This window comes from Urocitellus parryii, chromosome 11 (genome assembly GCF_045843805.1).
Source record: "Urocitellus parryii isolate mUroPar1 chromosome 11, mUroPar1.hap1, whole genome shotgun sequence".
Taxonomy (NCBI): Eukaryota; Metazoa; Chordata; class Mammalia; order Rodentia; family Sciuridae; genus Urocitellus; species Urocitellus parryii.
Window position 1 is genome coordinate 59151532 of NC_135541.1, and position 72089 is coordinate 59223620.

The 72089-nt window shown below is 35.1% G+C and overlaps 2 protein-coding genes and 1 pseudogene across 6 annotated transcripts in view; all 3 read left to right on the forward strand.

The window, feature by feature from the left end:
* The first annotated feature begins 22319 nt into the window (after nt 1-22319).
* Ifi44l (interferon induced protein 44 like) lies at nt 22320-53490 on the forward strand. 4 transcript variants are annotated; one of them, XM_077791255.1, is made up of 9 exons: nt 22320-22394; nt 33719-34203; nt 34791-34839; nt 35561-35756; nt 46509-46661; nt 48431-48602; nt 51921-52021; nt 52351-52525; nt 52677-53490. In XM_077791255.1, exons 2-9 carry the CDS (start codon nt 33729-33731, stop codon nt 52688-52690), a joined length of 1335 nt encoding a protein of 444 aa, XP_077647381.1. In that variant the 5' UTR covers nt 22320-22394; nt 33719-33728; the 3' UTR covers nt 52691-53490. The 4 variants fall into 4 exon arrangements, with proteins under 4 accessions (XP_077647381.1, XP_077647382.1, XP_077647383.1 ...); XM_077791256.1 differs by having other exon boundaries at nt 48431-48599; XM_026409754.2 differs by lacking the exon at nt 22320-22394 and adding an exon at nt 22407-22473.
* LOC113197817 (U6atac minor spliceosomal RNA) lies at nt 32656-32788 on the forward strand (annotated as a pseudogene).
* Nucleotides 53491-59046: 5556 nt separating the features above from the next.
* Nucleotides 59047-72089, forward strand: part of Ifi44 (interferon induced protein 44) — a 14832-nt gene continuing 1789 nt past the window's right edge. The window contains exons 1-8 of one of the 2 annotated variants that reach the window (XM_026409692.2): nt 59047-59135; nt 59357-59847; nt 63680-63716; nt 64549-64744; nt 64900-65046; nt 67919-68090; nt 69701-69801; nt 71265-71439. In XM_026409692.2, coding sequence (XP_026265477.2) covers nt 59367-59847; nt 63680-63716; nt 64549-64744; nt 64900-65046; nt 67919-68090; nt 69701-69801; nt 71265-71435 — 1305 coding nt within the window. In that variant the 5' untranslated portion in view covers nt 59047-59135; nt 59357-59366 and the 3' untranslated portion in view covers nt 71436-71439. The remainder of the gene's footprint in view (nt 59136-59356; nt 59848-63679; nt 63717-64548; nt 64745-64899; nt 65047-67918; nt 68091-69700; nt 69802-71264; nt 71440-72089) is intronic. The other variant, XM_026409698.2, reaches the window with a different exon arrangement.

Consider the following 72089-nt stretch of genomic DNA (forward strand, 5'->3'; position numbering starts at 1 on the left):
ATCTGTCTCAGGTGATCCATGAGTTCTTTATATGACCATTTTTCTGGTGACTCTATATCCTCCTGAATATTTAGGCTGCCCTGCATTGTTTGCACTCCTTTTCTTCCTTGCTTTTTCATGCTGTTCATATTGTTTCTTGTTCTGTTTGACTGCTGAGTTACTGTTTACTCCTATAAATTTATTTGATGCTTGGGAGGAAAGGTATTAGAAGGGATGGGAAGAAGTCACTAAAGAGAATGAGAGTAAGCAGGTAGAATTCAAGGAAGGGGGAATAAGAAAATTGAAAAGAAATGTAAAGGCAGGTGAAAAGAAGGAAAGAACAAAATAGAAAATTTAAAAGAATTTAAAACAATAATAATAGTAGAAATGAAAAATGAAATTAAAAAAAAATAGAATAAAATAAAATAAGATGGATTAAAAAAACATTTAAAAGGACAGCAAAAAAAAAAAAATTATAAATGTAGTCCTAGAGTTCGATTAACTGCTCTTCCAGTAGATGGAGCTATGCCTACCGGGCCAAGTCTCTCCTCTCAGTAGGCGGGAGTCAATCACTGTGCAGCAGTTCTTCCTCCTGGACTGGGCGAGTCTCCACTCCTGCTGTGGGCGGGGCCTTTCCCAGAGCTGGTCAGGGGTCGTCTGCAGCACTGGGCTGGCAGGTGGGGGGTGGTCGTCTGTAGCTCCAAACCACCAGAGGAGGTTCACAGAGGTTCACAGAGCGCCCGCTCCCCCACTCACTGCAAGGTTGCAGGCAGCGGCTGTTTGGCGCCAGCCGGCGGCGGTTCACAAAGCCGCAGTGGGCGTGGGCCCTGGCAGGCAGCGCCCGTTCCTAAGTTTGCTGTAGCGTGTGGGCGGCGGCAGTTCACAGAGCCGGGTGGCGGGGGCCCAGGCGGTCAATGTCTGCTCCTACGTTCGCTGCAGCCACCCGGCAGCGGCCGGTGGTGGATCACGGAGCCGGGCCGGTGTGGGCCCAGGCAGGCCACGCCTGCTCCTAAGATTGCTGCTATGAGTGAGCAGCAGCCATTTGGCGGCTGCTGGAGGGGCTGTGCCCCTGCTCTGCGTTGCCGAGATTCAGTAGTCTGTGACAAGCAGACACCTCCAATTAAACTTACTAGTTCCCGGTAGGTCTCCTTTCAGTGGAATTTTGCTTGAAGTTTCTCAGCCTGACGCCTGTGGGTGTATTAATGAGTCTCTCTGATCCCCTTACCACGGATGCATTGAATGTGCTGCCTCTTCGCCGGCGGCCATGTTCTCCTCTTTGGAAGTATTTTTCTTTAAACTAAAAAGTGAAGTCATGGGATGGTAAAGATATTTAAATGGTGTCCAATTTCCCCTTAGATAAATCTTCATATATTTTGCCAAACAGGTTTGACTACTAGGATTGATCTGACCTATCAGATTAGTGGGGAAAATAAAGGTAAGTAAGTCAGGCAAACAATGTCTATATGCTTTACAAAAATGTTGTCAAAGTTTTGGCCTTTGATCTGGCTTAAAAATGTTTTTTAAATAACATTTTATTTACATAACCTCTGTGTAGGTCAATGTTAGCATTGGCTCAAGTAGTCCAAAACTGGACAAGAAACAATTCCTTATCCTGACACTTTAAGGAGAGAAATGAGATAAATAAATACACCATGTGTAAGCATTAACTCTTTTGTAACATGTTAGGTTTTAGGGGTAGAGGGATTCTGTGGGAGTTTTAACACGTAGCTTGTAGCTCAAAGGTATAGAGAGAGGAGGGGGAAGATAAATCCTGAAAGCAGAGGTATTCTTACTGAGTTCTTGAACTTTCCTATGTCTAAGAACCAAATGAGAAACACACCATAGGGTCATTTAACATCTAACATTTTATGTCCAAATGGATATTTTGGGTCCCTGTACCAAATCTAATCCCTGCTACTCACCCCCCCTTTTTTTGCAGAAAATGTAGCCTGAATATAGAACTAGTTGCTTCAGCTAAACATTTAGGAATTGTTCTTTGTCTTCCTTCCAGTCCCATGTACAAACCACCAGCAGCTTCTTCTGACTTTACCTCTAAAGTCTTTTTTTTCATTCATTTTTTGTTAGTTTTCATCTTTCAAAATTTTTTTTATTAGTGCACTATGGTTATATGTAGTAGCAAGGTTCATTTTGACATTCAGAAATGCATGTAACATAATTTGCTCCATCTCAATCCCTAGTACTTTCCCTATCCCTCCTCTCCCTGTGATCTCCTTCCTCTACTCTTCTGATCTTCCTTCTATTTATTTACTGTTTTTATAAATTGGTGTATTATAGTTATACATAAAAGTGGAATTCATTGTGATATATTCATTCATGCATATAGCTTGAGCTTTTGCTCAATTTCATTATGTAGTTCTTCCTCTTTCCCATCCCTTCTCCCTCCCTCTGGATCCCCTTCCTCATCCATACCACCTGAATGCACCCAATCTCACCTTTTTATCCTTTTTTATCCTGACCACCATCACCTGAGGCCAATCCACTATAACTCACTTGGAATATTATCCACTTGCTACCCCACAACCTGTAACCCATTTTATTCCCAGTATCCACATGATGTTTTACTTCTATCAACTATATCACATCACTCTTGTATTGAAAATCTTCATTGGTTTCCCATTATACTGTAATTAAATGCAAACTCCCTGACATGGCCTGAAAGTCAGTATGTCATCTGTCTTTGCCTATCTTACCTACTTTATCTCCCACTTCTCCCCTGGCTGCTCTCTTTATATTTGGCTGTCTTCTTTTTGCTCATTATGCTTATTGCTGCCTTAAAGTACTTCTGTTGCTGTTTACTCTTCTTTAATCCATTTTTGGGTCATTTTCATGGCTAGTTCCTCATTATACAAGTCTCAAAATCAAGTGATTCTGTCTCAGAGGCCCTTCCTGCCCACCCTAAGGTATTATGTCTCTAACTACCAGATAAGCTTGTTTTTATAATTACATTAACAGAATTTTTGCTAGGTAAAATGATCTTGCTAATTTGTTCACTTATTTTTCTTTTTCTCACACTGAAAAATAAAGCTTCACAAAAAAGTAGAAACTTTATCATGTTTAAGATTCCATCTTCAGCTCTTAGGAATAGTCTAGCACCTTGCAGCCACTCCACATATGTTTGCTGATGTTAAACATTAGTCAATGTCTAGGAAAACTTCTTGTTCTGAGCATACATGCTTTTACTATTCTATCAAAATGGATTTACTGTTGTGAATAACTAAAAAGAACCAGTTAAAAAATGTAGAGTTCATCAGACAATTTTAACTGAAAATGAATAAATAAATACAGAAACAATGTCAAAACAAAAAATCCCAACAAAACCAAAATATAAGAACAAAATGTTAGCACCCATGCACCCGCATGTGCGCGTGTGCGCACACGCGCACACACACACACACACACACACACACACACACATAGATAAAATAGTAAAATTAACTGGAAAGATAAAATAGTAAAATTACTGGAAAGGATGAGAGTTCCAATACAGTCCTTTCCCAGAAATTCACATAGAGTTCTGCATTTGATAATATGATAATCCTATATTGTCATCAAATAAACTATTTTTAAAAAGAGAGGACTTGAACAGAGATTTTTTTCAAAGTTGGTATACAAATGTGTTTAGTTTATATTATATATAAATGTCTACAGTTTTCATTGGGACTCACTCGTGGTTTGACAATATGAAATAATATGTATTTGCTATTCAAGTATTTTAAGAAATATTTCAATGTTCTAAATAAATAAATAAATATATAAATGGACTCCAGGAAATGTGATAATGAAGGAAATGGAGAGTGGAAACCAGCCACTTCTCTTGTATCCAATCTTTGAGTGAGTATCAAAGCAGACCAAACATGGTTGTAAAGTTAAAAAAAAAAAAAAAACACTCATCAAACATCTAAAGAATTCTGTCTGCACTGTGAGCATGCAATCTATCCTGTGTGTGTGTGTGTGTGTGTGTGTGTGTGATATATATATATATATATATATATCTTTCTACTTGTAGTCATGAAATGGTCCTCCATTTCATCCCAGCCTTCCATTTTATTATGAGAGTAACAAAATGTTCAAACTTTTAAAAAATTTGTTATTTTTTATATATACATGACAGTAGAGTATATTTTTTACATATTAAACATACATGCAGTATAAACTCTCTTCATTGAGTCCTCCAGGTTCTTTCTGTGAGATCAGAAAATAGTATATTGACTGTAATCCCAGTTACTTATGAGGCCGAGGGAGGAGGATTGGAAGGTCAAGGCCAGCCACCGCAAATTTGTGACATTGTATCTCAACAACAACAATAAAAAGTAATTGCCAGAAAACAGTATACTGGGGTACTGGGGCCTTTGCAGCTCTGGGGTTGAACAGGTGAATGAATGAAGAATGAACAAACTTACAAAGGAAAGTAAGTATCATTAACACTATCATAAATTAGTTAAAACCTGGTCCTGCCAGTATAACCTAATTCTCTTTGTAAGTAGATTTTGCTAGACTTAAAGACTTTGGTAATGTTATAGACATGGAATATATTAATTCAGAAAAAGAAAAAAAAATTAAGATACATGTGGACAAGATACAAAAATGTGAATTAACTTTACAATTATTTGGACTCAGATTGCTTTGTTCTTGAATATTGTATTTCATCAAATTGAATTAAATAAAGATTATTCAGTTTCTAATATGTAATAGTAGCTTTATGAAGTAGGAAGCATTCAATAAATTTGTGTGTAATTCAACATTTGCAGAATCTAGTTTGATAACAGATTAAAAATATTGTGATAGGTTGAAATGATGGTCTACACTGAACAGAAAGTTGATAAAGATTACACAGGTACCACAATGAAGATTTTACAACTGGTTTAAAAATGACAACATCTGGAAAAAGTGACACTCAGGTGTTAGCCAACTCTCAGTTTAAGAATAGTCAGTGGTAGGATGTAGCTGATTAAAAAAAAAAGAAGAAGAAAGAAAGAAAAATTCTCATTGGCCCTGATTGGCCCTCATATGCCCCAAACAGAGAAATTTGGTCCAAAGAGGCAGAGCAAGAATAAAGGCTAGGAATTATAAGAGGTCGATTTGAGTATTAAATTAAGATGCACTTTCTAGCAATCTGATAACCTATTTTGGAGAAACATGTTCCAATTGGATGTCCTTTTCAAGGGTAATTGTGGAAGAGCTTCATAATTTATATTATATTATATTATTTTATATAATATAGATGAGCATTTTTAGCAGAATATACATTTCAATGATAAATAGATAAAATGCATCTGAACATCAATGACAGAATCTAAAAATATAGTTATTGCAAATAAAGGAGTATAACAAGAGAACCCCCTTGTGGCAGGAGAACATTTATTCCAAGTGACTTTAACTAGGACTTAGATTTTTTTCTAATCTTAGACCTTAGTACACTTGAATCTTGAGTTAATTACTCCACAATCACTAATTTGACATGATCATTAGTTTTGTTTGCTTTTCTATTCTCTTAAAAAAACTTGTTTATTGAGCCACATCCTCAGCCCTATTTTGCATTTTATTTAGAGACAGGGTCTCACCGAGTTGCTTACTGTCTCACTTTTTGCTGAGCTGGCTTTGAACTTGTGATTCTCCTGTCTCAGCCTTCAGAGCTGCTGGGATTACAGGCATGAGCCACAGCACCCAGCAATCATACTTTCTAAACAAAAATATATGAACATGTTTCTAGACCTTGGAGTAGCCAAAACATTCTTAAATAAGATTCAAAAAACTGCTAATAATAAAATACAATAAAGTAAAAATATCAAAATTAAGAATATATGAAAATAAACAACTGGGAATGAAAATACATCTCACTAAACTGAAAATATTTCCAATTCATTTAGTATTCAATAGAGAACTTGTGTCCAGAATATTTAATGGACACTGCAATCAACAGACACACAATTGAAAAATTGATACTTTGTAAATGACCAGTAGACAAACACACACACAAGTACTCAACTCCATCAGTAACCAAAAAATTGAAAACTAAAACCCAAATGAGATACCACTATTCACTACAGACTGACTAAAATCAGAAAGCCCAACCAAATGTTGGCTAGAATGCAGAAAAATGGAAAGTCTATTGTGGAAGTAAAATTAGTTCCACTATTTTAAACAAATGGACAATATAATGAAAGCTGAACATATTGTATCTAATGATCACAGCTTGGAAAACTGGGGAGCTCAAGATCAAGGAGCTAACAGATTTTGTGTCTGATGAGAGCCCACTTTTTGGTTTGCAGATGGCACCTTCTAGCTGTGTCCTCACATGGTGGTAGGGGGAGGCAGCCCTCTGGAGACATTTTTAATATCGATACTGACCCCCTCCATGAGAACTGTCTCCCCCATGACCTTAATCATATCAAAGAGGCCCCACCCCCAGATGTCATCATGTTGGGAATTAGGTTTCAACACATAAATTTTAGGGGGATGCCAACATGCATACAATAGCACTTATTTATGATGGTTTTTAAATAGTTTTACAATAATGTCTCTGCTTTCCTTCTCCTCCTCCTTCTCCACCTTCTCCTCCTTCTCTTCCTTCTCCTCCTCTTTTCCTTATTCTTCCTCTCTTTCTCCTCCTTCTATTCCAGTTATCAATTTATTGTCTCTCAGCTCCAAACTCTGGCTTTATTGCCCACTATGAAAATGGAAGAGAACCCTTTAAATATTAAGTGAAGTTTTGTCAGTAGAGGGCACTGGAGAGACATTGCAAGAGAAAGGTTTTGTTAGCTGGTTCTGCAGGTTCTGAAACATGTGTGGGTCCAGCTCCTGCAGCAGGCCCAGCAATGCCACTGCCGACCTACTGCAGTGCAGAGTAGTCAGCATCCAGCACCCTCCATGATCTCTCCAGAGATGGTTTTGTAGCAGTGCAATTCTCGTGAAACAGCTCTCTGTGACCAGCTTTGCCCAGCATCCTAGTGGGTGATTTTTCTAGTAATTTTCAGCACTACATCCCACAAGTGCTTCCCCGCCATTCTCAAGGTCTGGGTATTGGCCACTTCAGGACATTTTCCTGTGTGTTCTTCATCATCACAAGGTGAAGACTGATCGTTATAGCTGTTATCTACTAGCTTTTTATTTTCACTTCTAGTCAATCTGTATTACTCCAACCCCTATTATTGGATATAATTCTTCTTATTAAGATCTCCCTGGGGCCTGGGGATGTGGCTCAGCAATAGACCACTTGCCTAGCACTTACGAGGCCTTGTGTTCAATCCTCAGCATCACATAAAAATACATAAATAAAATAAAGATATTGTGTCCAGTTACAACTAAAACATAAATATTAAAAAAAATTTAAAAGATCTCCCTGTTCAAATTACTGTATAGTTTTTTTTTTTTTAACTTGGCTAAAGTAGCATCATTTAAAATTTATTTTATTGTGGTAAGAACACAAAATAAAGTCTACTCCTTTACCAAATTTTAAAGTATACAATATTACCTTCAGGCACAATATCATACAGCAAATCTCTGGAATCAATTCATCTTTCTTATATAAAACTTTGTGCCCATTAATTTGCAAATTCTCTTCTTCTCTTCCTCTCAGTCCTGGGCATTTACTCTTCATTTCTATGAAACTGACTTAATAAATACTTCACAAATAGAGGAATCATGCAGTATTTATCCTCTGTGAGTAGTTTATTTCACTTACCATAATGTCCTCAAGGTTCATCTATATGGTTTCAGATTGCAGAATTTTCTTCTTAATTAAGGCTGAAAAAATTAATTGTATGTGCATACTATATTTTTAAAAAATCTATTTGTCATCCTTTGGTGGACATGTAGGTTGTTCCACATCTTTGCTAACATGAACAGTGTTACAATGAGATTGAGATTCTGAATTTCATTATTTTGAATAAATACCAAGAAGTAGGATTGCCAGGCCATATATTAAGTTCCAATTTTAATTTTTTAGAAGCTTCCACAATGTTTCCCATAGTGACTGCACCACTTTGTGTATCTACCAACATTGTACAAAGGTTTCCACATGTGTGCCAACAATTGTTGCCATATATATATATATATATATATATATATATATATATATATATAAAAAATTCATATATATATGAATATGCTATTCTAACAGATGTGAAGTGATATATTATTGTGCTTTTCCATTTGTTTTTATTCCAAGATGAATAGAGATGATGTGTCTCTTTTTATATACATGTTGGCCATTTGTATGTCTTCTTTGGAAATATATCTATTCAAGCCCTTTGCTCATTAAAAGAAAATCTCATATGTTATAACATCTTTATTGTAATCTTCTAACCATGACTGTGGTATATTTTCAAATTTAATTTCATTCTTATACATCATTTGATATATTTATCCCCATGTTTTTGATGTATATTGATAATATTATAAATGGTGTTTTAACATTTTATTATTTATTTAGTTGTTCTTATGTAGTAATGTATTTGATTTTGGGCTATTTTATACAATAACAATTTAAATAGTGGTGCTGATAGCGTTTCTATAGTTCTTTCTACATACGTAATCACATTTATGAAAATAACTAATTTCTTTCTAAATTTATTTCCATACCTTGGCTTGTTGTATGACTAAACCTAAGTCCTTCAGGACTATGTAAAATAGAACTGGTAATAGTAAACACTCTTGCTCTTGAAAAATTTTTTTTCAGTACTTTACCATTAAATGTTATTCATGCTGTAGACTTTTATTCATTCATTCATTCACTTATGTATTATCAGATACTTTTGATGAGATTAAGGAAAATTCTTCTATTCCTAGTTTGTTGGAGATTTTATTTATTTTAAATTATGAATTGGTGTCGACTTTTCATTTGTTGATTAATTTATCAAAATACATTGCTTTTATAACATTAAAAACATCCTCACATTCCTGAAATGAACTTGACTCATTGAATTGTTCAATCCTTTCTATTTATTCAGAGATTCAATTTGGTAATACTATGTTTAATATTCTTTCATGTGTTAATATTGGCTTGCAGTTTCCCTTTCTTAATAACTTCCTTTTTAAATTGTGTCTGTAGATTAACTTAATCTGAGGAGATGGGAAGTATTCTTGAAGATTTTGTGAAAGGTTGGCATTATTCTCCACTATTTGGAAGAATTCACAAGTCAAGTCACCTCATTTGATGACTTTCTTTATAAGAAGTCTTTCCTTTAAATTTTGTTTTGCAGTAATTTTACACTTAGAGAAAAGTTGCAGACATGGGAAAGAAACCTTTCATATACCCTGTGTTGATCTTGATAATATCTTCAGGATTCACCCACTTTTAAAATTGCCACTTTGCCTTTGAAATTAAAGAAATAATTTGGGGGAGATTCTTTGAGACTATATAAATATCCTATTTTTCCTCTTATTTAATTAACTTTAGCACACATTCTTTGTAATATGTATAAGACAGACTGTTTCACCAACAAAATAATGGTATATTTTAATCTTTTGTCAAATTTGATTGGCTAGAAATGGTATAGCAGTGCTTTCTGTTTTTTCATTTTTGTAGTTATGGTGATATTTGAGCTCTTTTTTTCACATTTCATGGCCATTTTTATAACTTCTTAAAAACAAATTGCCTGTTCATGTCTTTTTGTGTGTGTTCCTGGGGGGGGGGATTTTAAACAATATATTTGATTTATTTACTAGGGAGTGAAAATTTCAGATTTTCCACTTTTTTTGTCTCAGTTTTAAATTGTGTTTTAAAATACAATTTCCACTTTTTTGCATACATATATTCTCACATATCTTGTCATAGAGCTCTTAATATTATCTTCATTAATTTGTAATGTCTTTACAATCTTTAGTGATGTCAGTTTTTTCATACTTATTGATGATTTATATTTCTCTTTCTCTCCCTTCCTCTCTTTCATTCTCTTTATATGTCTTGCTAAGAGTTTATAAACTTTATTTATCTTTAAAAATATATAGGTTTTTGGATCATATGTGGTGAGAAAGCTATGTCTTTCCAAATCAATCACAATCCCAGGAGGGCTGTTGGCCAGTAACCAGAAACAACTTCCAACTTGCAGCTTTGGGAGTGAGGTCATCCTGGACCTTCTGGCTTCCCACGTCCCAGTCAGCACCATGTGAACAGAAGTTCTTCATGGGCATGCAGAAATTATAGGGTCCTGAGAAATTATAAGTTGTTTTAAGTCATGAAGTTTTAGGAGTATTTTGTTAAGCAACAACAGATAATGGAAGCTTCAGGATAGAATTTTTTGCTATTTGGGCTAAGTAAAGTAATAACATAGACTACAGATATTAAAAAGAAAAATACATTGTATTGACAATTCTGCTTATAGTTTAAGTGTAGGGGTGAAACAAGAAATCAAGGAAAATGTTTAGGCTTTAATTAAACAAACTGGGTGAGTATTGGTGGTGTTGTAGGGACAGATGAGGCAAGGCACTGATGATAGCAGGAAACAGTTTTATTTGGTGGCAGCCAGGGTCAGAGGGTAGAGCTTTTGCTGTAATCAATAAATCCTCTGAAACTTGAGTTCAGGTAGTTTCAGAACTTGATACCTAGTATGTAAGGGGAGGGCCTCAGAGTTCACAGTCTGCAGAAATTCACATAAAAGCAGCTTTTTCTTTCACTATTTTGGGCAAGTTAACCCTTCAGTGATAACACCTGAGAAGGAGAGAGCTTGTTCTCCCCTTTCTTCCCTCCCCCTGCCAGCTGTTACCATGCAGCCCAGTTGGCAATTTATCTTAGAAAAGTAGACATCTCTGTGAAGCTCCAGCTCAAGGCCAGAGGCCTTGTTAAAGGATTTGTCTTTTTATTATCACATTTTGTATTTTATAAGCACACTTTTACAAACTACTGTACTGGAGAAATGTTTGTGAAAAACGTGTAAAGAAGCATTTGGCACCTGGAGTGCTGATTTCTCCCAGGCCAGTGGCCAAGTAAGTTTTACCTACATTGAACTCTTTTGTAGAGACTCTTATGTTGATAGTCCTAAAAATCAATTATGGTGAAGATTTCTGGAGAAGCTTATTTACGATTTCCTGTGGAGAGAGGATGCCACTACAATGTCTTTTACCGGAATGGGGAATACTGGAGGAGAAACGAGTCCATGTTCTGCAGCAAGTTCTGTTGTAGATCAGTTAAAAATGGAAATGTCTTTTAGACATCAGCAGAGATATCAAGTGGGCAATCTGAGATTCTGGGGAAAGGTCAGGACTAGGCAAATCAACGTGAGAGTGTTTGGTATATCAACGTATGTAGTACTGAAAGTAATAAGACTGAATCAAATTACTCAGGGTGTGAACATGTTCACAGAGAGGTGAAGACAGGTATACTAGGTTATGTTGTTGAAGGAAAAATAATCAATTCTAAGTGATTTAAAGGACAAGAATATGTTATAAGAATATCAAGAGAAAAGATGTATAACTTTTCCATGTTCACATATGAATAAATGACCAGTGTAACTCTATATCATGTTCAACCATAAGAAAGGGATCCTAATTAGAGTAAGTTATACTCCATGTATGTATAAATGTCAAAATACACTCTACTGTCATGTATAACTAAAAATAATAAATAAAAAATGTCATGCAAAAAAAATAAAGTAAATGTTTATCATCTAAAATAGAGAGAGAGAGAGAAAAGATGTAGAACTAGGCTTGTCCAGGTAACAAGGGAGAGGGTCTAGCTGAGATCCAGTTACTGGAATGGATTGCTTAGCACATATATCAGGTATGGCTAGACACATACTGTCCTTCTCCAGGACTCTGATGTCCTTGGTCTAATTCTGAAAACTGAGAGCTCTCCAAATAACTCAGGATAAATCTCAGCATTAGGGCAGAGGTGGCTCAGAATTGAACTTAATTGATTTAGTGAAAATAATGATTTAAAACACTTGAACTGGAAGAATGGAATTCATATTTCCTTTAAATATATCTTCCCTGTTTTATGTTCAAGATTATACTGAACATATTATGAAACATAATGTTTTCATTTAATAATAAAATGATTATTTTCCTTGTGATTAAATATTTAACTCATTAGTTTTATTGATTCACATTATTCTGTATTATAGATGAACTGTAAACTTATTTAAACATGATACTTTCCCTCAGGAAGAACAACCTATGTGAATAACTTCAAATATTTGGCTGTGATAGACTGTGGCATGATAAATGCCCTGTAGTAAAATTTGTAAGCTCAAAGGATTTCCTTAGAGGAAATACCTACATGGAAGTTACATATTAAAAGTTATTTTCACATTTTTCAGTATTAAAAAATATTATAGCTGTGGTATTTTATACTTATCATACTCGTTTCAATAATTTTAGGGTGACACTTTATTTTTTGCCAGATTCATTTATAAATTCAAAGTAATTGGGAATTGGTGTGGCATATTTCTCCAAATAATGATTTACTTAAAACAGTCTCTATTTTCCCTTCAAAAAAATGGGTCATGTCAAAATAATCATACCAAAGCTCTTGTTCAGTCTTAGAGGCTTCTAAGTTCTCACTCATCTGCTAATTTAATTTATTTTTAAGATATATATTAAGAAGCTAGGGAACAACAGGAAGAAGTGGAGACACACCATAGAAGAGAAAGAAGAAATAAAGGAAGAAAAAAATGTTGAGGAAGCAGAAAATACAAAAGAAAAGAACCATGAGAGGAGAAAGCCAAGTGGATAGGAGGAAAATGTAACCTTGAGCCAAGGTCATACTGGAAAACAGGACTTCAAGGTCAAAGAAGAGCAGGAAAAATTAGGAAGGGGGAGAAACCCTGCTCTTGCATTATCCACATGGTGTGGGGATGCTCCCCATTTTTAGAGGTTGCCCCTCTATCCACTCACAGGAGCATCTCATTTGGCAGCACACTTCCTACCACTCCAGTCCTTAAGGTCTGGAATCAGGGTTGAGGGCATTTAAATCAAGAATGATTTTCACTTACTGTTGCCACCAGTCCAGGATTTAAGAGATGGGAATATCCTCTTTTCAAATGTTCCTATTTTTTTTTTACAAAGCTTTATTGCTTTAGAAACAAATAATATTCTCTAAGATTCATTTGTGAAAATTTCAATATACTTGTAATATGCATAAACGTACTTAATGTATTTTTAACTGTATAGCAGCTAAAAACAGATTTACACAGCAGATCCTAAAAATATACCAGTAACTCAAAAGGACTAATAACCCAGCATAGATGACATCAATCCATCCTGTGATTCTTTCAGTACAAATGATATTTTTTCTTATTTTATTGCTCACAGTTTAGTAATTTAAAATATTTTGTAAAAATGAAAGATTATTTAGTTTCTGCCTTAAATTATTTATTACATCTAATCTTATTCTTAGGTGCAAATATTGCCTCACCAAGCTTATCTCCAGGTTGTTTTAATGAGAGTAGAATCTGTGTTAATTTTTATCCTCAGAGTCTAGCATGCATCTGGCATACAGTTGCTCATTTTTTTTTTATTGAAAAGGTTAATGAATTAATGGATGAATGAGTGAATGAATGAATGAATAAACAAACACAAGAGGCTGAAAACTGGTCAGTTTTTTAATTAGTTGTTCAAAACATTACAAAGCTCATGACATATCATCTTTCATATATTTGATTCAAGTGGTTATGAACTCCCATTTTTACCCCAAATACAAATTGCAGAATCACATCAGTTACACATTCACATTTTTCCATAATGCCATATTAGTGACTGTTGTATTCTGCTACATTTCCTATCCCCTACTCTCCCCCCCTCCCCTCCCCTCCCATCATCTCTCTACCTCATCTGCTGTTGTTCAATTCTCTTCCTTGTTTTTCCCCCTCTTTCCCCTCACAACCTCTTATATGTAATTTTGTGTAACATTGAGGGTCTCATTCCATTTCTATACAATTTCCATTCTCTCTCCCTTTCCCTCCCACCACTCCTCTCTGTTTAATGTTGATCTTTTCCTCATGCTCTTCCTCCCTGCTCTGTTCTTAGTTGCTCTCCTTATATCAAAGAAGACATTTGGCATTTGTTTTTTAAGGATTGGCTAGCTTCACTTAGCATAATCTGCTCTAATGCCATCCATTTCCCTGCAAATTCAATGATTTTGTTATTTTTTAGTGCTGAGTAATACTCCATTGTGTATGAATGCCACATTTTTTTTTATCCATTCATCTATTGAAGGACATCTAGGTTGGTTCCACAGTCTAGCTATTGTGAATTGTGCTGCTATGATCATTGATGTGGCAGTATCCCTATAGTACGCTCTTTTAAGGTCCTCAGGGAATTGTCCAAGAAGGGCAATAGCAGGGTCAAATGGTGGTTCCATTCCCAGCTTTCCCAGGAATCTCCATACTGCTTTCCAAATTGGTCACACCAATTTGCAGTCCCACCAGCAATGCACAAGTGTACCCTTTTCCCCACATCCTCGCCAGCACTTGTTGTTGTTTGACTTCATAATGGCTGCCAATCTTACTGGAGTGAGATGGTATCTTAGGGTGGTTTTGATTTGCATTTCTCTGACTGCTAGAGATGATGAGCATTTTTTCATGTACTTGTTGATTGATTGTATGTCCTCCTCTGAGAAGTGTCTGTTCAGGTCCTTGGCCCATTTGTTGATTGGGTTATTTGTTATCTTATTGTTTAATTTTTTGAGTTCTTTGTATATTCTGGATATTAGGGCTCTATCTGAAGTGTGAGGGGTAAAAATTTGTTCCCAGGATGTAGGCTCCCTATTTACCTCTCTTATTGTTTCTCTTGCTGAGAAAAAACTTTGTAGTTTAAGTAAGTCCCATTTGTTGATTCTTGTTATTAACTCTTGTTGTATGGGTGTCCTATTAAGGAATTTGGAGCCTGACCCCACAATATGTAGATCGGAGCCAACTTTTTCTTCTATCAGGTGCAGAGTCTCTGATTTGATATCAAGCTCTTTGATCCATTTTGAGTTAACTTTTGTGCATGGTGAGAGAAAAGGGTTCAGCTTCATTTCGTTGCATATGGATTTCCAGTTTTCCCAGCACCATTTGTTGAAGATGCTATCCTTCCTCCATTGCATGCTTTTAGCCCCTTTATCAAATATAAGAAAGTTGTGATTTTGTGGATTGGTCTCTGTGTCCTCTATTCTGTACCATTGGTCCACCCGCCTGTTTTGGTACCAGTACCATGCTGTTTTTGTTACTATTGCTCTGTAGTACAGTTTGAAATCTGGTATCACTATATCTCTAGATTCACACTTCCTGCTTAGAATTGCTTTTGCTATTCTGGGTCTTTTGTTTTTCCATATGAATTTCATGATTGCTTTATCTATTTCTACAAGAAATGCCGTTGGGATTTTGATTGGCATCACATTAAACCTGTAGAGAACTTTGGGTAGTATTGCCATTTTGATGATGTTAGTTCTGCCTATCCATGAACAGGGTATATTTTTCCATCTTCTAAGATCTTCTTCTATTTCTCTCTTTAGGGTTCTGTAGTTTTCATTGTATAAATCTTTCACTTCTTTTGTTAGGTTGATTCCCAAGTATTTCTTTTTTTTCGGGGGGGGGATATTGTGAATGGAGTGGTTTTCCTCATTTCCATTTCAGAAGTTTTGTTGCTGATATACAGGAATGCCTTTGATTTATGAGTGCTGATTTTATATCCTGCCACTTTGCTGAATTCATTTATTAGTTCTAGTAGTTTCTTTGTAGACCCTTTTGGATCTTCTACGTATAGAATCATGTCACCCGCAAATAGTGATGATTTAAGTTCTTCTTTTCCTATTTTTATGCCTTTAATTTCTTTTGTCTGTCTAATTGCTCTGGCTAGTATTTCAAGAACTAAATTGAATAGAAGTGGTGAGAGAGGGCATCCCTGTCTTGTTCCAGATTTTAGAGGGAATGCCTTTAGTTTTTCTCCATTTAGAATGATGCTAGCCTGAGGCTTAGCATATATAGCTTTTACAATGTTGAGGTAAGTTCCTGTTATCCCTAGTTTTTCTAGTGTTTTGAACATAAAGTGATGCTGTACTTTGTCAAATGCTTTTTCTGCATCTATCGAGATGATCATATGGTTCTTATCTTTAATTCTATTGATGTGGTCAATAACATTTATTGATTTACATATATTGAACCAGCCTTGCTTGCATCCCAGGGATGAATCCTACTTGATCATGGTGCACAATTTTTTTGATATGCTTTTGTATTCAATTCGCCAGGATTTTATTGAGAATTTTTGCATCTAAGTTCATTAGAGATATTGGTCTGTAGTTTTCTTTCTTTGAAGTGTCTTTGTCTGGTTTCGGGATCAGGGTGATGTTGGCCTCATAGAATGAATTTGGAAGAGCTCCTTCTTTTTCTATTTCTTAAAATAGCTTGAAAAGTATCGGTATTAATTCTTCTTTGAAGGTTTTGTAAAACTCCACTGTACACCCATCCGGTCCAGGGCTTTTCTTGGTTGGTAGTCTTTTGCTGGCTTCTTCTATTTCTTCCTTTGTTATTGGTCTGTTTAAATTGTGTGTGTCTTCCTGACTCAATCTGGGTAGATCATATGACTTAAGAAATTTACCGATATCTTCACTATCTTCTATTTTATTGGAATATAGGGTTTCAAAATACTTTCTAATTATCTTCTGTATTTCTGTGGTGTCCATTGTGATATTGCCTTTTTCATCCCGTATGTTAGTAATTTGAATTCTCTCTCTTCTTCTCTTTGTTAGCGTGGCTAAGGGTCTGTGGATCTTATTTATTTTTGAAGAACCAACTTTTAGTTTTATCAATTTTTTCAATGGTTTTTTTTGTTTCAATTTTGTTGATTTCTGCTCTGATTTTAATTATTTCTTGTCTTCTACTACATTTGCTGTTGTTTTGCTCTTCCTTTTCTAGGGTTTTGAGATGAAGTGTGAGTTCATTTATTTGTTGGTTTTTTCTTTTTTTGAGGAATGAACTCCAGGAAATGAATTTTCCTCTTAAAACTGCTTTCTTTGTGTCCCATAGATTCCGGTTTGTTGTGTCTGTATTATCATTTATCTCTAAGAATTTTTTGATTTCCTCCTTTATGTCCTCTGTAACCCATTCAGTAACATATTGTTCATTTTCCAGGTGATGCAGGATTTTTCCTTCCTTTTTTATCATTGATTTCCAGTTTCATTCCATTATGATCAGATAAGGTGCATGGTATTATCTCCACACCTTTATATTTACTAAGAGTTGCCCTATGGCATAATATATGATCTATCTTTGAGTAAGGTCCATGTGCTGCTGAGAAGAACATGTATCCACTTGATGATGGTTGATATATTCTATATATGTCGGTTAAGTCTAGGTTATTGATTGTGTTATTGAGTTCTATAGTTTTTTTATTCAGCTTTTGTCTGGAGGATCTGTCTAATGGAGAGAGCAGTGTGTTGAAATCATCCATAATTATTGTGTTGTGGTCTATTTGACTCTTGAACTTGAGGAGAGTTTGTTTTATGTACATTGCAGCACCATTATTTGGTGCATACATATTGATTATTGTTATGTCTTGTTGGTGGATGGTTCCTTTTAACAGTATATAGTGTCCTTTTTTATCCCTTTTAATTGACTTAGGTTTGAAGTTGATTTTATTTGATATGAGTATGGCCACTCCTGCTTGCTTCCGAGGGCCATGTGAGTGGTATGATTTTTCCCAACCTTTCACCTTCAGCCTGTGTATGTCTTTTCCAATCATTTGAGTCTTCTGAAGGCAGAATATTGTTGGATCTGTTTTTTTTTTAAATCCAGGTTACTAGCCTATGCCTCTTGATTGGTGAATTTAAGCCATTAACATTTTAGGTTACTATTGAAATATGGTTTGTACTTCCAGTCATGTTTATTTATTTATTTATTTTAGTTTGGCTAGTTTTTCCTCTTTGGTTATTTTTCTCCCCCTTTACTGAGATACCTCCCACTGTTAGTTTTGGGTGCTATTTTTTAATTCCTCTTCCTGTAGTATTTTGCTCAAAATGCCTTGCAGTGCTGGCTTTCTGGCTGCAAATTCTTTTAACTTTTGTTTATCGTGAAATATTTTAATTTCATTGTCAAATCTGAAGCTTAATTTTGCTGGATACAATATTCTTGGTTGGAATCCATTATTTTTCAGTGTTTAAAATACGTTGTTCCAGGATCTCTCGCTTTCAACGTCTGTGATGAAAAATCAATCGTTAACCTAATTGGTTTACCCCTGAATGTAATCTTCCTCCTTTCTCTCGTAGCTTTTAATATTCTCTCCTTGTTCTCTATGTTGGATATCTTCATAATTATGTGTCTTGGTTTTGGTCTATTACGGTTTTGAATGTTTGGGGTCCTGTAGGCTTCCAGGATTTGGCAATCCATTCCATCTTTCATATCTGGGAAGTTTTCTAGGATTATTTCATTTAATAGGTTGTCCATTCCTTTGGTTTGAACCTCTATACCTTCTTCTATCGCAATGACTCTCAAGTTTGTTTTTTTATGACATCCCATATCTCTTGGATAGATTGCTTGTGAGCTTTAAGCATCCTTTCTGTGTTGACTATATTCTTTTCAAGTTGATTAACTTTGTCTTCATTATCTGATGTTCTGACTTCTACTTGATCTAGTCTACTTGTAATATTCTTGTTTGAGTTTTTTGGTTTATGGTTTCCTGCATTTCTAGGATTACTGTTTGATTTTTTTTTTAAATCTCTATCTCCTGGTAGAGCTCATTCTTTGCCATTTGAATTTGTTTATTTAATTCATTTTCAAAATATACTTTCATTGCTTGGACTTGCTGTCTCATGTCTTCTCTAATATTCCGTTCCATGTGAATTAGGTATGCCTTGAGTTCTTTCTCTGTCCATTTTTCTGATGCCTCTAGGTCCTCCTGTAGATTTAAGTTGTCCTGCATTGTTTGTAATCATTTTTTCCCTTGTTTTTTTTTTTTTTTATGTTGTTCACGTTACTTTCCAGCTCTGTTTGACTGCTGTGTTTCTGCTTTCTCCTATAAATTTGTTATGGTTTTGTATATCTCTGTTGTCTCTCCTTTGTGGTGGGAGACTATGCTTAGAAATGTTGGGCTTTATTGTACTTTAAAGTTGATTCAGTCAATTCATAAAAGGCTTCTGGATTCTGTATGCATATAGTGAATTGTTGTTTGTTCTTAGGACTTTATGTTTAGGTTAGGTGCTATGATGGTATGAGGGTTAGTATGTCTTGGCTACTTTAGAAGATTGCTCTACTGAAGGGGAATACTAACAGGCGATTGGATCAGGGTGTTGGTAGTCGCTAGGTATTTAGGAGCCCTATAGATGGCCTCGAACCATTCACCTGTTTGCATTTAGACAAGTACACATAATGGAAGATGTAATGCTTGGGATGAAAGTTGGCGGGTAGGGGAAGGCGTGTGCTCTTAAAAAGAGAGAAGGAAAGAGAGAGAGAGAGAGATTAGAGGAGAATGGAAAGAACAATAAAACTTGAAACAGGAAAGAAAGAAAGAAGGAAAAGGGGAGAAAAGAACAAAGAGAGAGAAAAAAAAGAAAAAAAATTGAAGTCTTAGAGATCCATTTTCTTCTCTTCCAGTAGGTGGAGCTGTGCCCTCCGAGCTGAGCTTCTGCCCTCTATGTGCCAATAGCAATCCCTGTAAGGCAGCTCCTGGGAGTCTCTCAATCCTGTTAGTCCAGAGCAGTTCCACTTCTCTAGGCCCTCCCCACCTTCCTCCTGCCAGCCAGCCAGCCAGGTCCTGTTCACCGGAGGCAGTTCCCCAAAGATCTGCTTACACTTGCAGCCCCACTGCGTGTCCTATTTCCCGAACAACTGAGCACTCTCTCTGTCATTCATCTAAGCCTCAGTGCTGTGGTGTGGTGATCTGGGAACCAATAGTTTAATTTTTCCGGACCCCTTTGGTGGGCATGCCCTCAGAAACTGGCGGCTAAGACCTTGGGTGTCACTGCTGGTGGTAAGGGGAGTTGGGGATCGGGAATCCCCTCTGCTTCCCTACAGACACGCCCCCAGAGAGATTCCAGAGGTTTCCTGGCTGCTTGTATCTGGAGTGGGTGGGAGTCACACACCTGCTAAAGTGGATTCCGCTGGGAAGGAATTCCGTCGGCCAAACTGTGGTGAGGTCACCTCTCTGCTATGGCGGGCCCCAGGCTCCTTGCCGGAATGTCTGACGGGAGGGGTGGGACTGGTCTGTCTCTGGTTTCAGTTCCCTGTTCGCTATTTCATGAAGGCTTGGCTAGAGACCTCTTCCTAGAGTCCCTGCACCACTCCTGCTGAGCTGTGCCTTGGAGGGTAGCCGCCCAGTCGCAGGGCCGATCGCGGAGTCGCACAGGCAGCGGCTGGCGGGTCTGGACCTCTGCGCCGCGTGGCGGAGATTCACTCGTCTGGGGCAAACTGTCACCTCCAAAAATCCTATTAATTGCCGGCCAGTCTCTCTTCAGTGGAATTTTGCTAGGAGTTTCTCAGCAGGTAGAATCTAAGTGTATCAATTCGTCTCTCTGACCCCGTTATTGAGGAGGTACTGAAAGTGCTGCCATGTTGGATCCCCCAAAACTGGTCTCTTTGATTCCAGGTTCGCATTGCACTTTTTGGTAGACAGAATTCTATATGAATGCCCACCCACCACCAATGACCTGTATCTTTGTATAACTTCTTTCAAGAGTGGGAGAGATCTGTATATGATGAGATATCATTCCCATGATTAATTTATTGATTTTGCGAAAGACAAATTATCTATCACCTCATCGATTCAGGTGAACCCTTAAAAGAATGAAGGTTTTCCTGGAGGCCAAGACTCAAATCATAAGGGAAAGTGGATGGGGGTGGGGGCAGGGAGATTCTGTTACTGGTTTTGGAGGATTCTGTTCTGCCATGTTGGGAGAGCCTTGGATGAGTATGAAGGCCATTCATTGCCAAGGAACTGGGAGCATCATCCATGAGCTTAGAACAGGTTTTGGATAATAGGCAGCAAGGAAACAGTTCTCATACTTGAAAGAGAATTAATTTTGTCTCTTATCTAAATGATCTTAGAATCAGATTCTTTCCAGAGCCTCAGAAGAGACCACACTAGCAACTCCTTGAATGAGAGACCCTGAGCAGAGTCATACCTGCCTCTGACCCATGAAAACTGGGTGGTAATAACTTTCAGTTGTTTTAAAGCCTCAAAGTTCGTGGAATTTTACAAAGCAAGAGAAAATGGATACACCCTTCTATGACATTTCCATCAAACTGTTCCTCTGTTTTACAGTCATAATAACTTCCCATTGTCTTTATCATACAATTCAATTTAATTAGCAAGACTTTTTGAGACCTGTGGGTCCTGATCACCTCCCTAGGCTCATTCCTTGTGAGGCTGATGCTCTCACGCCATTTCTGATATATTAAAATGCTGGAGCATCTTGAGGACAGCAGCTATCTCACTTCCCTCAGTTGCCTGATTCGCTGGCAAGCCTTTCATTAGTGTGCCCAGACTGGATGAGGCTGCTGTTCTCCTGGCTCCCAAGGAATCTAGTCCTTCCTCCTCTACAGCTCTCAGCACAGAGGTGTAATTACCTCCGTACCCATCTCTTCTGAGTACTCAGCTCTCTTCTTGAGCACACTGTTTTTATCTCACTCACCCCTTTTTTTTCCCCCAGGGTCTGGAACAGTGTTGACTGAGTGAGTGTACAAATTGGAAGACAAACTGTGCAGCGTCCAGAACACAGGAAAAGATGAACCATTGTCTGTTCCAACAAAGGGAGACTTGGTTTTGGATACCAGCCCACTCCACCATTAATTCCAGGTGCTAGATAATTGAGATCAAAGTCCAGGATGATTAAGATACAGAGCCCAGAGCCCTTTTCTCTAAGGACATCATCATGGTAATTAGATACTCCACCTGTATAGTTATCTTACTAGCTTCAAGGGGAAACTGCTGGGCATTCCAAGGGTGGAAGACAGAGCATCAGTGACCCCCTGGGAGTTTTCTCCCCAGAGAAACACTTCCCTGTACATTTCCATGGTCAGAATACCTACAAGTCCTTATATTCTCAGGAGCTCTGTGCCTGAGATGATATCAAAACTGATTAGACTCCACACAGAGTTTTCTCATGAAGGATATTGCTACAGCAGCCAGGAATCCTGTGTCTTATCACAGGACTTTCCCAGCAGTCTGGCATTCCGTGTCTTTGCACAGAAATTTCCTAGCAGCCAGGCATTCTGTGTCTTTGCAAGAAACATTCTAGTCACCAAGCATGCCACAATTATGAAGTTTATCTGAGACTCCAATCTCAAGCAGAGCCTCTACATTTCCTAACTGTATCTTTTTCCTCTTGAGGAAAAAGAAACTTACTGGCACTTGGCATGCTGACGCTGAATGTTTGCTGCTTTGAGTTTCAGTTTCTTTTCTTGTCTCCACCCAGTGGCTGCTCCATAACTCAGACAAAATAATCAATCTTCCATTTAATCCTGAGCTGATCCAACTCTCAGCATCAGGTAAGCGGCTTCCAGCCATTTGGTTTCTTAGCTGTGTGAAGAAAACAGCCTGCTTGCTTTACTTTGAGAAAATAGCAAGGTAAAATTGCTTCTAACGATTGGACTTTCTCTTTCATTTGCTCTTTTATTTTCATGAAAATTTTACACACTGACAACTATAGAGAAGAAAAAAATAAACGCTAGTATATTCTTCATACGTTTCTATCAGATTTTAAATATGATTTTCTTTATTAGAATAGATTTTTTCCCTTAGAAAAACTATTACATATAAAGTTGAAGAAATCTCTAAATCTTCCTTGTACTATATCTCCTCTTCCCTTCCTTCCTAGAGAGAAACATTATCTAAATTTTGGTGTACATTTATTGTCATGCTTATTTTTATGCTTTTGCTGTGTGTGTCTAGTATTACTTAGTATGCTAATATTTTATGAAAATTGTATTATATTGTTTTTCATTATCAATTTATTTTTTTTACTCAAAATTAACTATTCAAGCTTCATTTATGCTGACATGAATAGTGCTAGTTCAATCACTTTGCTGTTACTTTCACTGTGTAAATGTGTCAAAATTCATATGTCCAACCTTCAAATGTCATTATGACCAAGAATGGCATGAATATATTTCTCTAAAACTGCATATGTTTATCAGGACAGTGTTAACATTCTGGACTCCTCATATCTTGATCAACTATTAGTATTTCTGGACTTCTGTTTTGATGTGGAGTGAAACTCTGTTTATAGTTGTTTACAGTTTCATATTTTAAGAAAGATTGTTTGGGTGACTTCATCTGTGAATTTCCTTTTCATCTACTTTGACTGCTTTTTCTACTATGTTGTTTATGGTTTCCTTATTTCCTTGAAGAGATTTTTTTATGTATAATGTTTATGGAATAAAGATGTGTCAAAATAAAAAATAAAAAAAAGGACAGGGGTTGTGTCTCAGTGGTAAAGCATCCCTGGATTAAATCCCCAGTAAAAAACAAAAACAAAACAACAACCAAACAACAACAACAACCAAAAAAGAAAGAAAAAAGACTAATCAGTTATGTTGACTGGACTTGGCTTAAGTCCTAACCTCCTCCCTTTCCTGCTTGTCCCATGCTTGCTTGTCTGGAGTTGCACATCACTATAATTAATGCCTCTGTTTATGAGACTCATTTAGCTTTGTTTCCCAGGGGCCCCTGGCTATGAAATTGATCAGTGACAAGGCTATTTATTTTTGTGTCACTGTAATATTTCATTATAATTTTAGATTATTGAAACTATTAAAAGTTGCTATTTTTTTTCCTGTGAAATATCATGTGAAATTCAGGATTATCTTATTATAGATAATAGAAAGAATGTTCTTGGGCACTTGAATGAGTTTGCACTAAATTTGAAGATGAAGTTTGTAGAATATTACATCATTTTCAAGAAGGCTCTAAGCTGACGGTGTGAAATTGCAGCTTTATTCTTTTTCTTGAGATTGCTGTAGCTATTTAGGGTCAAGCATGTTTCTACATGAATTTTAGGGTCTTTTCTTCTATTTCCTCATAACAAATCTCACTTTATCATTAGGAATGATCTTGTTATATGATTTAAATTGAACTTGCTAGTATTTTGTTGAGGCTTTTTGCATGTAAGTTCATACAGGATATAGGCCTGTTCTTTCGAATAATGTTATCTGACTTTGGTATCAGGACAATACTTAACTTCAAAAATGAATTTAGAAGTATTCCCCACATTTCAATTTTTTGGAAGATTCTGAGAAATCTTGGTATTCTTTCTTCCTTAAATGTTTGTAGAAAACAGTCAAGAAACAGTCTAGTATTAGTCTTTTCTTTGTTGGAAGACTTTTTATTACTGATTCAATCTACTTTCTTGTTTTTGACTATTCATATTTTCTATTTCCTCATGACTCTGTAGATTATATGTTTTTAGAAATTTATTCATTTCTCCTATGTTATTTAATTTGTTGACAAATAAGTTTTAAAAACTGATTCGATGTATTTCTGTGGTATTGGTCATAGTTTTCTCTTTTAATTCTGACTTTATTTATTTGAGTCTTGTCTTTTTTTCCCTCAGCCTCTAAAGTTTTGCCAGCTTTGTCTTTTAAAAAAAACCACATTTTATTTTTATTTTTAAAATCATTTTTTTAATCTCTATGCCACTTGTTTATTCTCTGATCTTTATTATTTCCTTCCATTTGCTAACCTAGATTTTGGTTTGTTCTTGTTTAGAAACCTCTTCCCTGGAAAAAGGCCTTTAATTAGTTATCTCATTCTATCTTCTTGTATTAGTATTCTATGGTGCATAGCAATTCATCACAAATGTAGAAATACATGGATTATGCAGTCTCCAGGGGTCAGGATGTTTGGAATGGCTAGCTGGTTCCTTTGCAAGGTTGAAGTTGTGGGTAGAGTCGACCTGCAGCACGGATGGCTGCTATGGAATGGGTTTAGTTAAACATATGGAAGAAGCTGCAGGGAACAGATCAATCAAGACTTTCCAAAAGTAATCTCTGGTTCAAAATTAATAAAAAGGGAGGAAATGTGGGAGAAACAACTCTCAGGCTCATAACCAGTGTCTGTGAGCAGCTCAGGTGTGTGAGGAAAGCCTATGCACATACAGGCCTAGCAGACACAACTGCAAGAAGGAGCGCTCTGCTCTGGCTTAGCAGCTGAAGTAAAACCACTTCCTCACAATTGGTTGCCAGGGAAACCGAAGGCAGAGACTTGATGATCTAACCCACCATGGCTTAAGGTGATGAGTGAAGGGACCTGTATACCCAGTAGTGACTCTTCTGCCTTCTCAGACTGCTTGGCAGGCTCCCCTACTTCCCCATAGTACAGTTAGTTTTGATCTTGATGATGATTGGCTTCAACATATTGTACTGCTGGCTTATACAATTATGATTGGTAAACACGCCCTATGTGAACTATAAGCTCTTCTGTAATAAACAAGCTTGCTGGCAGCTCCCCACTTGCCTACTTTCACCCAGCTCCTGGTATCTGTGTCTTGACTCTGTGTCCCTGCCCCCTCCACTGAGTGAAGCCGAGAGGCAACATGCAACATGAAATCAAATTACCATTTCCATAGAAATTTTAGAATTACCTTACAACTGCCCATAAAATCTCATTAAGAGTTTAACATTGAATCTATTAGTATATGAACACATTATAAGGCCTTCATTTATTTAAGCTATATCTTATTTTGCTTAGTAATATTTTATAGTTTTCTGTGTACAGGCTTTATACATGTTTAAAACATTCCTTTAGTTAGACTTATTACTAGATTTATTTATTTTTTTTAGTAATGTAAATGGTACTTAAAATGTTTTATGTAAAACTGTGTTGGTACAAGAAATAGGGGTCATAATAACACATTGGCCTTGTGTTTTAGTCTGTTTTGTGCTGCTGAAACATAATACCAGCTGGGCATGGTGGTGTAAGCCTTTAATCCTAGCAGCTCAGAAGACTGAGGCAGGAGGACTGAGAGTTCAAAGCCAGCCTCAGCAATTTAGCAAGGCCCTGAGCAACTCAATGAGACCCTGCCTCTAAATAAAAATTTAAAAAGGGATGGGGATGTGGCTCAGTGCTCCTGGATTCAGTTCCTGGTACCAAAAAACAAACCAAAACAAAAGAACCAAAAAACCAGAATACCAGGGGCTGGGTAATTCATAAAGAACAGATATTTATCTCTTACAGTTGTGGAAGCTAGAAAGTCCAAGGTCGTGGAGTCTGCATCTGGCAAGGGCCTTCTCATCATGTCATCCCATGGTAGAAGGCAGAAAGACAAGAGACATTTATGAGAGAGAGCAAGAGATTGAACCCTTGGCCTACAGTCCTTTTATAATCAGCATTAATACATTCATGGCCTAAAATCCCTCACTAGGCCCACCTCCCTATACTGTTGCATTGAGGATGAAATTTTCAACACACGTTTTTTGTAGCATTCATTGAAACTGTAGCACCCTTTATTTAGCAGTCTTGTGCCATGGGGTGAATTGGATCTATAATAGCTGCTAATTTGTTTGGGTCAACTGGTAACTTTTTTCTGAGTTTCTGAAGTAAAAGCTTATGTCATTTGTTTTCATCCTTTCTTCTTTTCATCTGTTTAAAGACATATAACTTTATATCATTTTCTAGCTCCATTCCATAAGTTTTGACAAGGATATTTTTATGCTTTTAATTTCATTAAGATTTGTCTCACTAATGGATTATTTAAAAGTGTATTTTATTTTTTAATGTATGGGTAGCTATACTAATTATGATATCTAGCTTATATTCTTATTCAAAATTTAGTGCTTTGACTATTTTGAGATTTTATTGTTTTGGGAGGATCATAGCACCATGTTCATATTTGCTATATGCTGGCTTTGTTTTTTTCTGGTTCTCTGGTTTTTTCTGGTTCTCAAAATTAACCAATTTTGCTATATGTGTTAGTTTTTTTTGTTGTTGTTTCCTCTTTCATTATCTTTTGGCCTCAGTGCTTCAGTTTAGAATATATATATATATATATATATATATATATATATATATATATATTTACAGTTAAATGTATTATGTTAATTATTAATTTGTATATTTTTAAATTCAGAATTTCTTTTCTTATTCTTATTTTAAAATTTTACTGTCAATCATACAATCTTTACTTAAAATTATTTGAACACACCAACTATAGTAACTTTTAAATTATAATTATTACCAAGTATTAATCGTACAAATTAATGGGTTTCCTTTAAAAATTCAATTTTATTTTATGTTTTATACAAGTAGAGCACAACTTTTCATTTCTCTGGTCATACATAATGTAGAGTCACACTATTCATGCAACCATGCCTATAAATAGGGGTAATAATGTCCATCTCAATCCATTATCTTCCCCCACCACATACACCCTCTCTTCCTCTACCTCCCCTCTGCTCAATCCTAAATTCTTCCATTCTTCCCTTGCCCTCCCCCACCCATTTTGGATCAACATCCACTTATCAGAGAAAACATTTGGCCTTTGTTTTTTTGAGATTGGCTTACTTCGCTTAGCATGATATTCTCTAACTTTATCCATTTACCTGTAAATGTCATAATTTCATTCTTATTTAAGGCTAAGTAATATTCCATTGTGTATATATACCACAGTTTCTTTATCCACTCATCTATTAAAGGGCATCTAGGCTGTTTCCACAGTTTAGTATTATGAATTGAACTGCTATAAACATTGAGGTGGCTGGTTTTAAGTCCTTTGGTATAGACTGAGGAAATTAATGGGTTTCTTTGTGATATTTTCTTATATTCATATAACAAACTTAAATCATATCCATTTTCCCTATTACCCTCTCTTATCCCCTTCCCTCTTGACCAGATACCTTTCCCCTTCCTTAATAGTTTTTCTATTTTCATATCATCTTTTAAAAAATCTAGATTACACATGAGAAAAAACATGTAATACTTAAATTTCTGAGTCTAGCTTGTTTTACTTTACATGATGACCTCCAGTTCCATCCATTTTCCTGCAAATGACATGATATCATCCTTCTTTATAGCTGAATAATGCATTATTATGTACATATAGCACATATGCTTTATTCATTTATCTGTTGGTGGGCATCTAGGCTAATTCCAGAACTTGGCTATTGTAAATAGTGCTTTGATAAACATGGATATGAAGATATATCTATTGTATATGGATCAGTGGATCAAAGACTTTAACATAACACCTGAAACTCAGAAACTACTAGAAGAAACATGTGGTGTGATCCTCTAAACCTAGTTGGGTTTGATTACTTCAGGCATATATACTCAGGGGTGGTAGAGCTGGATCGTATGGTAGTAAAATTTTTTAGCTTTCTAAGGAATCTTCATGCTGATTTCCACAGTGGCTGTACTTATTTACATTCCAATCAACAGTGTATAAATGTTCATCTTGTTGTTGTTGTTTTTATACATATTTACTAGCACTTCTTATTTTTTAATTTTCTTGATAATTGTCATTCTTACTGGAGTGAGCTGGATTCTCATTGTGGTTTTGATTTGCATTTCCTTGATGGACAGAGGTTTTGAATATTTTTTTTTCATATAATTATTGGACATTTATACTTCTTTCTATCTTCTAGTGTCTTCTTTAATTTCTTTCTCCAAAGTTTTAAAGTTTTCCATGTAGAGGTCTTTCACTTCCTTACTTAGGTTTATTCCTAAGTATTTTTTTTTAGGGTATTTTAAATGGGATTATTTTCCTAATTTTTTTCTAGAGAGTTCTTTTTTATTGATATGTAGAAAAATTACTTATTTTTTGTACATTGATTTTTATATTCAGTGATTTTGCTGAAATTGTTTTTCAGTTCCAAAAGAATTTTGGTGAACTCTTTGGTTTTTTAGGTATGGAGTCTTATCTGCAAACAGCACTACTTGGATCTTCTACTTTCCCTTTTATATCCATTTTATTTCTTTCTCCTGCTGAATTGTTCTGGCCAAAAATTCTAGTACTAAAGCTAATGAGAGCAGTGATAGGGAATATCCTTGTTTTGCTCTTGATTTTAGAAGAAATATTTTCAATGATCTTCCATGCAGTATGATGTTGCCTATTGGTTTTTCATGTATTGCCTTTATTATGTTGAGGTATGATCCTTCTATACCTAGTTTATTCAGGATTTTTATCCTAAAGGATAAAAACCCCTAAAGGGATTCGGATTTTATTGAAGGTCTTTTTTTTTCTGCTTCTTTTGAGATGATCATTTGATTTTTGTTCTTAATTCTCCTCTATTGATTTCTGTATGTTGAACCTCACTTGAATCCCTTAAATGAAACCAATTTAACCATGATATACTTTTTAATATGATTTTGAATTTAATTTGCAAGTATTTTTTTGAGGATTTTTGCAAATATGTTCATGAAAGACATTAGTTTCTAGCATTATCTTATTATTGTGTTCTTACCATATTTTGGTAACAGAATGAGTTTGGGAACTTTTCCTCTCTTTCTATTTTATGGGATACTTTGAGGAGATTTGATTATAGTTCTTTAAATATCTGGTCAAAATCAGCAGTGAATCCACACTGGTCCTTGGCTTTTCTTTGGGAGGTTTTTATTACTGTTTCAATCTCATTACTTGTTAGTGATCGATTTAAGTTATTTATATCCTGTTGGTTTAATTCTAAACATATATGTCTAGAAATTTTTCTATTTCTTCTAGATTTTCCAATATGTTATCATGTAAATTTTCAAAGTATTCCTTAATGTTTCTCTGGATTTCAGTGGTATTTGTTGTTGTGTTCCCCCTTTACCTCAAATTTGATTTTATTTTATTTTTTGGATCTTTACTCTCTCTCTCTCTCTCTATTTTTTTAAGTTTAGCTAAGAGTGTTTATATTTTTGAAGAACCAACTCTTTGTTTTATCAATCTTTTGCACAGTTGCTTTAATCTATTTCATTCATTTCTGCTCTGCTCTTCATTATTTCCTTCATTCTGCTGATTTTGAATTTGGTTTGTTCTTGCTTTTGTTAGACTTTAAGATGCATTTTATGTTATTTATTTGAGGTTTCTCTCTTTATATAATGTAGGACTTCTATCTGTAAACTTCCCTGTTATAACTGCTTTTGCTGTGTCCAATAGGTCCTGGTAGGGTGTGTTCCCATTTTCATTTTATTTTGGGAATTATTCAATACCCTCTGATTTTTTCAGTTGACTTACTGGTCATTCAAAAGTGTATTGTTCAATATTTATGTGTTTTGTGTGCTGATAAAAAGGATGTGTATTCTTCAGCCATTGAACGAAATATTCTTTATAGATTACTATTAAGTCCATTTCATCTATAGTATAATTTATTCTGAAATTTCTTTGTTGACTTTTTTTGGGGGGCAAGGGGGGAGGCGGTCTGGAAGATCTATCTACTTGTGAGAATGGAGTTCTGAGTCACCACTATTTTTGTGTTGCTGGGCCTGTCTATGCCTTGATGTTCTGTGGCATTTGTTTTGTAAAATTGGGTACTTTGGAGTTTGGTGCCTATATATTTGCAATCATTATATCTTCTTGATAGGTTCTTCCCTTTATCAGTATGTGTTATATTCACTTTCTTTGTCTTTTCTGACCAATTTTTATTTGAAATTCATATTTTTTTCTGATATGAATACTGCTACTTCTGCTTGATTTTGGATTCCATTTGATTGGCATATCGTTCTTCATCATTTTACTTTCAGTCTCTTTATTCTTTGCTGAGGTGAGTTTTTTGCAGACAGCAAACAAGTTGGATTCTTGCTTTTTAGATCCAATCAGTCAGTCTGAATCTTTTAGGTAAGAATTCAGATTATTTACATATAGGGATATTATTGAAAAGTAAAGATAAATATTGGTTTTGTCATCTTTTTTTTCCTGATTGTTTTGAATGATCTATGTTAGTTTCCTTTTCCCTTGATCATCTGAAAGGTTTAATGTTTTACTGAATTATTCATGCTGGAATCCATCTTAATTCTCATTTGTTCATATACTCTTCTAGTAAGATTTATTCTTTCCTGTGCTCTCACAGTTGTGTTTCTCTTGCTTTGTCTTCTGTGTATAGGACTCTTTTTAAGTATCTTCTGCAATACTGGCTTATTGCTCACAAATTCCTTTGGTTTCTGCTTTTCCTTGGAGTCTTTTGTTTCACCTTTGATTCTGAAAAACAAATTTACTATAGATAGTAATCTAGCAGTTTTTTTTAATTTTCATGGCTTGAGAAACATTATTACATACTTTTTTGTTCTTTAGATTTTCTTCTAAGAAGTTTGTTTACCTTTATGAGCAACTTAGTGTTTCTCTTTTGTAACTTTCAATATTCTTTCTTTGTTCTATACTTTGTTAGTTTGACTAATACATGAGGAGATACTTTTCTGGCTAATTCTTCATCCAGATAAAATTCATTTTGATTTTGCAACAAAAATTATTGACAGTCCAAATTCTTGTTCACCTTAATCCAAACAAGGACTGAGATTGCTGAACGATCAAATCTGTTTGTTTCTAGTACACCCTTACGTCTTCCTTATGGCTCTTCAGAATTCTAATCCACAACCTGGGCTGTGAAAGGTTTCTAAGACACCCTCCTTGCTGCACACCAAAGAAGCTCCTTTTTTTTTTTTTCCTCCTCTTAGCTTATAAGTCTAGCAGAAGCTTTGCTTAATTTCTCAAGTGACTTTTCTAAAGTTAACAGCCACACCTCAGGAAAATGTGCTCTCAAATGCCCATCTTACCTCTATTAACTTTTCCAACTCTTAGCCTGTCACATAATTCCTCCCTCTCTTGTGAGCTCTCTAATTCTTTTGAATACATGCATTTTTACAGTTTATCCTTTTTCTACCCTTTTTTTTCATTTAAATGACTGTTAATAGTTTAGTATGCTACTGTGGGACTTCTATATTTGTTAACTATTTCCATATTTTATTTTTTATTTGTGAGCTATTTTCTGTATAAATTCTTCAGTTTTATCTTCTAATTCATGGCTTGATAAACTTTGGCATGTGTTTATCTTTTTTTTATATCAGGAATTGAATTGAGGGGTACTTAACTATTGAGTCACATTCTTAGCCCCTTTTTCATTTTGAGAGTATAGAGTCTCACTAAGTTACTGAGGCTGGCTTTGAACTTGCAACCCTCCTGCCTCAGTCTCCTGAGCCACTGGGATTATGGTGTGCACCACCACACCTGGCCAGCCATCTGTTTTTGTAGTGAATATTTTTTTGGAACATGATCATTTTTTTAAAAAAAAAATTGTATTAATCCGTTTTTGTTACTATAATAAAATGCTAGAGACAGGTTAACTTTATAAAGAAAAGTGGCTAATTTAGCTCACTCTTCTAGAAGTTTAAGTGTATGATGCTGGCATTGACTTGGCTCTGGTGAGGGACTTCTTGGCTGCATCACATACACCTCACATGGACTGAACATTGTGAGAGCATATGTGTGAAGAAAAAAAACACATTGCTAATAGGAAGTCAAAAGAACTGAATGGGGCCAGCTCAGGCTCTTATAACAACCCTTTCATTAGAACTAACCAAGGTCGTTCTTTTATGAGGGCATGCTCCCAACTGACCTAGCAATATCTCACTAGGCCCCACCTCTTGAAGGTTCCATTTGCCAACATCACCACACTGAGGATGAAACTTCCAGTACATAAACCTTGAGACAAATCACATCCAAATTTTAACACAAATTGTGATTGCTTCTATTGTACAGTGACAATTTTGGGTAGTGCCAAGAATATATGACTCATAAAGCCTAAAATATTTGCTACCTAGTTCATTAAGAAGAAGTTTGTAGTGTTGTATGAAAGGAGATAAGGTCAGCACTCCCACTGACAAGGATGGAAGAGGCCCTTGGAGATAAAAAAAAAAAAAAAGATGCATACATTTAAGGCATTGCCGCCAACTTCATGGCATCAAGACATTTTTAAAAAATATTTTTATGTATTCATTTTTATGTGGTGCTGAGGATTGAGTCCAGTGTCTCACATGTGCCAGGCAAGTCTTTACTACTGAGCTACAATCCCAGCCCCATCAAAATATGTTTATTTGACCCAGTTATCCCACTCCTCAGCCTAGACCCAAAGAACTTAAAATCAGCATACTCTACTCATGTGGCCACATTGATGTTTGTAGCAATTCAATTCACACTAGCTAAGCTATGGAATCAACCTGGGTGCCCTTCAACAGGTGGATAAAGAAAACACGGTATATATACACAATGGAATAAAGAGGAATTTTATTCCATAAAGAGGAATAAAATTATGGCATTTGTCTGTAAATGGATGGAACAGAAGATTATCATGCTAAGTAAAAGAAAATGTTCCCTCTGATGTGCGGATGCTAACACAGGATATGGGGGAAGAATAGAAATTCATTGGATTAGACAAAGGGGAAGGAAGGGAAGATAGGAATAGAAAAGACAGTAGAATGAATCAGACATAAGTTTCCTGTGTTCATATATGAATACACGACCAGAGTAACTCCACATGATATATAATCACAAGGATAGGAAGTTATACTCCATGTATATATAGTATGTCAAAATCTATTCCACTGTCAAGTATATCTAAAAAGAAGAAATAAACAAAGAAGTTTGTAGACCTCTATTCTAATTGACTATTTTTTTATGTATCCAGTTTTCAGTTTATTCATCAACTGATGTTAAAATGTTAATATATTTCATTTCTAAGTTATTTTTTACATCAATCTATTATACTCTGTATGTTTTTGCTTATGGTATTAATAGTGTGTTTTAATTGGGTCAGAGAAAAAAAAACTCAACAGCAACTAAAACAGAAATCTGTGCTGTGCTGTGCTATGCTGGCCTCTCAACATATATAATTTTTTTCCCCTTTAGATACAGGATAATGGCAGTGACACCCAGGTTGACCTGGCTTGAAGAAAAGCGTTTACAGATTCTACTTGGAAATGCTTCTTTGAGTCTTCTTTATAAGGAGAGTGCTCATGGCTGTAGCATTGAAAAGATGGTTCAGAGGTGCAGTCAACAGGGACCCACTATAACAATGCTCTACCTTCAAAAATGTATTGTTGGTGCTTTAACAGTTGATCATATTCCTAAAATAGTTGACGATTCTGAAAAACAATGTGCTTCCATCTTTTTTATCTTTCAAAAGGATAGTTTAACTATAATGTCAACTTTATTTTTGAATCTACTGAAAGTTACGAGTGATTACCTGGAATTTTGCTCATCTGATAAGCTTAATTTCTGGATATATCCAAAGAAACGTGTATTCAGAAAACCTGATTTGTCAGTGAACAGAGTAGTAACAAAATCTTCCACTGACCTTCAGTACTTGGAATGTGAAGTTTTCCGAGTTGAAGGTATGTTATATTAGATAATTCTACATCCTATATTCTGGTTCTAGTCTTTTTTTCCCCCATAGATTATAATTGATCTACAAGACTAAGGAACAATGAGAGAAATAATCTGATTTTATGACAGATGATATACTTGGATAAACTCCTAAAGGAAACTTGGGAGACAAAAAGATTTTGAGTTTATCATTCAAAGAGTACAGATTGTTTTGAAAAGTTAAGAAGTATATATGTGGAGACAGAGATAAAGACAGAAATGTAGATGGAGGTGGAAAAGAGAGAGAGAGAGAGAGAGAGAGAGAGAGAGAGAGAGAGAGAGAGAGAGATGACTATTAGAGCAGGTGTGTTTTGACATATGACCTGACCTAAAGATCAGCCTTAGGACCTTAGGCATAGTTATGGAAGAGTTTTCAGAGAGATTCAACATGCAGAGAGGATTACTTTTGCTTCTCTTCTCATTATGCTGTAATGCCTAATTCCTAACTGAAAAACTTAAGAGTTATACAAGCAGATTCAGTGTCCTGCTTAGGAAGCAGACTTGTTCACATAAGAACATTCAATTGAAAAGCATATGCTTTGCTTATTTCCCATAGGAATTAAGAGTGATCTAGGCTGCATAAAGAAGATGATGACAGTCACACAGTATGTTATGTTCTTAATTAATCTATGGCTTATTTTATTTAGAATAATTGTATAAACTGATAATGAAATAGTAAGAATGTAAAATTCTATCACTTCAAATGACAAACAAAAATTGTTATTGACATAAAATATTCAAGGTAGTTTAGAGCATCAATAACAAAATCATTACCAACTTTGAAACTTCTAAGATCCACTTGATGACAATTGACTAATTTGACTTCATGTTTCACTCTGCACCTATTAGATTCAGGGTTTTCCAAGTAAAATCTGGATAATCACTTTAGGTAATTCTTTTGAATCCTCTCCTTAGGAGAAGAGTTTTGGGGGAAACTTAGTTAATTTTAAAAACTAAGCCCTATTTCTTCAATCTTTACAGATGCTACATTACATATATTTTATTTTAATTTATCCTTAATAGACTATATTTTACTGAAAATAATAACCCACCTTCAGTGTTTTTGCTATTTCTCATTAAATTTTTTTGTGGTCTCGGGCTAATAGTGTAATAAGAGTTTGATTGCCGGTTAATGAGTGTGTTAGAGATAAATGTATTTTTTTTTAAATCACAAAATACCTAATCATAGATATTTAATATCATTCTATAGAAGGTACTACTACCAAATAATAAGTAAGCAACTAAAACCATCCTTAGAAAGGGAAGAAAAGAGAAGTTGTTCTTTATGAAGTTTGGCTGTTGTTTTTAACTATTACATTTTAATAGGCACAAAAAGAAGCTCCTAGAAGACCTCAGAATCTACAAGCCCCATGCAGACTTGGTTTCAAAAATTCGTATTCTCCTCCTGGGTCCAGTTGGTTCTGGAAAGTCCAGTTTTTTCAATTCAGTGAAGTCTGTTTTCCATGGCCACACAACTCGCCAAGCCCCAGTAGGGTCTGATAACACTAGTATTACTGAACAGGTAAGTTATTCCAGAATTCTCTAAGGATTTTGTTTATTGGTTACCATTAATAGACTTATGCATTATTTGCTGTTTTCTCTTATAACATAAGCTCTCTTCTTAATCTACCAATAGTTACATGCGGAGTCAAATGTGAAACAGGAATAAAAGTTGAATCAGAATTACCTCCTTTGAATAATGTTATCCAGAGAAGTTTTTGGCTTTTTTATGGATGCAAGAAGAAATTATAAGAAAAATACCATTTTTTTTGGTTTTTGTTGTAAGAACAAAATTTTTAAAATATGGAAATATTTGTCTGTTATTTTTGATGTCCATTTTTACTTCTGCCCCCACATGATTTTACCAGGCTTGAAATCTTTTCAGTTTTTCTTTTGTATAATAATGAAATGCAATACTATAAAATACAATAATTTTTTAGTATGTAAGTCCAGCCTTAAGAAATGGTCATGAAAACAAAATATTCATTTTGGTAAGTCATATGTCAAGGAATAAATCTATCTATGCTCCTAAAAATGACCTTATTTACAAGCAAATGTATTTAAGGAAATATGTACTCATCTTTATTGTTGCTCTAAAGAGCTATAAATTAGGGTGCAACATTTATCTAGAAACTTCTTTATCATGCTTGTTATGTTGTAAAATCAAACAAAAAGTAATAAAGGGAATGGATAGAAAATTTCATAATTGGGGTGTATTTTTCTGCTAACTATAATATCATTTGATGGGAAATATGTTGTGCATTGTCAATGCAGATTTAGCACAGGCAGTAAGAGTTCCATTCAGCATATGTGTTTCACTTAATAAATTAAAGCATTTTCTAGGATTTTCATGAAACACATCTTTTTTTCTTGATGGTGACTAGATTCTTTTTGAGCAGATTTATTTTAACGTATCAGCCTAGGCTCAGAATCTAAGATAAGATACTTCAGTTCATTAAGCATTAATTGAAATATTTAAAATTAAAATTCAGTTCATTAAGCATTAACTGAAATGTTTCTATTTGCTAAATATTGAAATGGCATTAGAGAACTAAATATAAAAGAATATTTGGTCTCTTTGCTCAAGGATTTCAGAATGTAGCAGGTAATAAATAAGTATTATTCAATGTGATAGATGCTCTGATAGTGGTTTTATTCAGAACATAATGTTTCTTCTTTCTTTATAAGTCAAAACCCTAAAAATATTATTTCAAGAGAAAATTTAGATCCTATACTCTAAATGGAATTGAAATACTATATAAATTGAAGTAATATAGGGTAGAGTTTTTGTGAGGGAAACAGTATTTTATTGCTTGGAAACCCTTCTCTTTGAACAACTGAAGTGGTAAAGGAACCAATTTAATGGTTAAGAAATTATGAAAGTACATATTGGTGTTCCTGAAGTTTTCAATATACTTAATGATTTATGTAATGCTTTTAATGAGTAAGACTCATTCTCCAGGATCATAATCTCAGTGAGATTATTCCTAGGTATTTGATGGGCTAATGGGAGTTTTTGACTTCAAGGTGGACTACAATCTGCCAAAGACAGGTTCTGTACTTTCTGGTTTGGAAGTAATATTGTACAAGTGCTGTCTCCACTAATGGAAAAATTGTGATTAAGTGTCTGGAGTCTCTAAAAACTTTTTTTTTCTTTTTAGTTCTTCCCAAATCCTTCATATCTGTTCCTATGTTAGAAGTGTATCTATCCAAAAAAATAAATAATAAAAAAATTTTCAGAGGTCTTCTGAAAAACATTCTTGTGAACACATTGAGTTTACCTAGGAAGAAAATTTGGTTAAAGTTGTTCTTCTTAAAGTAAATTTGTGAATGCAGGGTTGTCCCTGAGATACTTTAAGGATATCTGTGAGTTTAGAACTATTTTTAGAATAATTGTAAGATGATTTTTGCTTTTTATAGTGTACCAACATTTGAACTGGTTATACAAATGTAGTTTTACTTGCTGATACCTTAGTACAAATCAAGCTGTGGCCTCCAACAATGTAATTTTCCCCACTACTGTGCTGATAGGAAAAAAAAATCCCCCAAATATCAGCTTTATTTAATAATATTCTTGAAGAATCACTAACAATGATTAATTTTATAATTGTTTCTTAAATTTTGAACATACATCATGGTAATACTCTGTGATGCAATGTGAAGGGCATGTAAGGTGCTTCTAAAGCATAATGAGATACAGAGGCTGTCTTTAGGAACAGAACTTTAGAAATGTAGTTTTGAACTAAACTTTTTTTCATATGACATCAAGTTTACAAGGTAAGACTGATTATCCACCTGCATATTCATACTTGGATATTTGACACATTTTTAAAAATGTACAAAGTGAGACTATCACTCCAAGGGAAATAATAAGACAGTCTTTGCTGCCAATAATAAAATTTAATCTTTTAAGAAAATTAGAAATATAAAATATATAATAATAATATATAAAATATATGATAATTTTTATATTATATATAATATAAAAATTATATCTACCACTCTGACCTTGACAGATTCCCAACACCAAGAGAGAGATATGATGTGATTAGTGGTGGTCTATATAAATGCATTGTTTCAATATTGTATGAGGTAAGTTGTCAATACTTAGAACATCAGGATAATGCAGAGAATAAATGTTCACAAATGATCAAAGTATCACGTTAAAATCATTTCTGAGGCTGGGGCTACAGCTCAGTGGTAGAGTGCTTGCCTCACTCATGTAAGACACTGGGTTTGATCCTCAGCACCAAATTTAAAAAAAAAACAAATAAAATAAAGGCATTCTGTCCATCTACAACTACAAAAAAAATTTAAAAATCATTCCTGGGCACAAGGTATATTCAAAATTTAAGATTGACCAGTAGATTTAATGTGACCAAGGATGAGATTATCACAGATTCTGCATTACAACAAATATTTAAGAAGTTGTCACTTGTGGAACTTTGATATATTATTAAAGAAAGATATCCATGATTATCTGAAAGCTATTGAATTACTCCTTCCTTTTCCTATTATATATGTATGTGAGGCTAGATTTTCTTACATACAGACATGTGTCACCTAATGATAGGAACATTAGGTGAAAAATGTATCCTTAGGTGATTTTGTCATTGTTTAAACAGCATAGAGTGTACTTATATAAACCTAGATTGTATAGTCTACTAATCAACAAAAATATGTGTGATTACCTATGGCTCCTAGGCTATAAACCTGTACCGCATGCTACTGTACTGAATGCTCTAGGCAATCATAACACAATAAACATAGAAACTATTTAGTAAAACTATAGCATATTGGTAAAAAAAATTGTGTTACTTACAGCGCATTTATCAGGAGTGGTGCATTTATTAGGGTTAGAAGTTACTGTGGGTGAGTCAGTGAGCGAGCAGTGAGTGAATGTGAAGGCTTAGGATACCACTATACACCACTGTAGACTTTATAAACTGTACATTTAGACTACACTAAATTTATAAAACAGTTTTGGGGGGCTAGGGGTGTAGTTCAGTGGTAGAATGCTTGGCTAGCATGCATGTGGGCCTGGGTTCAATCTCTTGCACCATACACAATTTTTTTTCTTCTATAATAAATTTACCTTAGTATTTTAATCAGTTTTTTTTTCTGCTGTGACTAAAAGATCTGACCAGAACAATTGTAGAGGAGGAAAGGTTTATTTGAGGGCTCATGGTCTCAGAGGTCTTAGTCTATAGAAGGCTGGCTGCATTCCTTAGGGCTTGACATGAGGAAGGACAGCAGTAGAGTGTGTCAGAGGGAAGCAGCTCACATGTCAATCAGAAAGCAAAGGGAGAGGTCTCCAGTTGCCAGATACAAATATACACCCCAAAGCCACACCCCAATTCCCACCTCCTCCAGCCACACCCTACCTCTTCAATTACCATTCAGTTAACCCCTATCAGGGGATTAATTCACTGATTGGATTAAGACCCTCACAACCCAGTCATTTCTCCTCTGAACCTTCTTGCATTGTCTCACATGTGAGCTTTTGGGGGACACCTCACATCCGAACCAAAACACTTAGATTACTATAACATTTTTAATCTATGAGCTTAAATTTTTAAACTTTTGACACTTTTGTAATAATATTCAGTTTAAACAGGAACACATCATATATCAAAATATTATCTTTCTTAATATCATTTCTTCACCATTTTTTAAAATTAATTTTTTATGATTTAATTTTTGTTAAGAACAAACATACACATTAGCTTAGGCCTTCACAGGTCAGAATAATCTGATGTTTTGTTTTTCACCTACACATCTTGTACCAGTGGAAGATCTTCAGGGGCAGTAACCTGCATTAAGCTGTTATCTCCTTATGATAATAATGCTTTCTTCTGAATTGTTTCCTGAAGGACCTGCTTGAGGCTGTTTAAAATTAACATTTTTGTAATAAGTGGAAGAGATACATTCTAAAATAATGACAAAAATAGTATAGTAAATACATAAACTAGTAGCATAGGCACTTATTGAGTATTAAATATCGCATACTGTATATGATTTTATCGCTATATTTTTAAGTAACAACAATACAGTTGTTTTTTTAACATCAAGATCACCACAAATGCATTGAGCTATGATGTCAGAAGGCAAAGGGTTTTTTTTTTTAGCTCCCTTATAACTAAAATTATACTTAAATTATACAAAGGTTGTATACAATCTCTCATTGACTAAAATATCATCATATGATGCCTGATGTGACTTCAGCTAATACAATTTGACACAACAGATTGAATCAGAAACAGATATGAGAATCCAAATATTGTCTATTAATTCAGACACTAAATTGATTGAGAAAACTAAGTCAATGCCATTCTTTTCTAAAATTGCTTTTGGAAAATACATTGATTTTTTTTTCCAAGAAAATGTTATTCAGCTTAACATTTATTCGGAATTTTATTTTTTAAGACATATGAGAAAAGGAAGGATAGATAGACACGTCAGAAAAGGAAGACTGAAGGGGTGGCAGAGTAAGCCCCTTCAGTGACCATATCTCTCCACAGAAACATCAATTTTGACAATTTTCCATTTATGAAAACACCTTCTCAAGAGCAAAGAAAACTAGGTGAGATATTACAGGACCTAGGGGTAGCACAATAATAAGACTGAAGAAGGTAGTAAGGAAAGTTTTACATGATCCTCAGTCCCTCACCCCAACCTCAGAAGCACAGCATGGAGAGAGGGAAGTGATCACCAGACTTTCCCTTGGGCTGTAGCACTGAGACTACTTTGGTAAAGTCCAGTTCCAGTACTCATATGCTGAGCCTCTGGATCATGGGGGGATAAAAGACAGCCCCAGACATCAATGTTGCATGGTGGACTTAGTCCCTGGCCTACACCACTGTTGGGGATCATGGATTCTGGACAGGCTTTAGCAGTGCAGAAGCTTCTGCAGCTCCAGGATTTAAGCTCACCATATCATCATTATGGCCACACTGAGTTTCAAGCTGCTGTCATGTTGTAGCACCACATTGGATGCAGTGTCTAGGCTTTGGAACCATGTCCCATGGTTTGCCAAGAAACTCTGGATGTGCTGACTATTGAAAGGCTTTCTTAGTGAAAGTCAGCCTGTGACTATTGGTATAAGGGCATATGTCTTCAAATGACCAGATATTAAGACACAGCCAGAAGGATCAAGAACAATCAGGGAAATAGTTTATCACCAAAAGTATTAAATCAGTTTTATTTTAACCACCCTATTAGGGTGAGAGACTGACTCTAAATAAATAGAAAGTATGTCCTACTGAACAAATAATTTAAAATATCAGTCCTAAGGAATCTCAGCAAACTTCAAGAAAACAAAATGAGAAGAACAGTGTGACCAGAATGAGAAATTGAATAGAAATTGGAAATTTAAAAAAAAATCAAACAATTTATGAAGCTGAAAAAATACATTGAAAAAATTTTAAAAATTCAGTGGACAGTATCAATAGCAGAATAGATCAAACACAGTATCTGTGAACTTGATAGGTTGTTTAAACTCTCAGAAAAGAAAAAATAATGGGAAGGAATAAAGAAGCTTATGGGACTTATGGGATGGCTTCAAAGGAAGAAATTTTGAGTCTTTAGAGATGGGAAAGATAAATATAAAGAGATATAAAATTATTTAAAGAAATAGTTTCATGAACCTTTCCATAGCCGAAGTAAGATATAACTATCCAGTTAAGGGAGGTCAAAGATCTGTAGTTAGATTTAATTCAAATAAGACTACCCTGTGGCATCATAAGCAACCTGTCAAAATTCAAATACAAAGAAGATTCTGAAATCAGTAACAGAAAAGCAAATGACACATAAAGGAGTTTCAAATCAACTACCAGAAGACGTCTCAGCAGAAACCCTACAGGTGAAGAGAGAGTGAGATAATGTATTCTAAGGGCTGACACAAGGACACTTTCTCCACAAATATTGTACCAAGGAATGAGGAATGTTGTCCTTCAGAAATGAAGAGAGGATAAAGGCTTTCTCAGGGAAATAAAAGAGGAAGTAGTTCATTACCATAGAAGAAATGCTAATGGGAATTACCGAAGTTAAAAGAGAAGCGCACTGCACTAGTGAGCAATTCAAACAGGCAACACTAGAAGACTCACTGATAAAAGGAGGTAAAGTCAAATTTAGAACACTCTAATAGTTTAATGGTTTGTAAATCACTTTAGTCTAAAAGTTAAGAGACAAAACTGTTACAAATAATAGGTACAATGATTTGTTAAGGGAAGTGTATTATAAAAAGATGTGGTGGAAACATAGAGGAGTAAAAACGAGGAGGATTTATTTTTATTTTTACTTTTTTGACTATGATAGTTAAATTGTCATCAATTTAAAAGTAACTTGTTATAGCTGGGCATGGTGGTGCATGTTATGTTATCTCAGTGACTTAGGAGGCTGAGGCAGGAAGAGTGCAATTTCAAGGTCAGTCTTAGCAACTTTGTGAGACGCGGGGTCTCAAAATAAAAATAAAACATAAAAAGGAAACTTGGAGGTAATGAGCCCCGGGGTATGATACCCAGTCTCAAAACAACAAACAAACAAACAAACAAAAACTTGTTATATAATAATATAGCCACATAGTAACCACAAAACTAAGACATGGGGCTTGAAATTTTTTTTTTTTTTTTTTTTAAAGAGAGAGTGAGAGGAGAGAGAGAGAAGAGAGAATTTTTTTTTTTTAATATTTATCTTTTAGTTCTCGGCGGACACAACATCTTTGTTGGTATGTGGTGCTGAGGATCGAACCCGGGCCGCACGCATGCCAGGCGAGCGCGCTACCGCTGAGCCACATCTCCAGCCCTTGAAATTTAACTTTATGGTACAGCAACACAACAGAAATACAAAGAATCCTAAGAAATTATTATGAAAAATACATGTCAACAAAATAGATAACATAGAAGAAACACAAATTCATTGATATAACCTTCTAATATTGAATAATTTAGAAGTAGAAAATTGGAATAGATGCAATACAAGTAAGGAAAATTCAGTCCACAATGTCTTCAAAGAGCAGCTAAGGACCTGATGGCTTCAATGCTGAATTCTTTTTTCTCCACAATTTTTAATTGGTGCATTATAGTTGTACATATCGATGAGATATGTTATTGCATATTTGTACATGCATACAACATGATGTTCTTTGGCTTCATCCATTTTTCTGCAGATGCCATAATTTTATTTTTCTTTGTGACTGAATAAAACTCCATTGTGTGTGTATGTATGTATGTATATATAACATTTTCTTTATCCATTTATCTGTTGATGGACAGCAAAGCAGTTTCTCATTTGGCTGTTGTGAATCCTACTGCTATAAACATGTTATCACTGTAGTAAGATGACTTTAAATCTTCAGGGTAAATACCTAGAGGATGGTATAGCTGGATCACTGCCAAATTTTACTAAACATTTAGAGAAGACTAATACCAATTCTTCTCAAATGCTTCCAAAAATTTGGAAGGGTACTTCAAAACTTATTTTATGAAGTCAGCCGTACCCTCATACTAAAGCCAGATAAAACAAAACAAAATCCAAACAAGCCCCAAAATAAACAAACCAAACTACAAAGAATAGAAGAAAAGAGAACTTTAGACAAATATATCCAAATCATTCCCATGATCAAGTGGGCTTTATCCAAAGGATGCAAGGATACTTCAATATATATATAATATATAAAATAATGAGACACATCACAGAATGAAGGATAAAAACCAATGATCATTTCAATAGATGCAGAAAAAGCTTCTGACAAAAATACAACATTCCCTTCTGATAAAAACTGAGTAATTTAGGTATAGAAGGATTGTACCTGAACACAATAAAGGCCATAGATGACAAACTCTCAGCTAATGTCATACTTATGAGGGATAGTTGAAAGTTTTTCCTCTAAGATCTAGAACAATGTAAGGATGCTTACTTAATCTACTTCTTTATTAAACATAGTACTAAAATTCCCAACTAGAGAAAAATTGAGAGAAATGAAAAGCATCCAAATTTGTAAGTTGTTAAATATTCCTGTAAACAAACATAATTTTATATATAGAAAATCTGCTAAAACTACTGAACTGCTTGTTAGAACTAATGAATGAATTTTAGTACAAATTCAGGTTACAAAGTCAAGAAGCAAAAATAAGTTGTATTTCTTCATACTGACAGTGAATTATATGAAAAAACAATCCAGAAAAAACAATTCTAACCAACAGTTATTAAAAATAATGTAGGAATAAATATAACCAAGGAGGTGAAAGATCTCTAAACTGAAAACTATAAAAGTGATGAAACAAGTTAAGACAAATAGATTGAAAGATAACCTGTGTTTATGATTGGAAAGTTAATATTGTTAAAATACCACACTACCCAAAATGACATGCAGATTCAATGCAGTCCTTGTTACATAAACCTAGACACATTTATTCTTCACAGAAATTTAAGAAATCTAAAATACATATGGAATCATGAAAGATCTGAAGTAGCCAAACAATCTTGAGAAAACAATAAAACCAGAGGCCTCATACTACCTAACTTAAAAATGCAATACAGATTTATAGTGAACCAAACAACATGGTACTGGCATAAAAACCAACACATAGACCAATGGAACAGAATAGAGAGCCCAGTAATAAATCTACATAGAAATATACAGTGATTTTCAAGAGAGGTGTCATAAGCACACAATAGAAAAAGGACAGTCTCTTCAATAATTCATATTAGAAAAACTGTATGAACAAGGCAAAAAATTGAAGTTTGACCATTTTCACACACCATATAAAAAATCGAACTTTAACTGGGTTAAAGATTTAAATGTTTTATCTCAAACTATGAAACTACCAGAATAAAACCTGGGGAGAAACTTTCATAATATTGGTTTGGATAGCCATTTTTTTTGGGGGGGGGGATGTGACACCGAAAACACAGACAACATAAAAAAAATAGACAAATGAAATTGCATCAGACCAAAAAGCTTCTGTATATCAAAGGCAACAGTCAACAAACTGAAGACATGATCTACAGAATGGGAGAACTATTTGCCAATTATACTTCTGAAAAAGAGTTAACATACAAATTATCCAAGAAACTCAAATAACTCAAAGGCAAGAAAACATTGCTTTACAAATTGGGCAAGGGACCTTAATCAGTATTTCTTAATAAAGAAAACACAGATGATTCTCAGATATATGAAGAAGTACTTGGCATCACTAATCATCAAGGAAACACAAATTAAAACCAGAATGAGATACTACCTCACCTATATTGGAATGCTTACTATCATAAAAGACAAAAAATAACAAGTGTTGGTAAAAATGAGAAAAAGTAATACTTGTGCTTTGCTGGTGGGAATGTTCAGACATTATTGATAACAGTGTGGAGTTTTCCTAAAAAAAACAAAAACAAAAAACTAAAAATTGGACTACAATATGACCAGCAAATCCACTACTGTGTGTACAGTCAAAAGAAATGAAATCAATATCTTAAAGAGACATCTGTATTCCCTTATTTATTACAGCATTATTCACAATAGGTAAGATGTGAAATCAATTTAAGTGTACAGCAGTGGATGAATGCAGAAATAAGATATAGTACACGTACGTGATGGAATATGGTTCAGGGATCAAAAAGGAGAAAAATCTGTCATTTGTGACAACGTGGATAAACCTAGAAGACATTATGCTAAGTGAAAGGCACAGAAAAAGAAATACTATATTATCTCAGATATGGAATCTAAAAACGTTGATTTCATGGAAGTAGATAGTAGAATGTTGGTTCCCAGGGGCCAGGTTGGTTTGACAGGTTTGAGGGATGTGTGTGTTGGCCAAAGGATATAAGGTTTAAATTAGGAAAAATAAGTTCAAGAGATCTGTTGCACAGCATGGTGACTACAGTCAATAACATTTTATTCTTAAAAATGCTAAGAGAGGGGATGTAAAATTTCTCATCACAAAAATAATGATATGAGGCTATGTATATGTCAATTTAGTCATTCCACAATGTATATATACTTCAAAACATTATGTTGTACAGGATAAATACTTATAATTTTATCTATTTTTTAAAAAAGAAACCTTAACTTTTTAAAACTTTAATTCATAGTATGTCCATTATCTATAGATAGAACCTCATATTGGAGATACTTAGTATTTTTTGAAGACTTTGAAAGGGTCCTGAGACTAAAATATTTGAAGACCACTGTGTTACAACATTCAACACTATCTGTTCTTTCTATTGTTCTGTCTTGAATATTAGTTAAAAAATGAATGTTAATGTGACTCCTTTACAGTATAGGATATATCCTGTTAAAGATGGAAAAGATGGACAATATCTTCCATTTATGTTGTGTGATTCCATGGGGTTGGATGAGACAGATGATGAAGGACTATGCGTGGATGACATACCCTACATCTTAAAAGGCTGTGTTCCTGACAGATACCAAGTAAGATTTCTTCAATTATAAGCCATTTCAAACCATTTTCATAACTACCCCACAAGACAATTTCAACTGTCACAATGTGACTCCAATATCAATTGACCACTTTAGATGAGTTAGTACACATGTAAGAAAAGCAGAGTCACTGCTGTTCTTGTCTATACCATTGAGAAATAAAGCCGAAAGGCAAGAATTTTCTCCTCTCAATTCAAGGAAAAGGTCATGGGGATATTGTTTATATCACTCTTTATAATTATGTGAATCAACAGTAAAGTTGTAGTTTAATTTCTTATTCTTTTTTTTGATCATCTAGGCAATATATTGAACAATTAACCACATTATTTTGAAATACTATACCATAAGTGCTTAGAATTTACTAGTACAAACCTATATACAAAGGTCATTTGTGACAACATGGGTAGACCTAGAAGATATTATGCTAAGTGAAAGGCACAGAAAAAGAAATACTAGAAATACAAAGGTTGGCTCTGCTGCTAATTAGATATGCTCCTACAAACAAGTTAACATACTTGTCTCTCCATGTCTTCATTTTAAATATATGAAATAGTGTCCACTTCAAAGGGTGGCTAATATTAGGTGAGCTTATACACTGCAAACACTCAAAAAGTTAACCTTTATTGTATTTCCTTTTGGTATTGGGTATGATAGTTTCTAAACAGTGACCTCCATTGACTCTCAGTTGTGCTTGACCGGGAACTTTTATCTTCTTATTTAGACATTCAAAAATTACTTATTAAAACTCGTTTTTTTTTTTTTTTTTTTTACCAGACATGAAGACAGCTACTGAAAAAAGCATAGTTAAATAAACACAATTCATTTTCTCAGTGAGCTCTCAATCTGGTCAGGGAAAAGAAGATTTAAAGATTCAGGGAAGAGAACAGAGCAGGGAGATGAGAGAAAGTATGAGCATGCTAACTAATTTTGTGTAGCAGTGAATCAATCAGTTCAGCCTAGTATTGAAATACAGTCAACACCCGACACATTTCCAAACTTCTGTGATTTTTAATGCATTTTCTTAATATTAGAAAGATTACTGTCTTGTGTTAAGGAGTCATTAATTTGAAAGTTGACATTTCTTTTGTTTCACTTCAGTTTATTTTCCCTCTGCAAAATTCAAAGAAATTATAGCATTTTAGTTAAAATGACATTTTTAGTATATATTTTCTCTCTTTTTATCTGTATCCTTTAGTCCATTTCAGCATGTAAAATATTTAAAGAGGAGTCTTAAATGGTATAAAACAAATTTTAATATCATTTATTTCTGGAGGCTAGAATTTTAAGTTAGCTTTTTCTAAAGCATTCTTAACTTCGATATATACAGTGTATAATAATCATTTATTTTTAAAGTCATAGAATCATTAAGTTTTTAAATATTTTTTTAAAGACAGAGAGAGAGAAAGAGAGAGGGAAAGAGAATTTTAATATTTATTTTTTAGTTTTCGGCAGACACAACATCTTTGTTGGTATGTCGTGCTGAGGATTGAACCCGGGCCGCACACATGCCAGGCGAGCGCGCTACTGCTTGAGCCACATCCCCAGCCCTAATAATCATTTTTAACAAAGGAATGAAGGTCTTTTTGTATAAGAAAGATATTATAATGACATTTTGTTCATAGTGGAATGAAAGGGGTATGATTGATGTGGGGAAGGAGTAGCTGGGGCAGCAGAGGGATAGTTTCAGGTTGTAGGTTAGTGGTGGTGATTTTTAATGATGGAGGCTGAATTTTGAATGTTATTTTATGTCTCTATAACAGTTTAATCCCTTTAATCCAATCACACCCAAGCATCCTACTTTTATCACCTCTCCGTCACTGAAGGACCGGATTCACTGTGTGGCTTATGTCTTAGACATCAACTCTATTAAGAGTCTCTCCTCTGAAATGGTAGCAAAGCTCAAACAAATTCATGAAGAAGTATTAAAATGTGGTGAGTCTCATCATATCAAAAATTTTTCATTTTGGAATAACTTATATGTCCAGAAAGTTGCAAAGAGAGTACAGAGAGGCTCCATGCACCCTTTACCCAATTTCCTGAGCCCTGGGTTTGGTGGCAATAGTACGTAGAGCTCATTCAAAGGCTTGACCTAAGGAAAGCCTTAAAATACATAAATTTTAAGAACTTAAAGACTACATTGGCTATAGTTGTTTCTGATGTTATTTTCCTGTGGCTTAATTGGAGGTCATCTTCCCAGGCTATGTGATTATAGATATGGAAGATCTAAAACAGGAAACTGACATTATTACAATGTACATGCATGGGTCTATGTTATTTTATCACATGTAGATTCATGTAATTGTCACTACAATCAGAATACAGAATTATTCCATCACAATAAAGACTTCCCTCAGCTGGGTACCATGGGTACGCATGTAATCCAAGTGTTTGGGAGCCTGAGACAGGGGGATTGTGAGTACAAAGCCAGCCCCAGCAACTTAGTGAAGCCCTAAATAACTTGATAAGACCCTGTCTCTAAATAAAAAATGGGGGGGAGATGTGGCTCAGTGGTTAAGAACATCTGGGTTAAATCCCTGATAACCAAAACAAACAAACATTTCCCTCATGATACTATCTATTTCTTCACCATGCTTAACTATTAACAACCACTACTATCTTTTGCAATTTGAGACTGTTGTGTAAATGAAATCATATATTATGTCAGCCTTTTTGACTAGGCTAATATTCTTTGAAGTCCATCCAAGATGTTGCATGCATTTATTGTTCACTCTTTTTATTGTTGACTAATATTTCATTGTGTAGATATACCACAGTTATTTAACCCTTATCTATCAAAAGATATTTTGATGGCTTCCAGTTTTAGTTTTTGCAAATATAAGTTCTATAAATATTAGCATACATGTTTTTTTGTAGATACATATTTTCATTTATCTGGCATGGATCCCTGAGGGTATTATTGCTGAGTAAAATATAGTAAGTGTATATTTAGATTTTAAAAAATTTACCAAGTTACTCTCAGGTAAAACTGTAGCAATATATATTCCCACTAGTATTGTAATAGTATTATTTGCATTTTTCTAATATTTTATATTATTTCTAATTTTAAAACAATGTTAACTCTTTTAATAGGTATATAGTAATATCTCATTATAATTTGTCTAGTGACATCAAATGCCTTTTATATGCTTATTTCTTTTGTATTTCTTCTTCAGTAAAGTATCTTTTCATGGCTTTTACTTATTTTTAGGTTGAACTATTTATTGAGTTTTGTTTTTGTTTTTCTTACTGTTGAGTTTGAAGAGATCTCTACGTTCTAGATATGAGTCCACTGTCAGATATATGGTTTGCAAATAATTTCTCCCAGCCAATTTTTCTTTCCATTATCATTATTTTTAGCTGTGCCTTCTCTCTTCTTTGGGGACTCTGAAAACATGAATTCTAGATCCTTTTTCATAATCCTACTGTGTATTTATTTATTTGTTTCTATTGGCTATTTTTTAGAGTAGGTAACTTCTATCAATATATCTTTATAGCCTCTGATTTTTTGTATTCTCTATTCTGCTTTTGACCATATCCAGTGTGTTTTCTCATTTTGGGCTATATATTATTTTATGTCTATAATTTTCATTGTGTTCTTTTCCATATATTTTATTTCTTTGATAAGACTTTCTATTTTTCACTTGTTTCAAGTGCATTCCTATTTGATTGTTAAGTGTGTCTAAAATTGTGCTTTAACTTTCTAGCCAAATAATTAAAAAATATTTTTCATCTGATTAGGTTTCAGGATCTTCTGTTTAGTTTTTCTCATTCAAGTGGAAATTTTCCTGGTTTATGATGTGAGAAATAATTCTTAATTATATCTTGGATACTTCAGAAATTATGTTACAGGGCTCTGGATCTTACTTAGACCTTGTGTTTTAGCAGACCCTCTTAACACCAGTGAAGTGGGGAAAACCCATGAGGCCCTTGGGGGGCAGGGCACTTTGTTACTTCTTCTTATATGACCTTCATCACAGAAGCTTGTCACTTGGCCTCCCCCAACACTGCCAGAGAAAGAGACGAGGATGACTCATTATTGCTAGTGTGGTGGATGTCCAAAATCCCCAGTAGCCTCTGTTGAGATCACTAAGGTGGTTGCATGGGGTAGGGCTGAAGTTATTTCTGTAGTACTTAGCTGGAGTAGTGTGGCCATTGTAAGAAAGTACTCATCTTGCCAGGTTGCCCTTTTTTAAAGCTCTGGCTAGAGAGACCAGATTCTTTTTTTTTTTTTTCTTTTCTTTTTTTCCAGTTCTAGTTGACCTTTCCTGGTTGTGGGTTTCTCCAGCAGGGAATTTGGAATGTATGTGTTGAAAAGAAAACCTACGGAAGCCACCTCTGGAATGTTTCTTTGTTCCCAACCTTTCTAGCCTTTGTGTCTTCTCTCCACCTTTCAGTTTCTGTTGTTGATTTATGCATAATGCCCAGAATTTTTTGGCTGCATTTAATGGAAAGAATTTGCTAACTTTGCTAGTTATTTACCTGGGACTTACATAAAGAGACTAAAGTGAAGACAGTCATTTTAGTAATAGGAATTAGAAATACAAGATTTCTAAAAGCTCTGGTAAAGGAGTCTTAGGACATCCTGAATTTGATTGATATTGGGAAACCTTAATTTTATTCATTTTTCCTTGGAAGCAGTTGCTAGCAAAACAGAACTTTGGTAAGTTTAGAAGCCAAGTATGAATTATTTCTCCAGTCTCTGGTTTGAGGCAGAATGTAGTGGGTTCTTACTGGAGCTGTGATATCAAGGCATTTGCTTTGGTATATGCTCACAGTGTTCCTCACTTTCTCTCTATCTCTCTCTCTTTTTTGTTTATTTGTTTGTTTGTTTGTTTTTTAGTTCTCCGAGTACAGCAAGCACTATTACTCCTGTGACAACTTTAGAACACAGTTTGAATGGGAGAGTAGATTTTTGCAATTATTGCAAATGTAGTTGTATTTAAAAGGAGCATACTCTATATACAGAGTTAAGAAAAATTGTGCTGTGAATGGATAATTATGAATGTAATGCACTCCACTATTGTCATGTATGTAAGAAATTTTTTTTAAAAAGGTGGATCTTTCATGTTGGAAGAAAAAGCATTTATCCTTGAGAAGAAAATTCAGGCTCCATAGTGAGATTTACTGGGACTATTTCATTCTCCAGTTCTTAAAATTACCTTACATAGAATGGCTTTCACACAATTTAATTACCTGTTTGACATATTGCTGTCTGTGATATAAAATAACAGATTTATCTGTTTGATACAGGTGTAGCACGTGTAGCCTTACTTACTAAAGTGAATGATTGTGATGAAGTTCTTCAAGAGAACTTTCTAAACATGTCAAAAAAGATGACTTCCTGGAACCAGGTGAAGAATGCTGTTTGTAATTGGATATTATAGTAATAGTATCAGAATCATACTCTGTGTGTGTGTGTATGCGTGTTTGTGTGTGTGTGTGTGTGTGTGTGTGTGTGTGTGTGTGTGTGTGTGTTCACACAACATATCCAAAGGCAAAGGATTGGAATCCATTGCTTGGCTTATTCAACTTTATACTTTTTTAAAACAATAATTTTCTAAATTATAATTACATTCTGAAGAGAATCTATCAAGCTATGGCTTTTTCAGTTTCTTGGATATTATTTAAAATCCAATCAAGTTTCAAATATGACATGCTTTTTAAATACGTTTTTCCACAGGTAATGTTAATCAACCAAATGCTAGGCATTCCTCTTTCTAATATCTTGATGGTTAGAAATTATGCTTCAGAGCGGGAGCTGGACCCTATGAAGGACGTTCTGATCCTCTCTGCACTGAGGCAGATGCTGCGGGCTGCAGACGACTTCTTGGAGGACTTGCCTCTTGAGGAAACTGGTAAGCCGGGCTCTTTCTGTTCCTCTTGTAAGGCACTGGTGTTTTTTGAAAAACCTTAAGTTATACTTCAATTGCGTGGATGGGGCCTGACTAGTCCTGACAGTTGTGTTTGAAGAGATGCTTCATTTCTGTTCCTTTGTTTTCTTTTCAGATGAAAGTTCATAATTGTTTAAATTCTCCCAGTGAAATTAGCTGCCTGGATTCTGACCCTTGGCACAAATCTAGAGTGGGATGCCCCAGTCCATCTGTTCATGGCCTTCTTCAGCATCTGCTGTTGCTCGTGATTTGCCTTCTGCCCTAGACAACATCTAACTGATGGCTGATAGGATCAGTCACTCCTCAGACCAACCCAAAGGTCAACCCTTGAGAAGTGGTGGCCCAAGATATGTCCTGCCACAAAACTACTCTCCATGTTTCTGAACCATTTACAATTTAGTATCTGTGACACTTTTCTCACCCTTCTCAGGCAAAATCCTTACTTATTCATCTACAGCACTTTATGTAACGATATGAGTTCTGATCACATTGAATACTGATTATAAAGTGATTAGATAGATACCTGCTTTTCTATATATAGTGAGTTCTTTGAGAAACAGGGTTTGGGTTTTGTCTCTTTGTATTCACAGAGCTTAGCATAGTACCTGATTATACACAAGCATACCTGTGATAACTCTTCTCTCCTATCCTCTCCAGAGTAACATTTACTTTAAATATTTCTCCATATAGAAGGGAAGGCAAAGAGAATGAAAGGCTGAAGAGAACAAATGGAAATATCAGGGGGAAAGTATTTTACTTGTCTCTGGATGAAAATATGAATCTCTAAATAATTTAATGTAAATTAAAAAGAGCCTGTATTTCTTAACAAGTTAGTGTTTTATTTCTGTGAAAAAATAAAGTTTCTTCCTCAAATGATAACTGTGCCTGATTTCATTTGAATTCCAAACCATCCTAGTCATGTATCCAAAGTGGAATGATCAAATAAGGTTACCATTGTAAGTTAATAAGAAGGTTGTCTTATGTAAATGCCCAGATGATTCTGAAGTCCTCTTGGTAGCTGTCAAAATTAGAACTATCAGTAAAGACTATCAATAAAAAAAAAACAAGTCCCCAAAATAGTTTTCAGTTATTTATTTTTTTACCTGTAAAGGCTTCATAATTCTCTTCTTCCAATTTCTCAAAAATGTTTTGCTTCAATGGTTACTTATATTCTAACAATCTAATTTACATTTAATCAAAATTAGTCTCTTCTGGTTATTTCTAGGTATTAAGAGTATCAGAATTTCTTAGATCTAGGCAAGGGAAAACGAATGTTCTTAAAGTACAGCTGCAGGTGAAGCTGGGCTCAAGTAAATGTTTGGGAGCCATGATCCAAAGGAAGAGATGGGGTCTTTAAATAAGGTCTAGAAACAGGATGGTCATAGAAATTGAGAGTTAGAGCCAGAAGTAAGGTTTGAGAACAAAAGCAGAGGACAACCTGAAGATTTATTATGTGTATGTAGTAAGAATAAATATAAAATGCAAGGCACATTTGTCTCCTTATGATCCAGAGGAACAAAACAAGCCACAGCCCTTGTGGTTTGGGAGAGACTGAAGGTGTTGGAAGATTAACCATTGTTCCACAATGTGAATGAGGCAGTCCAGGAAAACATCTGGACAGAAGGTGGGGTTTCTTTATTCTGTATTAAGGGTAGCTGTGGAGCAATTTTATGTAGGAGAGAGGGATCCTGAAAAGGAAGAGCAGGAAGTACTATACTGGTGAAGAGGAAGAAACATCGAGGCACTGAACTTGTGAACCATAGTATCTGGGAACATGAATGTACAGACTTTAAGTTTCCTTTTTGTGCTAAAGAGCAAAATAGTAGCAAAATGATGCTCTATAATGTTTTAGGTATATAAGCATGCAGTGGAATTAAATGTCCATTTGGAATTTAAGATGGAAAAGTTTGGTGAGAGAGAGGGCTTTAAGTAGGGAGAAACTTCTCTTGTGGGGACAAGTGCATGGAGTACTGCATACATGACATATGTTAAGGGCATCTGAGTGGCAGGTCATTCCCCTCGTGCCTGGCATGATGTGAGTGACAGGCTGCTTACCCTGAAGGCACAGCCCTGGATGTAAGGCCATGTGTTGCAGTTCTTATGCTTGTTCCATGGCCCACTCTTCAATTGGTCGCTGCAAGGACAGTTAGCAGCAGTTGCATTGGTGGCTGCCTGTAATCTGCTTAGCTACTGCCTTGAGTATATACACATGGTAACTGCACAATAAAATTAGACCTGCTTCCTGCTTGGTCTCCGGAGGTCTTGATTAGTGACTCCACAGCCACACTCTCCTCTGCCCTGTTCCGTGGACCTCCTCGCTGGACGAGAGAGAGCCCGTGCGTTCTCTTTTATCTGGGAGGGGACTTTCCCTAATTTTGTGGATCCTCTAATCTTTCTCTACCACTCTTAAGGATGATGGGACTTATCACCTGACCACATTTTAGAGGCTACCCAGGAGTTTTGAAATTTTACAAAATTTAACATTAAACTAAGTATATAGCTCAGTCAAAGTCACTAAACTCCTTCTAAAAATAGTGCTAAGGGACATAGTAGATAAAACATAAGAATGGCGCAAGGTAGCATATCATCCTAAAACAGCTAAAGCTGTGGAAACAGCTTAAGCATCAATGCCTGAGCCTGTGAGATTTAGGTGGATAGGCCAGGTTGTTGTGTTAGAAAGTGATTGTTTCTAATAGAAGTTCTTTTTGCAAACTTGCCCAACCTCTACCTCAATAAAATAGTAAGAGGGGTTGTACTGGATGATACTTAAGCTGATATCTTTTTTAGAAGGACAATTTTAAGGATTATCATGTTACTTCCTTGTTGAGAGCCACAGCCAAAGGGGCCCCAGCAAACTTCCAGCTGCCAGCAAACTTCAGACTGCCAGCTGATGATTGGCTCACAGCGGCCCCAGCAACATCTAGCTGATTGGCTCCTCTGCGGTGATGTTCATTGGGATGTTTTCCTGCCCTTTCAGACCACGGAGCTTCTCATTGGGGGACTTCTTTGGCCCCGCCCACACGACCCAGCCAATCGGCCTCAAGAGCAGGAGGATTGTGGGAGGTGGTGAGGTTTGTGTGGGTGAGAGGCTTGTGGGAAGCCGGTGGTGGCAGTTGGGCTCTGAGGGTTTTTTCCCCGAGGAGCTTTTTGTTTGGCGGTTGTAGTTCTAAAAATAGTTTCTTTTGACAAGTGGCTCCTGAATTGTGCCCAGCCAGACTGCGGCACTTCCTCATAGAAAAAGGCAGGCTCACAATGAGATAATAATGAAAAAATTGATGGAGGGACCCAAGTGAGCTCCAATACTTAAGAGATAAGTTGATGAATAATCATCTTTTAAGATATAGCTCAATCTGATGCTAAAGTATAAGATGGCAAGGCTGGTCAAAGTCCTCATGGTAGCCCTAAAAGTCATGGGAAATTGAAAGCCTTCAAGGCTCATCCCTAATATATTAGTCTCTGACCAGTTTATGGAGGGTCTTAGATTAAACAGATCTCATTAGTTGCAAACCATTGCAAGATTTTTCTCTGGTGATGAAGAAAATTCATGACACTGAGGCCAACCATGTCATAGAAATAGGATTAAGGTTGTTATTATGGTGTAAACTTCAACCTATTTCCTTCCTCAACACAATTCAAATACAAGCTGTTTCAGAATTCAGGACACAAATCATGTGAATGAAACTGCAAAAGGAGATTGCAGAAATGGGCAGAGATCGGAAGTCTACTAATGAACTAAAGATCTGTACTAAAAATAATATTTAAATATACATTTTTTCTAAAACAAGTGGTGTTTTTTTTGCACATTCCATGATAATGCCTGCTGAGATTTTAATAATGCAAGTAAACATGTGTCTAAGCCTCTGAGCTCATTTGTCTTCCATTTGTTGGTATGGTGTGAAAGTAATTTACTTGTAAATGGACCACTACAATTTAAATAAGTATACCAAGATAAACGCATTTATGGGGCTCAGAATATATGAGATTCTATTATGCCGGGTAGATAGTATTAGATTTAACGTGGATTGTTAAATCCCATGACTGAAAAGAACAAGAAGAAAAAATAATTCATCTGCATGATAGGACTTCACACACTTCAAATGCACATCACATAGAGTTAGACAACATCGGAAGATAGCAATTTATGTATTTTTTTTTCTGTACTTCTTTACACATATTCTTCCCTCATTTCCCAGAATCACATCTCCTCCTGACAATTTAGTTTAAGTAAGGGAGTGAATAAACAGAAACAACAAAACAAATCAAAAACAAACAAACAAACAAAACAAACAAACAAACAAAAAAACCCAACCAGAAACAATGTTCAGAAGCCTTTTAAATTTTCATTGTAGACTTTTTGGAGTCAAGGCCATAAAAGAATCTGAACAGAGAATTTAGAGAACAATTATTGATTAAAATGTTAACAGAAGAGAGCTATCTATCTTTCCCATTTCTGTAGAGGCTGCATAACAGTTAACCATCTTAGGAAGGGAAAAGGAAGAGAAACTGGACACAGTTGTAGAGAGGAACAGAACAGGGGAAGCCTAGGGGTTGGGGGTAGTCAATAGAGGGAGACTGCTGAGAAATACAGGACAGGATCAGGGTCAGCCACCCCATACCCAAACTAATAGTAAATTCTCTTGCTTAAAATGATCCTGAATATGGCCAGTTTTCACTACTTTCATCATTGTTGCTCTGGTGGGCACCTACTACTTTTATCTCTCATCTGATATTGCAATACGCTTGTAACTCTCCTGTCCTTTCTTCTCATGATCTATTCTCCACAGAGCAGCCACAGTGTCCACTGCTATTATTTCCCTCCAAACCTACTTTGCTCAAATCAAAATGATTTACTTTCTGCAATAGCCTGCCATCCATGGGCATTCAGACTCGCCTTTCTGTCTGTGAAGCTCTTCCCCTAGATATTTCCATGGTCCTCACATTTACTCCATTCAGCACTCTTCTCCTATGTCATCTCCTGGAAAGATCTAAAGCAGCCGATTATTCCCTCTCCTCACTCCTTTCCTTTTCTTTTCTCCATAGCACTTGTACTTAGATAACATTTGTTTGCTGACTTCCTGCTTCCCAGAGAAGAATCTAGCTTCTTGAGAGCAAGAACTTTATTGGCATCTGCAGTTGGCATTTAATAACTATTTATTGAAAGACAGATTCACAGTTGGGAATACAACTAATAGCTTACTTTGCAAACTGAAGATATTGGAGTTAACAGTGACTTTTGGGAAGGGATTTCTACTCAAGTGGAAGGATGGAGATCTCTTAGATCACATTTTTTTTTTTTACTTTGTTTTCATATTAATGGAGTACATTTTAAAAATTTATTTATGGATGCCATTGCCTTTAAACTCTGGCCAAGAAGTTTGATTGTATTAAAATATTCCTTACAATACAGAGAAACAAGGTAATATGTTGTTTGAAGAGTGTGGAGTTGTTTTCTTTTTTTTAAAGCTATAGTAATGTATAACTGACATGCACCAAATTGCACACCTTAAGAATGTATAATTAAATGTTTTGACAAATGTAAATCCATTATACCTCTGTTCAAATCTTGACCATGAAATTTAGTAACTGGATGATCTTTAGCTAATCATTTAACTCTCAGGTTCTGTTTATTTACTTGAAAACTGGCGACAACATTGGTTATCTTACTCATAGGTTATCGAAATATAAGTAAGATATATGCAAAGTGCCTGGCAAATAAGAAATATCTAACAACTTATGGTATTTTTAAAACTAAGTAAATAATATCCACAAGTTGATTAAAATATAAAATATATATTTTTGATATTGCTCTTCTTTTTGGTAGGGTGAAGACCTTATATGCCTTTCTGGGCAAAAGTATATATACCAGTCAGATATAAAGCAACGGAGGATCTGTGTGGACAACAGGGAGCTGGAGAGTGGCTGCCCAACAATGTAAAGAATATACATTTGAATTTTTTAAAAAGGTATTTAAAAGGGATATGTAACAGATTTGTGATGGTCAGCAATGTGAAGTAAGTGTGAAATATACAGATTTTGGTTTATGCCTTACAAATCTGTTATGGGGAGGAAGATGAATTGGAGGGGACAAGCAGAAAAGCAGAGGACTGAATCAGGAGGCTATTGTAGTAATCTATAGGAGGAAGTATGCTAGTTTGGAACAAAATTGATAGCAAAGATCAAGAGAAGTGGATGAATTTGAGATGTAGTTTGGAGGTAGAACAGTTGGCATTTTTTTTACAAGTCCCTATGCAGAAACAAGTTGAATTTCCTTTTAAAAAATTCTTAGGTCAGTGAACATATGTTTCCCGATCTCTTACATCAATATCTAGGTTCTTCCTAATATTATTTTTAGCTAAATTTACTGTCTAAATGCACTGGATCAGTTAAGAATCCTTCGCCTCGGGGAGTGGGCACACTGCCAGTTGGGCGGGGCTTGCTGTGTTTCGGTTTCCTTTCCTGAGTCTCCCAAACATCAAGCTGCGGAAGCTTTTACCCCTCCCATTTTGTGCCTGCTTTGCGTTCTGGACAGAGTAGCAAGCTTCTGCTCCAGTCCTCATACAGACTCTTCAAACAGGTAAATTACTGCCTTACAATTAAACAAAAGTTTTCTTTTTTTCTGATTTCTGAAAATAATTTTTAGAATGAAAAGCTGAGTAATGGTTTTTCTTGCTACTTGCTCACCTTGTGTTTGTTCCTTTCCTGTGTTATGTTAATAAGAAAAACAAATGTGAGCTTTTGGAAGTACATGGATCTATTTTCAATATTTAATGGAAACTATATTGGATTTTTCACCAGATTGAGAAGTATGGCAGTGACAACTCGTCTGACATGGTTGCAAGAAAAGAGACTGCAAAATCATTTTGGAGGAAAGCAGTTTAGCCTTCTTTACAAGGCTAGTGTCCATGAATTCTATTCTAAAAACTTGTTGGAGAAATGCTGTAACCAAGGACCCACAATAACAGTGATTTACAGTGAAAATTATGTTACTGGAGCATATCTGCTAGACAGTCTCCGGGAAGAAAGGGAAGTTCCTGTCATTCTTTTTGCACTTCAAGAGACTGAGATTTCAGAATACAAAATAGGATCACATAGACTAGAGACATTGTTCTATGACTTGTATAAAGATCCATTTGGCTTCAGAGTTGATATTAATAAGCCTCCTGCTGGATTCTGGATGGATCTAGGAAATAAAAGGGTGGCTATGAGCTCAAAAGTAAGTGAAGAACTTGGTCTACCTCAACCTTGTATTACATCCTTTCAGGAATGTGAAGTTTTTCGATGTGAAGGTAGGTTTAATCAGATCATGCAAATGTGTGTAGATTTCTTCTCTTTGTGTTTGTAGGTTTCCAGTTGATCTATTTCCTTAAGGAGAAGTGACTTTTTCACTTGTCCCTTTCTCTGGATAGATAGTCCTCAATGAAACTGGCTATAAATTGCTTGCTAACACACAACCATCATTAAAAAGTATATATGTATATGAAATATACATATATGAGATCTGGTAAATTAACTGGATATATCATGATGTTGGTCATCTTGGATCGGTTACACAAACTTTTTTATTGAAATACAACTTATAAAAACATGGAGATATATGTGTACATATATATGTATGTGTGTATATGTGTGTGTATGTGTGTATATATATGAAGATGTATCCTCTTAAAAGTTTTTTAAGTGTACTTCACAGTATTATTAACTATAAGCATTATGCTGTGTAGTAGACCTTCGCAACTTAAACAGTTTGCATAATTAAACTATCTTTTGGTCTCCACTTCTCCTTTTTCTCTATGGGCCCTGACAGCCATAATTCTCAACTTTTATGAATTTGACTATTTTAGATTCCTCATATAAGTGGGATCATGAGTATTTGTCCTGCTATTTGGCTTTTGCTGCACATAATAACTTTCAGGTGCACACGTTGTCACTAATGTCAGGATTTCCTTCTTTTTAAGGTTAAATAATATTCTGTTGTGGGGTGTATACCATATTTTAAAACTGATTCGTCCAAGTCCAGTGATGAACATTTAGGTTGCTACTCAGCTGAGTTTTCCACCAATCAAAAAACAATAATTAATTTACTTACTTTTCCACTAAAGGACATTTAAGTTGTTTCCAGTTTTTGTTGTTGTGAACAATGCTCCTCCTTTACTATCTTTATGCAGTTAACTTTGTGCTCAAAATAATACTTTTTAATGTTGGCTTTCCAGAAGTGGAGCTTCTGTTTAAGGACGATGCACATTTGCATTTGGACAGTTGTTTTCAAAAGTTTCATTTGTCAATACCATCCCCAATAGTTTTATGAAAATAACAGTTTCCTTGTATCCTTGCTAGTCTTTGATATTATCAAACTTCATTTGCTGATTTGATGGTGAAAGGATGTTTCCTCATTTTCGTGTTTGTTTATCCCATTCACTAACAAGTATATGTGCATTGGTCATTTACGTTTATTACATGAAATATTTATATCTACCCATTTAAAGAAGGTATAATGGGGATGATATTTCTTGAGCATTTGCATGTTCCAAAATAATTGTCTGTGGTGATTATACTGGAATGACTGTATGAGAATACATAATTTCTATATCAAATTTTACTTGGGGGGCCGAGTAATTGTAATATTTCCACTGTACTGATGTTGCATTGGAAAACCTAAGGTCAAATTTATCTATTATTACTTTTTTTCCCCCCTATGAGTGATTCAATCTTTCTTATTGACTGCTCCAAACACTTAATTTTTAAAAAATCTAGTAAATTAACTTGGATATATCATGATGTTGGTCATCTTAGATCAGTTAAATAAACTTTTTATTGAAATACAACATATAAAAAGAAGTACTCAATTGATAAGTATACCAACTGACAAACCTATAAATAAAACTCCCTCTTATAACCACTACTCAGATGAAGAAATAGATTTTACCTTTAGGTCAGACCACTCCTTTATGACATCTTCCTTTTATTGCCTGAGGCAAACGTTATTCTGTCCATATTAACATTAATTTATATTTCCTATATTTTAATGGTAGATATACAGAGCTATACCAGATCATGTGCTCTTCTGTTTCTGGCCCCTTCAGTTGTTGGTATATTTGTGAGATTGTGCTAATATAGAGGATTGCATTGAAAAAAAATGACTCTTAAAAATCAGATATCTATATATGAAGCTATACTCGTAATTCCAAAGATAATGACAATCAAAAATCTCAAGGAAGAAAGAGTACTGGTATATTCTGTGTGTCTATCTAGATTCTTCCTTTCCAAATTGGACATGAGTTTCTTGGACAAAAGCAGGCAGGGTTGCAAAGTGAAAATTATGGGTCACCTTACACATGCAAAGGTGGTAAGATTGTGGAACCCATATACACAAGCTTACATGGCACTGTCCAGGAAGGTATGGCCTGTAAATTCACGAGATCTACATTTATCTACTGTATATAATTCTGTGCCATCCGTTAAGGATACTCAAAATGTGAGTACTCTTCCTTGTAGCAAATATCATTAGTTTATTTACAAGGATGTAAAATTATAAGTATATTTTTAAGGAAATTGGTCTAGGTCATTTGTCTTTTTTCTTTCCCTAAGAGTACTCCCTAGCACAGTAAGTGAAGGCATAATTTAGCTGCTCTAACTCTTTCTCTGCATAGTGAGTCATCCCTTTTCATTTTTACAAAGTACATTATGATGAAACCATATATGGTTCACACATATGCATATTTTTAAAGAATGCAAGAATAAAATTATAAGGTTATAGCATATGCTTATGTTCAGCTTCAGTGGATACTAACAAAATATTTTAATTTAGTTGTACCTATTTCTGTTATGACAAATAGTATATGAGAGTTTCTATCTACTTTAAATCTTCTTCAATGCTTTATGTTAACAATTTTAAAACATGTACTATTCTGATATGTGCATGGTGGCACAACATTTAGTGAATTTGGCTTTCTTTAGATTACATTAGTAATTTATTTCACATTTTAGAATAATTAATCATCATATTAATAAGTATCCTTTTTCTAGTTTTAAAATTTATCTTTATTAATTATTCATTTTTATATTCCAAAGATTGGTTCACTTATTGTTTCTGTTCCTATGTTCTATTTTCACAACTTTTCTTCTTTCTTATCATTAATAAAATGTGCTTTCATCACAAACTTGACATAAGGTGTTTGTACTGTGAACTGGTATGTATTTATAATTTTGGTTTTTACATTTCTTTTTGGTTATCATATTTATTTAAGAAAATGCTTTGTAAAATACCAAGAAGTTGCTTTTCTGTTTGTCAATAGTTATTCTTTTCTAGTTTTTATAGTCATTGAATGAAATCTATGAATTCTACCCTGGATAATTTAATGAAGTTTACTCTGTTACTTTACATGTGGCCATATAAACAAGGTTTTCACATTCTATTCTTTTTCTATAGTTTAAAAAGAATTGCCAGTATCTCTAAACCTAATCCTTCTGGTTTTAAATCCACAACAAAACAATGTCCCTTTCCCAGAAGCAAAAACCTGTGGGTCTGAAACGCATGGGTCTGAATGAAGTCCTCGGCACACCTCGACCACTCACTGTTCTTTGATTGCCACATCACTTGCCCTATCTTCTATTCTGCTGGGGTGAGGGGGAATATGACATGAACTTCCTAGAGCTCCAATTGTTGATAGCAGGTTTTGAAGAAAGTCAGATTCCCCCTTGCCGTTTGAGTATCTCTGTACATTATCATCTCAGACCTGTTGGATTTTTTTCAGGGAAAATACCTTGGAGCATTCCCAGTCTTTCCCCTGCATCTGCCTTCCTATAGCTCTAGCTTCAGAATGCACCCCCACCCCTAAGGCCCATGTTAGAATGAATGGTCCACTGTTGATAAGCAGTTGGGTGAAGAAAGATCTGAGGACAACAGTCTTCCAGTGCCTATCTTGCCCCTCGCTCTCTTCTTTGCAAACAAGATGATATTAATGAGATTTGCCAGCATTTCCTCAGCCTGCTTTTTACTATACTGCACTATCCTCATGGCAAGGCTATTTGTGCATTTGTCCCTAGTGAATTTGTTCATATTCATTCAGACAATCAATCATTCAACAATTCATAATCTACGTTATTTTTTCTTTCCTTTAGATTTATTGGACAAAAGAAAGGAAGAAGGAGTCACTGAGTAAGTTAATATTTTTAACAGTATACTATTCTGTTCATGATTTTTGACTTATTTTATGATAGATTCTATCAATAAAAAATGGCAGCACAAATTATCACAGATAATTTGCAGATTGTCTAGAATGAATTAAAAGTATGATTGTGAAACAAGAACAAGAACAACACTGGGGGGCTGGGGATGTGGCTCAAGCGGTAGCGCGCTCGCCTGGCATGCGTGTGGCCCGGGTTCGATCCTCAGCACCACATACCAACAAAGATGTTGTGTCCGCCGAGAACTAAAAAATAAATATTAAAAATTCTCTCTCTCTCTCTCTCTAAAAAAAAAAAAAGAACAACACTGGGTAGAGAGAATAAATTCTAATGTTATTATATACTTTAAAAATTATTTGATGGAATGTCTGTGTTTTTGCTTACTTTGGAGAACTGTGAAAAAATGGTTGGTTTTAGCTAGAGAAAATCTATTAATGATGTACAAAGACATATTAGAAATCCTTAACTTCTATAAACTTCAAATGTAATATAATATGCTTTTGGGAGATTTTTTTTTTATTTATCTTCATGTTTAACAGCTGATGTTTATTTCTAAAAATGTATGGTTTTTTAGCTTGAGTCTGAAAAGTTTTATTTCTGACTTTAGTTTCAAGTGTTATTTTTGCTTTTCCTTCTTTTAGAGTAGAATTTAAAAGAGGTCATTTACATGTCTTTGTGCAAGAAGAAAAACTGCTAATAATAAGACAAATTATACATAGGAAAAGAAATAAATTCTAGGAAAATTTATGGTAAATTCCTGTGATCTAATCTCAGTCACTGTAAAAAAAAATGTGTTTAAATAGGCTCAAGAGGACCTTGCTGTTTGCCATGAGTACTTATAAGCCATATAAAGACATGGTTCACCAAATAAGAATTCTGCTGCTGGGTCCAACTGGAGCTGGGAAATCTAGCTTTATCAACTCAGTGAAATCTATTTTTCGAGGCCATGTGACAAATCAGGTGCTGGTGGGCTGTGATGCAACTGGGATTTCTAAGAAGGTTGGTATATTTTAGGCTACTCAACCTTTTCTTCTTTTTTCAAGGTAATTATTTTTGAAAATGCTTTTGCTGATTAGCTTCATCCCATGTAGATTTTACAACAACAACAACAAAAAAAAAAGCGTACATTTGAAGTTTGTTTGTTCCCTTTTTAGTACAGGACATATCCCATTAAGGATGGGAATGATGGCCAACGCCTGCCCTTTACTCTGTGTGACTCAGTGGGGCTGAGTGAGAAGGAAGGCCTGTGTGAGGAAGACATAGTCTCCATCTTGAAAGGCCATGTTCCTGACAGATATCAGGTAGGATTAAGCTAATCATTAAGAAATTATAATTGATTTGTAAAATGTGCATTTTTGCCTGTTATCCATGACATCAGAGCCTGATTTAACTTAGTGCATCAGCACTCCTCTTTTTAAAATATACTTGTTGAAATTTCTGTGTTCATTTTTGGTGGTGAATTTCACAAAGAATAAAGATATTTCGAGGACTTTCTGTCATGGCTTCATAACAGCCATAAATTCTGTTCAACTTCCCATAAGGTAATTTTTCTTTCATAATAGAAGTCTGAAGGTAGGTAGACTGCAGCCAGTGTAGAAGCTTGTAAGTTAAGTAATTTCAGAAATCCTTCTGACCCTTTGAGCATCTCAGCTCCGGGTGCTGAGGATTGAATGGTTGTGTCCTCCACCACCCCAAAGTTCATATGTTAAATGAACTTTTTTACAAAAAAGTCATGGTTTGCAGGTGGGGCTTTAGGAGGCAATCTCTTTTGCTTTCAAGGATAGAAATAGCTGTCTGTGAACCAGAAGAGGAACCTTAATAGTCACCAAATCTTCTGGTACCTCGCTCTTAGATTTCACCATCTCCAGAATTGTGAGAAATAAATATTTGTTGTCAAAGCCACCATCATCTGTTCATTTATTCTCTGGTTTGTTTTATTGATATATTTTTCTATTCCTTTAAGATATCATTTTAATTTTCCATATTAATTTTTTAATTACCATAGGAGCCAATTATTTCTCAATTAATCATTCGATAAGTCACATTTATTATTTATTTATGACTTGTTTTTCTTGACAATTTATCATATATCCTTTTTGAAGCAAGCTTTCTTGTGTTACGTTTGGTTGTGCTTGATTTGTTATTTTGATTGAAATTTTATTAACATTTTCATGTTGAAAGTTTATTCATATCTTTACATATCCAGTGTTTCTATTCAGCAGCAGAGACTTAATTTTCATGTAAATTTATTTCATTCTTTAAAATAGGGTTAACCTGTAGATACTGTTTCAGTTTGCTTTTTTTAAAAAATTTTATTTATTTTTTTATTGGTTGTTCAAAACATTACATAGTTCTTAATATATCATATTTCACACTTTGATTCAAGTGGGTTATGAACTCCCATTTTTACCCCGTATACAGATTGCAGAATCACATCAGTTACACTTCCATTGATTTACATATTGCCATACTCATGTCTGTTGTATTCTGCTGTCTATCCTATTCTCTACTATCCCCCCTCCCCTCCCCTCCCCTCCCCTCTTCTCTCTCTACCCCCTCTACTGTAATTCATTTCTCCCCCTTGTATTATTTTTCCCTCTACCCTCACTTCCTCTTGTATGTAATTTTGTATAACCCTGAGGGTCTGCTTCCATTTCCATGCAATTTCCCTTTCTCTCCCTTTCCCTCCCACCTCTCATCCCTGTTTAATGTTAGTCTTCTTCTCATGCTCTTCTTCCCTACTCTGTTCTTAGTTACTCTCCTTACCCAAGAAGCAAAAGATCAATTACACAGGGAGATAGAGGTAATAAAAAAATAACAGTCAGTTTGCTTTTTAAAAAAGTATACGAATAAATACATAGGGGCATATATCTTTCCTTAAACATAGCCAAAGACCCTTATCACATCTAACATGTTCATTTGTTCCTCATCAAATACTGCTCAATATTCAAATCTCTAATAGTCTTATAAAAGTATCAGACATGTAATACTTTTTCTGAAAAATAAATCAAATATATTCCATCCCTTTTAGCCTATATATCCTGTCTTTATATGTTTTATTTTTTCTTAAAATTTGTTTTAAGATATCCGGTTGGATGTTCTGTAGACTTCTATGCACTCTGTACTCTACTTTTTGTATCCTTCTGTGTGGTTTACACAGTCCTCTGTTTTCTGTAGATCCTGACCATTGGTAGTTGAATATGGACATGTATTCTGAATCAGATTCTACTTCATAGATGGTGTTGTTTTCTTTCATGAGGACATAAATGTTTTGGGTTTTCTTGCTTCTCTAGTGTTGTTATTTACTCATGTTCAATTTCTATATCTATTTACTAATAAGGACGTAAGAGTGGTGGATATTCTACTTTTATCATTCCTCATCCTTTCACACATGAAGGAAAAACTTCCCCTCATCTACATATTTTGTGGTTATACAAAAGAAAAGTTTGAAATATGCTTGAATTTTTGTCCACTTTATGAACTTTTGAAATAACAAGTTGTTTCTTTAGTATTCAAGGAATCTACTTTCCCTGCACCTTCAAATAATTTCCTTCCCTTTTTCTACAAGTAATTCTGAAAAGTTTACAGTTTACTTCTTTAATATATAAGAAAATTCATATAGATTTGTGCTTCTCCTTTTCTTAGAGAAGTGGTTAGAACACTGTATTTTATGGATATATCAGATTTTTAGTGCTACAAATAGTCCTTGGCGAACAGGCTTGTCTTCTCTCTACATAGTTTTGCATTTTGCTACTTTATCTGTAGGACAGATCCCAGCAGAGCAATTGCTAGTTTAAGAGTAAAGACATCCATTGCATCTTAAAGCATTTCCCTTCCCACTCTCTGCCTGATGATACTACCTTTCTGTGAATTCTTTTCCATCTGTCTTTCCCCACATTACTTCTTTTATCTACAATACTTTTTCTAGACTAACTCTGCCTTTTTCTAGCCCTCATGTTGTGTGTCCCTTGCTCACAGAAGCCTTATCTGACTAGGTAAAAGGGCAGCCACCTACATACATAATGACGATTTTCTCTACCAAATTGTTACCCTTGTAATATTAGAGATTTGTCTCTTTTGTTCACTGTTTTGTTCACTTGTACAGTGACTGGTACATAGCATATGCTCATAAATATTTGTTGATTCATACATTGTTTTCTTTCTCCCTTACAGTTTGATTCTATGGAACCCATCACATCAAGGCATCCTAACTATATTCATTCCCCATCACTGCAGGACAGAATCCACTGTGTGGCATTTGTGTTTGATGCCAACTCTGTTGAACAACTCTCTGGTGAGATGGTGGCAAAGATCAAGAGAATACGAAGGGAGATGATAAAGTGTGGTGAGTCTCTATCCACTTTGCTACTAAGGGTAATTGACTAGACTTTATTGCAGAATGTTTTGGGGGTAGGGCAGGATGAAGGACTTACGTAATCGCAAATTTGAATCTCTCCTGATTCACTGGCATGACCTTTCTATGCCTCAGCTTTTTAATCAATAAAATCAGTACATTTGGGTCCTCCTTCTTTGCTCTTTGCCAATCATGTGTTCAACTCTTCCTTCACGTCAGGCCATGGAGTTTATTTTATTTTTTAATATTTTAGTTGTAGACAGACACAATATATTTATTTTGATTATTAATTTTTTTATGTGGTGCTGAGTATCGAACCCAGTGCCTTACACATGCCAGGCAAGTGCTCTATCACTGAGCCACAACCCCAGCTCCCAGGCCATGGAGTTTTGAACACTACTTTGTCCTTTGTGGAACTGTCATGGTGCCCATCCTATTCAGGGGATCTTCCTCTACAGTTGATCCTATGTTAGTGTGGGTGCTGGGGTCAGTGGCTGGACAGGAGTTACCTAATTGTGTCTGCGTTACTAAAGAAATCTCTCTTATGAAATATACAGAGATACCTATGGCCATAATGGCTAGCTTTACCTTGACCTCAGTGCGCCCTGTCAAGAGTTAGTCCCATTAATCCTTCTTTCTTGATATATTTCCCCAATTAGCTCTCCAGTGAGCTCCTTTTGCTTCTGTTTGCTTATTCTCAAGGTCTGTGCATCTGATGTTTTTCCTACAAGTTATCTGCTACAAGTTATTTACACATCTGCCTTGGAAGGAATTTATAGAAACTTGAGAAGTAACTTAAAGGGTCTGGGGATGTGGCTCAGTAGTAGAGTGATTTCTTAAAGTGTGAGGCCCTGAGTTTGATCCCCAGCACCTGACAAAAAAAAAAAAAAAGCAATTTAAAGAAGACCCATGGCCTTGCTATTCACCTCACTCCTCACTGTTCATTACTAACTGTACTTAACAGCAAGAAAAACACAAAGAAGCAGAAAAGTAATCTGTTTTATAGGGAGAGGCAGCAGAAAGGCTTTGGAGAAAGAAAAAAGGATCAGGGAGTTAAAATGCCCCATGCTTGACTTTTCTTGGCTTTATGTGTTTTGAGTGGGAATGAGTCAGTTTTTCACAAATTTGATCAAATTAGAAAAAAGAAATGATGGATTTACCTGCTCACTGAAATTTAAAATCTTGCAATGGTGGTGTATAGAGAGGTGCTTGCTAAAAACTTTTTATGTGTGAAGTTCTGATGCATTCTGTCTCCTTGATGTCTCTTCTCCCCAACATCTTCATTAGAGCCCTTTGGTCTTTTCTCTATAATATGAATTAGTAATATTGTAGCATAAATTTTACTTACCTTTCCCAAGATGTAGTTTTATTTTTATCTTCATTTCTCACCATGGAATGCAATGAAGGGGACTTCTCATGTCAGAGAAATTCCAGATACTGTGAATAATCCAGGAGAATTTTTTTTGAGGGGTGGATGTGGGGGAACTTTCCAAATCTAAAATTGTTCCGTGGGGAACCTATGGCCTGGTTGACAGTTAATTAACTTTAAAATACTGATGCTGTGTGTGATGATAAAAACAATATGTATCTGTTTGACATAGGTGTGGTACATCTGGCTTTGCTCACTCATGTGGATAGCATGGATCTGATTACAGTAGGTGACTTCCCAGACATCTATAGCTGTGTGCCTGTGAAACTCAAGGTAATGAATTATGCTTCATGTAAACACATTTTTTTTGGATATGTCACTATGATAACATTACATTTGTATAAAAAACAAAATAGACATATACTGAATTTAAGAAGAATTAAAATAATTTCTTAGATAATTAGGACTCATTCTCAATTTTTTAAAAATTAAATGTACACAAAGACATGTGTGTTTATATCTATCTCTATCTCTACCTATATAATCTTTACAATGATACTGATTAATAATTCCATTCATTGTAATTTAATTCAGTTAAGTCTATTATTGATTTACCTTAAGATCGTGCTGGTATGATAGTCTGTAATTAGATTCCAGATACTTACAACAGTTCCCCTGCTCTAAAAAGTTTATCATTTCATAGGTGGGTGAGAGGGTGGGGAAGTGGGATAAGAAAAAATTGACGAAACAATATGATATGATTAAGTATGATAGGTAACATGACATGACTAAAAACAAAGTGCCTTCGAAGTTTAGAGGAGGAAAATGTCACATGGGAAGATTTCACTAATGAAGAGGCACTGGGAAATGGCTTTCAAGGAGAATTATTGTAGGGAATGAAGAGACAAATGGGGGAAAGTCAATATCTTAAGGGAGGAGAAAGCAGCCTGCCTGGAGGCATGGAGTTGCTCAATTTAGTGAAGGACTGGGTCTTTGCAGAGGGAGATAAAATGAGAAAGGAATATTTGCATGAGATAATGTTGCTTAATTTTTGCATTGTGGGGAATCATAGCAATTTTTTGAAAGGGTGGCAATATGTTCAAAGCTAAGCTTCATAGAAACTAATCTGTTTGCCACTGTGGGCAGAATACATTAGAGTCAAAGGGATGTGGCAGTGGGGACACCAGTTGCAAAAAGTAATAATAGTTAATATTTATTAAGTACTAAATATGTGATAGTTTTTCTCATTCAGTGCTAATAACAATCCTATGAAATGTATCCTGTCATTACTACATTGTATAGATGAGAAAGAAAAAGGCACACAGAATACAGCATTTCCAATGTTTATTGACAGTGCTAAGAAATGACAGAGCCATATTGTGAACCCAGGCAGTTCGGCTCCAGAGACAAACTAGTCGAAGCCAGAATTAAGCATTAGTCTAGTCAACTCTACTTATTCTGAGAATAATTTGTGAAGAGAAACAGGAAAATCATGGACTCTAGTGTATGTGGAAAATACTTCAATTTCATAGAAGTTTCTCTAATAGAAACTATACTTTCTGTTTCTAATTTATAATGAATCTGTTGCATGTATTCTAAATGAAAATTATCAGTGATATTAGAACCTGACAAAATGAAGTTCTTCCAGAAACTACTTTATGGGGTCAGATGTTCAATTTTTTAACAATAGTAAAATTATTGCTAAGCTCCTACTTTTTGTTATTATTTTCATAATTTACATTGCCATATCTGTTTAACTGTGTCAAGATCCCTGTGTTTTAATTTCTGTATGACAGCTAGAGACAGTCCAAAGAAAACTTGGATTTGCTCTTTCTGACATCTTGGTGGTCAGCAATTATGTCTCTGAGTGGGAGCTGAACCCTCTGAAGGATATTCTGATCCTCTCTGCACTGAGACAGATGCTGTGGGCTGCAGATGACTTCTTAGAGGATTTGCCTCTTGAATAAACAGGTAGATGCTTTTGGTGGTGTAGAAGTTTGAAAGTATCTACTTGGCTACTTCCTTCCTTCCTGGATCTATTGTATACCTTGCAGTTCTCTGTCTCCTTGTGAGTATTGCCCTGTGATTAGATTTGCCCTTTAACCCACTAGCTCCTCTTTACCTCCTTCAATATATTCTGGAGAATTCATACTAATTCTCTTCCTCCCTGTCTTGTTTTAAAATAAAACTTCTGAAATGATCCATTTCTGTCATTCTCACGGTCTGAAAATCCCTTGTTTTATCCTTGGCCTCCTGTCTCAGAATATGTTTCTTTACTTGGGAAATAGAATTGGATTGGGTAGTTTGACCTGTATGTTACCTGATGGCAGCAACTAATAGAGTCACTTCAAAAGACGTCCTTGACAATAGCTCCCACTATTGAAGGGAATCCAAGTAGTAAGAGACCTGAAACACTAATTAGGCTTGAGTAATGTCAGAGAGAGATTCCAGTAATAATGGATCCAGTGGTGGATATAATGGAAAGGGAATAGTAACTTAAGGGTGTCTTTGGGAAGATGTATCCATAAGCAAGATGCAGCTCTGCCTTTGAGGCAGGCGATAGAACCATCATAATTGCCAGTTTCTATTACCAAAAGTCAGAACCTATGGTTCTCATCCTA

What these genes read in the sequence shown, in the direction of transcription:
- Ifi44l (XM_077791255.1), top strand. Translation starts at nt 33,729, where the DNA reads ATGGCAGTGACACCCAGGTTGACCTGGCTTGAAGAAAAGCGTTTACAG. An exon ending in TGAAGTTTTCCGAGTTGAAG is followed by an intron (nt 34,204 to 34,790) that starts GTATGTTATATT and finishes TATTTCCCATAG; the next exon opens with GAATTAAGAGTGATCTAGGC. An exon ending in GTGTTCCTGACAGATACCAA is followed by an intron (nt 46,662 to 48,430) that starts GTAAGATTTCTT and finishes TCTCTATAACAG; the next exon opens with TTTAATCCCTTTAATCCAAT.